Here is a 71,862-nt window from a genome sequence, read left to right as displayed (position 1 = left end):
ACAGTCAGGTCTGTCCACTGTCATGGAGACGTACACAAAGCAACTCATCAACAGATTGCAATGCTGTCGGGTATGACTGCATACCCCCCCCCCCCCACCCCCCCCCCCCATAATACTTTAATACTCTCCTAGGTAAACCTGTGAATCCTTTAAGCGTACAAAGAATATTCAGAAGCAGCTGATATTAATTACATTACTGACTAAACAACTGGAACAAAGATTATACCATAATACTGACTGAAAATTCTGCATTTTGGACCAAACATAGCCTACTGCATAATATGAAAGCAAATACTGTACAATTTAAAAACTAAGTCCAGTTCCTGTTGTATACTCTCTCTTTACAGCTATCCAGTGAAGATAAGAAGAGGACACATAAGTCCAACAAATTTACTGTGGCACAAATATTTGATTATGTTTTGCATCATAAACATACATACAAAACTTATTTTACTGAATATTGAGATGTTTAGGTCATAGGGCCAGTTAGAAAGTCAAAGGATACATAAAACTGGTCAAGTGTGAATTCAAGATCAGACTGACATGTGTCTGGTGTTCAATGTAAACAGTGAAGAATGACTGACTGTGTGAGAAGTGACAGAAGCATTGCAGATGCTGCTGTCCAGCTGTTTCTGCAGAGCTTTGGTGGAGAATGATTACTGCTGCAGCCAGCAGAGACCACAGACATTAAGAGAAAACCATGTTCCCAGTAGGACTCCTTGAGTTTTCAGACATATAAACTCCTACTTTTAAGTTACTGGACCTGTTTTCACTTCAGTAGGCTTTTGTCTCTATATGTTATATTCTGTTTTAGAAAACTTATGAACAAATTCAAACATGTTACATGTGTTTTGGAACAAGACAATACACAGTAACTGTCTTTAGTACATGCATGTCAGTTTATAATTTACTTAGTTGTTAACTGATCTCACTGTTACACTGGTGAGCTACAAAACATAAAAGTTTAGTCACAGCTTTCAGAGGCTGATGACATGGTCTCTGTGCATCAGTTCAGATGGCAATTGAAAAATGTTTTTGTTTGTTTGTTTGGTGAACAGAATATTGTCTAGCTACATTTTGCTGCCTTTTAGTGTTATTTTTTAGAGGTTAAAAGGTTGCTCTTTCAAGTTGCAATAAAAGTTTAGTTACATTTTGTTGCGGCTGAATGCAGCTATGCTTTCAACAACAACAAAAACATGGCAAAATACCCTGTTATGCAAGCACATGCCTTCTAATACAATGGGGGTTGATCCAGTTCAATTAAATTTAAAGGGCTTTATTGACATGGGAAGCATGTGTTTACACGGCCAAAGCAAGTGTGAAATATAAACAAAATGTATACAATCAGTAAAGATTTGCTAGACGTTTATTTGTAGACATGTTGCAGCTGATTGGTTAACACCTCTGACAGATCCACCAAATGAAAGAAGATCTATCTAAAAGCCAGCTGCACATCAGACCTTAACCTTGGAGTGTAACTCCATTTGTAGTCACCTCCACAGCTGAATGAAGCACTTTCTTCATCATGGTGAAGGGGATAAACACAGTGGTGAGCTTTGAGACAAACTTCCATCTCTGTGGCAGAAAGAGGAACTGTTGTAACTTTAAGTAACTGTGGAGAAAAATAAAACTTCATATGTATTTGTAGCACTTATATTTAACCTGTATGTGCTGCTGTTGTTTACCTTCATTGTGTATATTGTGTTTTTATCAACAAAAAAAATTAATATCTATCTATCTGTATGAACATTATTTGTGCGGAAACACAATATGTAAGTAAGTAAGTAAGTCAGCATCAGTGCAGGCTGTCAGAGGGTTTTATAGTTCACCTCCTCACAAGTTGGTTTGGGGTGGCACTTAGTGTGCAATGAGGCGTGAACGCGCAAACGCAGTGAAAACATAGACTGTATGTTAAAATAAAAGTGAGTAGAGAGAGGGTGGTTGGGAAATGCCCAGCGTTTCACAGAAAAATGTAATAAAACCCGGAAACCAGTGAAACAGTGCACAGCGATTTGACTGAACGCGCCCTGCCTTCACCTGACCTGCTGTCAAGAGGCGAAAAGCAGCTTGTGACCAAAACATGAAGATCTTGATGCTGCTGTTGTCTCTCTTAACCCACTTTGCATTTCCAGGTAAGATGCATGTTGTATCTTTCTTTTAAACACTTTCTAAATAAATAAAAAAAAGTTTGTTGACTGGTAAGTTCGTGGGGGGTGGGGGGTTAAAAAGAAACTGAAACAACTTCAGTTACACTACTTTATATGTCGCTCTTGGGGAGCTCATGTCACTGAAAAGTTATTTTCCAAAGGCGTACGTTTGGTTTTAGGGACATTTTTTTGTTGTTGGACGACTTAAATGCTGTGTTGTTTGTGTGCACTTGTTCCCTATAACTGTTTGTCTTTATACGCGTACACGCGCATGCACACGTACGAAGAGTTTGATTGCAGACCGTTTATTCAGTATGTACAGTAGGCTATTTTCGTATATTATTTCCCAAATAAAATAAATTTTAAACGGATATTTTATTTTTTTCATTATGACTGAGGCTGGAAAACTTAAATTTAAATATTTAAATGTAGATGTAATAGATTTTTGTGTTATTTGGTGTAAAGGCAAATGCACTCTGCACTGTTTCCATTTCCATCCACATGATCATTTAAATGAACATCAGCAGTTGAACTGACTTTGGTCAAAACACAAATAGGCTGTGCATAGTCCTGTACTGTTTAGTCAGTGGTAAACAATGTCAGATTTTAGTTTAATCCTGACATAAATATTCTCCAGGAGGCTAACATCACTTGTATTTCATGCAGCAGGTTATTGTTTTCAATTTAGAATAGCATTTATTTCACACCTAACACACAATAAAAAAATGTAGTTCATTTTTTATACCTGACACTGCATGCTGCCTGCACAGCATCAAACCGCAAATGGACTAAGGACAAGTAGCTGGTTGAAGAAAGGGGAGCATCCAGCAGCTAAAGACAGATATTTTTCTAAGAGGTTTGTTCAGACCAAAGTCGAAGCTTAAAGGACAAAAGGGAGTATAAACATAAAGAAGCCTAACCCAAAAATGTTTTTATCCTACAGTGAAACACTCCCTGAAGTATGTGCTCACCTCTACTTACGGAATCAATCGTGTCCCACAGTTTTTCGGTGTGGCAATGGTTGACGAAGTTCCGATGGGTTACTGTGACAGCAACAGACCAACCCCAGAAGCCAAAACGGACTGGTTGAAAAGAATTTTCAAAGAGAAACCTAAGCACTTTGACTGGTACGTTGGCAGCTGTTTGGGTAACCAGCACACATTCAAGGACACTATGGACACCTTGATGCAGCGTTTTAACCAAACTGAAGGTATGTTCTCTTTTTACTGATGAAATGTTTTATTTATTGCAAAGATGCAAACATAGTCTCCATTTTGAATTGTAAGCACAGGCACACACACACACACACACACACACACACACATACACACACACACAAAGAGTAGTCCCTCCTCCTCCATCAGGGGTGTAATGTGTAATTATCCTGAACCATTTATGTCTACTATTTTTATTAATTCTGTCAATTCTTACCTGGAAAGTTTTAGCAGTGCACTAGTTGCTGTCTATCAGCTGTAGAAGTTGAGTATATCTATGAAAATGTTTCAAACATTTTTTTTATGACGCCATCACCAGAATGTGTCAACTAGTGGAACAAGACCAAAACGGGCTGGAAGTCCTACATTCCTTTTCCCCACAGCGTTCAGGCAGCCTCCCACTGCAGATATGGACTGTACTGACTAATACTATAGTGTTTATCAGTGTGGGTAAGCGACCACACTCCCATATACTGGACGAGGTAGAAAATACCAAATTAAAGCATATGGCCAAAGTGCTTGAACCTTGCTACACTGTGCTTTGCGTGTGCATTTCAGTCTGTCCACCTCCCCTGCATTAAGGCCAACTACAAGCTGCAGTTCAGCAGTTAACAGGTCAGAGTCTTATGATGGAGTATTATTTACATTTACATTTATTTACATTACTTTTTTGTTAATTGTGTTATTCATTTTTTCTTATTGTCAAAATGTTAGTATTTGAGTGCCTTAACTCTTACAGTAAGACTATGGCCTATCAGCTACTGTTGAATGTTTACACTTTTCAAAATAAATGAAATGTTACATATATTTCTGCATTTTGGGGGAGTTTTTCCTGCTGTACTAAATCGAACTGTAACGTCTGTGTACTGTTACACCCTTACCTTCAGTCTTTCATCCATCAACTGTGTTAATCAGCTCTGCCAACAGTATTATTCAGCTATGTCAACAGTGTTATTTAGCTACGTGACTGGCTGGTTTCACTGACCTTGTGCTGCCCGCCCACTTTTTCTTTTTTTTCTTTTTCTTTTTTTTTATGTTCCATTATTGGTTTTGTCATAGAACTTCTGGTATTACCACCCTTGGTCAAGGTTACAAGCGAGCTGACCTGATACTAGAAGGTTGAGTTTAAATACTGCAGGTCTCTGATTGGTCAGAGGGAATTGTCACTAGAATTGTCAGCTGTGTGACAGGGGACGTCCTGCACAAACCAGGCATTTTTTAATAGCCACACTATAGCGAATAGAGACTGAAATGTTTTTATTAGTGCAACCCAGATTTTAAGAATGACAGCCTGTGAAACAATGAGGTACACCACAACATGCACTTAACAAAACACAGACATTGTTGCTGATGAAAGGATCCAGCAAGTGTCGTGCTGAAGATAATGTCACAGCAGTTTTAAGAGGTGCGGCCATGGCAGTCAGCTGAGAATCACTGATGGGGTACTATCAGTGGAAAATGAAGCAGAGAAAAGGACCTGGCAGTAAAAATAAGTCTTAAACAATAAATCTTTGCACATCATTTGTTATAGAGGCTCCATTTCTGTGTCTGTCTCTTAGGTGCCCACATTTTCCAGAGGATGAGTGGCTGTGAGTGGGACGATGAAACTGGAGAGGTTATAGGTTTTATGCATTATGGTTATGATGGAGAAGACTTCCTTGCATTCGACCTGAAGACACTGACATGGATCGCTCCGAAACCACAGGCTTTCATCACCAAACTGAGATGGGATGCTGAGAAATCTAGAACAAAATACAATCAGAATTACCTCGCTCAGATTTGTCCTGAGTGGCTGAAGATGTATGTGGACTATGGGAAGAGCGCTCTGATGAGAACAGGTGGGATCACATGATCTGAGACTGTTTCATGGACACAACAAAGTTCAAACATCCTGCTCAGACTGTGTAATATCACTCCAGTCATTCTGACATTACTTTTTTATTTATGGCCGTCGTCTGTGGCATCAAGATTTGATTTAGTTCTCACCAGTCAGTAGAGACTGACAATCGGGGGGGTGCTCTGATGTTATCTTCTGTCAAAGCTAAGACTGACACCCAGTGAGTGCTCAGTTAGCATGAGTTAAGTGAGTTTAAGTGCAGTGACTGGGTGTCAGTCAGCCAGCTGGCCCTTTGCTTTATTAGACTGTTTGGATTTCTTTACAATTTTGTACAAATAATCAAGGTACCCAGAGGATGAACTCTACTGCTTTTGGTGATCCTCTGCCTTTTCCTCTAGTGTCCCCAGGTTGACATTTTTGGTCCAGACTGAAATACTGTATCAAACTATTGGATGGATTGCTATGAAATTTGTTGCACACATTCATGGTTTATGACAAAATATGTGCAAAACTAATGACATTCAGTTCAGCCTCAGCTGTATCAGCAAATATTAGCATGCTAACACACAGAACTAAGATGGTATTAAAACTGCCAAGCATCTACATACTGGTCAAATCAGCTCAAAGCACCACTCGCTCCTCTTCTCTCTCTCTCTGCAGACCTTCCCTCAGTGTCTCTCCTCCAGAAGTCTCCCTCCTCACCAGTCAGCTGCCATGCTACAGGTTTCTACCCTAACAGAGCCATGATGTTCTGGAGGAAAGATGGAGAGGAGATTCATGAGGACGTGGACCACAGAGAGATCCTCCCCAACCATGATGGATCCTTCCAGATGAGTGTTGACCTGGACCTTTCATCAGTCCCACCTGAAGACTGGAGGAGATACGACTGTGTGTTTCATCTCTCTGGTGTGAAGGATGACATCATCACCAAACTGGACAAAGCAGTGATCAGGACCAACTGGGGTAAGACTGAGATCAGACATTGATTGAAATTGAAAAAACACACCTGTTGGTTAGCCTTGTTTTGGTTTTCTAAAGCTAGACCAGGGCCCTGTTTTACAAAGTGGGTATAGTGAAAACCATGCGTTTGTTAACCTTGAGATGAGGGCAAACTCTTGGTTTTCCATTTTAAAGAGAGAGGTAACTTAAACTCTGGGTCAGTTACTCTGGTAACTGACTCTGTGACCCCAACCTGTTCGCTGGCAGGCTTTCTTCAACAGATCCTGAGTTTCTTTCTGTCTCCTCCCGCTGACAGAGCCAGGTGGGCTGTTTCATTTCCTCACTGATTCAGAACGTATCAATGTGTGTATCAAAGTTTATTAATTAGTGGAAGTTTATTGTGTGTCAGAATTGAAGTCCTGGTTGGATAGTAGTTACTCAGGACCAAATGAAGTGAGGGCTTCTATGTGCAGCTGTCATCTTGTTAGAGAAGTTCCACCTCAATGTTTATTGCACATAATGTGTCGACTCAGTTTAAATTGTAAAAATCTATATGAAGCTTTAGACACATCGGATCAATGAATAATTATCGCTATCACTTGTGATGTGATTGGTTGCACTGATGGAACATAATTCCTGGAATATTTGAAGTTATATTTTTGTGAGTGAGCAGGATGGTGTTGTAGCTGCAGACTGTAGTTTGGAAGTCAGGTTTTTAAAAGGCTGCGTATAGTCTGAACTTGTTTTAACAGCATTTCAGTGACTGGATTTAAATTTTCCGATCACAATTGCTGAAGTAGATGAAATAAAGCGACTGAATGTTGTTGAGCAAGAGATCCAAATAGATGTGTTAAGTTTAAAATCTATTGTATTTGAACCTAAACGACATTTCAAGAGCAAATGACCGACCACACTGTTACTAAATCAGATTGAGAGCTTAAAACCATATCTCTGTTTTTGATAGATATTCTTTTAAATCTTAAACTATATTTTTTATCTTCAGCTGCTGGCTCCTGTGTTTTGTCCCTGTCAGATTAAAGCTGAACAAATGTATTTAAAATGTAATGCGGGCTACAGTGAGATACACCATATATGCATGCATTAATATCTCTACATCCACCGGACTAAAATGGAGGCTGTGCTTTTTATTTACCTGTTGCCATGGTGAATCATAGTATTGGAGCTCCACTGAGGATGGCTCGTTTCTTTCCCCGCACACAAGCTTAAGTCAGAGGGAATATACTCTGACTTGACTGACCTGACTCTGATCAGCTGTTGTGGAACTGAAAACTCAGAGTTTTCCATCTCAGCGTTCATCAACTCAAAGTTCAGAGTTAGACTTTCTGAAACAGGGCCCTGGATCATAACTACAGAGGATATGCCCCAAAGCATTTTGTTATCAGGTCATCAATATAAATCATATTAATGATTATTAATCCTAGGCTAACAGGATAATCATGTTTACAACTTGTGTCTTATTTCTCATAGTTCCATTATTTCTATTAGTTATGATAACATTGTCTTCATCAAAGTCATCGTAAACTAAACATATAGATTTTTTTCCCCTTTTTTTTCAAATAAACCCAACCACCACCACCCCTAGTGGGGACCTTTTCTCTCTTTTTGTCGTTTTTATTTTTATTTTTTCCTTTTCTTTTTTTGTAATTTTTAATGTTAATTATTTATCATTTTCTTGTAATTTCTTGTCACCTCTGGCATTTAGAAATGGAGTTCAGTATAAGTGGGTGGTGATCACATACAACACAACCAATACACACACAAACAGCAACACTTCATCATAACAGAAACAGAAACAAACTAACAGATAAAAAAAAAAAACAGCAGACAAAAGCTAAACAGTTTACCTCACACGACACATGGACAAATGGCCGTACAGTAAACATTTCATATTGGCATAACAATATTCCAAAACTAGCTCAACTGCAACAAGTACAAATTAGACAAAAAAGGCATTCTTGAAGAGATAGGAGTAGAGACCATTCACAGTTCTAAGTTTCACCACATATCTTTTCTCACCACCCCTCAGCTTCAATAAACGTTTCCCACCTATCTAAGAAACCTTGGTTATATTTGTAATATCCTTCCAAAATAAACTGGTGTTTAAAGACTCTACTCAGTTGCCTTATAAATTAACCTTTTCCCTAATAATATTATTAATTTAACAGTATAGGTCTTTGTTTCTGTAACATCCCCCAACACAGACAAACATATTGATCTCCATCCAGTAGTAGAGACAAAGTGTGAATGTTCTGTTGTGGTTCCAGTTTCTCCCTCACAGTTTCCTGCTGGTGCTGTTATTGGAGTTGTTGTAGGACTGCTGCTGCTGCTGACACTCTGCATCACTGGACTCTGCATCTGGAGAAGGAACAATCATGGTGAGTGAAGCCATTTTCACTCACTGTTTGATTTAACATGTGGGTTCAACTCAAGGATAATATGTCAAAAACATTACTTTTACTCTGAAAGGATAAAAGTGTGAGCTGGCGAATTTTCAGTAAGTTTACTGCCAAAAGAACACAGTAAAGGTGCTCGGCAGATGTCCTGTATATACTGTTTAAGAGCTGCTCTCCTACATTTATATTCAAAGCAGAAATTTGTGAAATTTATAGAGGAATTCTTCAGAACAAAAGTGTTTCTTTGTTTCATAAATTCTGGATTTTCCTTAAAATTTCTGAAAATCTCTCACCTGTATTTCAGGATTCAGACCTGCAAACAGTAAGTTTTCCTTTATCAAAAATAGAATACATTTGTTTAATTATTCAGATTTGAATGTGTCTGCTATTATTTGCTTGTAAATATTAGTGATCAGTCATTCATATCCTGTCCTGTCTCTGTGATCGCTGATAACTTCAAAGTAAATTTACTTAATTATCTGCTTCTAGCTTCTGACTCTTCAGCGTCATTGGACAAAAATTTGTCACCTAACTGATCACAGTGAGTATGTCATTGTTTGAAATGTGCACAGTAGACTTTTCATATTCACAAAGACATTATAGTACTATAGGGAGCTTGACAATTGAAAGATGGTACTGCAAATACGCATTTAATGTCCGTAGACCAGAAATCAATAGTGGAAGAAGTATTCAATCAAGTTCTGCAACACAAATCTGGGTGAAGACTTTGGACTCAAGTTTTGCATTTTTGTGAAATATTGGATATTCTGACTTCTTTGGGCCTTAAACAGTTAATACATTTTTTTAAATTTTAATTTGGAAATTAACTATAGCTGTCAAGTTATTTGTAACAAAGTAAAAAGTACTACATGTATTTGAATAGAAGTATTAAGAGACATGAATTAGAAATACTCAAGTACAGTACAATTACCTCAAAATTGCACCTATGTAAAGTACTTGATTTAATATCCTTAGTTACTTTCCAACATTTCCAGGAATAGATAAATTACCTTCAATGAACATTAAAAATGCCCAATATGAACTGTAAGTACCTAATCAGTTATTCATCTTGTCCATTTATTAATTTGTCTCGACAGGCTCCCACTGAAGATTAGATGAAGACTCCAGTAAAGTTACTGTTGCATCTAAAGTGTTATTTCTTTTCTAAAAAGCATTTTATTCAAATTTGCATTCATTCAAATGTACATATTTATTTTATTTATTTGATCAAAATCAAACAATGAGATGTGAAGTTACAGAACCTGTCAGAACATCACAGGATGAGTCAAACTGCTCAAGTGTGAATCTATTTACACACCAAAGAACCAAAGAAGATCATTGAAGTGACAGTCAGAGCTGACAGAAGCATAACTGTGGAGGAAAATCCTTCAGGAGTACAACATCTGGAGAAAACTGAGGATGCCATACAGCTGCTTCTGCAGACTCTATCTGGAACACTTATCAGTGTTTTACCTTATCTGGTTTATATCATTAGTCAAGACTTTAATGCTGACCCATAAGAATTTGTAAATTTGTTAATAATCTTGTTATTGCATCAGTTCCTCTGGAGAGTTAATGACCTGTGTGGTTGGTAACTGAAAATGTAATGTAAAAAGTGTAAAAGTACATTTACTCAAATATTGCAATTCTGAGGAACTTGTACTTAAGTTAAACATTTTCATTCTATGTTACTTCATTCTTCCCCTCCACAACATTTCACCAGAAATATTTTATTTTCCTTTTTTTTTAAAAAAAAAAAATAGTATTGTTACTTTACAGTTGATGTATTTTAAGATAAGATAGAACATTGTGTCATACAAATTTGATGATAATCTTATTAAATGCAATGTTTTGGATGTAAAGGCTCAGACACACAAAACTGACTTCAGAGAGCTAGCAGCAATGAACACCCCCTGCTATGTTGCCTGACGTGGCCATGTCTCGACCAAAGAAGTTGCACTCCAACACATTGCAAAGACGACGGTCAACCAGCACATATGTTCAGCACCTGCATGAGAGTAAATAACTCTCCACACCAGCAGTCTGTAATCCTCATTCAAAGAGGGAAAGCTAAAGACTGTCTTGATGCTAGTTAGCCAGTTAGCACATTAACAATCCAATCCAATGCTGAACAACAGAGCATATTTACCATGCGCCAGTGAACAGTAACACAAACCATCACAAAACGTTTCTGCTAGAAAGCTCATGGCTAACGAAAAATAATCTTACCTTATGTGAAAAGTTTGTTTTGGTCTCACTCCCTCTGGACTTTTGCTCTTTGTTTACTTTCTTCACTTTGTTTCTCTTCTCTTGCGCTGAGTTGAACTGCCAGTCAGAGTTTTTCTTTCGCCATCAGGCTCCGCCGCCAATTCAGCATGCTGAATTTGGCCAAAAAAGAGCCGATGGGGCAGATGAGGGGCAACGCTGCAGGAAATACTGCACTGACAAGGGCGTCTGATGCTCGGCAATGGCCCAACTCTGACCAGCAGCTGACCGTGTCTGGTGTGTCAGGGCTTTAATGTTATAGATGAAAGTGTCAAGAGATGGTGTGATTTTACGCCAGGCTAACATACTTGTTATTCTTAATGTATTATTACCTAAATTAGTCTGGCTGTATTGAGATGTTTTAATCATGGTTTAATTTCACAACTGTGACAAACAATGCTGAGGCTGAGGGCAAACATTATCGTTACCTGACTGTCCATGACGGCAGGTCAGGGAGAAGCGATGCAGTTCTGCAGGGAGTTTGATTTGTGCGTAGCTGCCACAGGTGAAGTTAAAGAGGGAGGGGCAGGGGCTCGACTCAAATGCCATTGCTGGGCATACAACACACTTTTAATTGAGTATCAATGCCATGGACCAAATTAAAAAACTATAATATGAAATTAGAAATAGAAAAAAACATAAAAATGAGCACTTGCCTGAGCACCACCTGGGGTCCAGCTGTGCATGGGCCTGACATGTAATAGTCAAAATTAGCTCCAGCTTGACTGGCTACAACAAAAAATGCCACTATACAAGTTAATTTTCAGTAATAATAGATATAAAAATTTGAAAGAGACCTGCACACTGATTACTTTTACTATTGATACTGAAAGTACATTTTGCTGGTTATACTTGTGCTTAAGTTAAGTATTAAATGATGGACTTTTAATGTATCTTGTATGTTAACACTCTGTTATTGCTACTTTAATTAAGCAAAGCAGCTGAGTACTTCTGTCACAACTGCCAGATACAATTATGATATCTTTATCATTGAGTTACAGTACAGGCCAAAAGTTTGGACACACCTTCTCATTCAATGCGTTTTCTTTATTTTCATGACTATTTACATTGTAGATTCTCACTGAAGGCATCAAAACTATGAATGAACACATGTGGAGTTATGTACTTAACAAAAAAAGGTGAAATAACTGAAAACATGTTTTATATTCTAGTTTCTTCAGAATAGCCACCCTTTGCTCTGATTACTGCTTTGCACACTCTTGGCATTCTCTCCATGAGCTTCAAGAGGTAGTCACCTGAAATGGTTTCCACTTCACAGGTGTGCCTTATCAGGGTTAATTAGTGGAATTTCTTGCTTTATCAATGGGGTTGGGACCATCAGTTGTGTTGTGCAGAAGTCAGGTTAATACACAGCCGACAGCCCTATTGGACAACTGTTAAAATTCATATTATGGCAAGAACCAATCAGCTAACTAAAGAAAAACGAGTGGCCATCATTACTTTAAGAAATGAAGGTCAGTCAGTCTGGAAAATTGCAAAAACTTTAAATGTGTCCCCAAGTGGAGTCGCAAAAACCATCAAGCGCTACAACGAAACTGGCACACATGAGGACCGACCCAGGAAAGGAAGACCAAGAGTCACCTCTGCTTCTGAGGATAAGTTCATCCGAGTCACCAGCCTCAGAAATGGCAAGTTAACAGCAGCTCAGATCAGAGACCAGATGAATGCCACACAGAGTTCTAGCAGCAGACCCATCTCTAGAACAACTGTTAAGAGGAGACTGCGCCAATCAGGCCTTCATGGTCAAATAGCTGCTAGGAAACCACTGCTAAGGAGAGGCAACAAGCAGAAGAGATTTGTTTGGGCCAAGAAACACAAGGAATGGACATTAGACCAGTGGAAATCTGTGCTTTGGTCTGATGAGTCCAAATTTGAGATCTTTGGTTCCAAGCGCCGTGTCTTTGTGAGACGCAGAAAAGGTGAACGGATGGATTCCACATGCCTGGTTCCCACTGTGAAGCATGGAGGAGGAGGTGTGATGGTGTGGGGGTGTTTTGCTGGTGACACTGTTGGGGATTTATTCAAAATTGAAGGCACACTGAACCAGCATGGCTACCACAGCATCCTGCAGCGACATGCCATCCCATCCGGTTTGCGTTTAGTTGGACGATCATTTATTTTTCAACAGGACAATGACCCCAAACACACCTCCAGGCTGTGTAAGGGCTATTTGACCAAGAAGGAGAGTGATGGAGTGCTGCGGCAGATGACCTGGCCTCCACAATCACCGGACCTGAACCCAATCGAGATGGTTTGGGGTGAGCTGGACCGCAGAGTGAAGGCAAAGGGGCCAACAAGTGCTAAACACCTCTGGGAACTCCTTCAAGACTGTTGGAAAACCATTTCAGGTGACTACCTCTTGAAGCTCATTGAGAGAATGCCAAGAGTGTGCAAAGCAGTAATCAGAGCAAAGGGTGGCTATTTTGAAGAAACTAGAATATAAAACATGTTTTCAGTTATTTCACCTTTTTTTGTTAAGTACATAACTCCACATGTGTTCATTCATAGTTTTGATGCCTTCAGTGAGAATCTACAATGTAAATAGTCATGAAAATAAAGAAAATGCATTGAATGAGAAGGTGTGTCCAAACTTTTGGCCTGTACTGTATATCAGGCAAAATTTGGTAAATGTTTGTTGCCATTTACAAAGACAGGGCCTTAACTAGCTTAGCTTCTTTCCTGTCATCATCATCATCATCATCATCATCATCATCTTCAGAAACAACTGGGTAAGTGGCTTCAGTATCAGGTCCATCCAGTAGTAGAGACAAAGTGTGAATGTTCTGTTGTGGTTCCAGTTTCTCCCTCACAGTTTCCTGCTGGTGCTGATATTTGTTGTAGGACTGCTGCTGCCGACACTCTGCATCACTGGACTCTTCATCTGGAGAAGGAACAATCATGACAAGGAACAAAGACATTTTTACTCATCAAAGAGCCATTTGTACTCCACTGTTTCACTGTGAACACCAGTATTGTAGAGTACAGTACTGGCTCATGTATTGAGAATTACTCTCTCACCTTTTAAAATAGGAGCAGAAATCAGTGAAATTAATGGGGTATTTCCATTTTTTGTTTATCTTAAATGTTTTTAATTCTTACTAATCTCCCATCTGTATTTTAGGATTCAAGCCTGCAAACTGTACGTATCATTTCATATCATCCATCTGTCCTTTCCCTTTGTCGAAATAAACACATTTACTAGTTTTAACCTCCTGTGACACTGCATCCTCATATCAGGGTATTACATTTTAGGATTGCTGCACCTGATACTTTATTTGCTTAACTTAGACTTGTTGTTCTTATTTACTAGTCCATACCCATTGGTAGCTTTGTCACCTTCTACCTATGCCAGTCCTCAATGCCTATGTGCAGTTTCACATAGATTGATCAGGTCAGTGAGTAGAAAAACGTGGGACAGACAGAATGACTGACTGACAGAATGACACACTGACAGTTTCCGTGATTATGTACAGCATACCATACCATGACTTAGTCATACCAACAATTAGAAAAAAAAAACAAACATTCGGCCACAGGGGGAGCCACAGCAATCGGTCGCATTTTAGCCATTTTTAAACATTTTTCTGTTGTTATAGCGCCACCCAGTTGCCAATTAGAGTTAAATTTCTCCAGTCACCTTGAGGCGTCCTGTTCTACATATCTACCAAGTTTAGTAAAAATCGATATGGTGGTTAGACCTAGATAAAAAATTAGCTCTCTAGCGCCCCCATTTTGTTTGATCGGGTCAATAATGGAGGGGTCCCCTCAGATTATGTGTGGTCATATGCCTACAAAGTTGCGTGGTGATGGGTGAAACCCTTGAGATGTTATACACCTTTATGTGATGAGCCACGCCCTCCGCAATATTTATTGCCTTATAGAAGCTCAGTTTTAGAAAGTTTTCCAACTTTTGCCAAGAGGGAACTTTAGATGTTGGTCCCTAGATTACGTTCCCCGAGTTTCATGCAGATCGGTCAAACTTCCTAAGAAGAAATCAATTTTAAGTATTTTTCAAAAAATTAAAAATGGCGGGGCATATTTGTTCCTCATGAGGAGAGGCATCTCTGTGCAAAGTTTCATGTCTCTACGACATACGGGGCATGAGATATGCCCATTCAAAGTTTGCAATTTCAGTCGGTTGCTATAGCGTCCCCCTTTGGCCAATTGATGTAATATTGCTTCATTCGCATCCTCCCATGACCCTCTACCACTGTGCCAAATTTCACATGGATTGACCAAGTCTGTGAGGAGAAAAACCTGGAACAGACACACAGACACACACAGACACACAGAGTTTTCATCATTCTCTTGTAAGATAAGATGGACACTTTTATCTGCCATCTAGTGGTAGCAAGAACACAATACAATAATCCATGTAAAAACAAGATGGCAGCCATCTCTGCTGGGGAATTTTTCCTTATCTGCTGCGAGGGTCCTAAGGACAGAGGGATGTCGTATGCTGTAAAGCCCTCTGAGGCAAATTGTGATTTGTGATACTGGGCTTCATAAATAAAAGTGATTGATTGATTGATTGATTGATTGATTGGTTGGTTGGTTGGTTGGTTGGTTGATTGATTGATTTGCGCTTATTAACTAATCACACCAAGTTAAGATCTTGTTAATTAGAACATACTCATTATAGGACATTGGGACTTTATTATCATCTTGTGTGACAACAGAATATAGTGTTGTATTATTGCAGCATTTCACACAGGCCAATGAGGTGTGTCAGACTGTTCCTACAGAACAAAAAGGGCATTCCTAGCTAGGAGTATGGAGCAGGGAAAATTCATACAGAGTTACAAAATGAACAAATCCAAAGACACCCTCCATTATTGCAGCGCTGCTTTTGCACAGCCACATTCAGGCACTTAATAAACACTTTTGAACAGTTTTAGACTTGAACTGTGACCCCTAACCTATAGAGTTACAAGTAATAAACAAATGTTGCATTGTTTGTAATTTTGTTTTTGCACAACAATTTTTCAGACATTAAAATAAACAGGTTTATATTTTATAACACACTTGTGACTATTAAAAATAAATCCAGTGTTTTATACTTATTAGGTTCCACCTATCCTAAATAGCTAAGTGAAATTAGAATTCCATACCAAACAAAAGCTCCAGTCACAGGATAAATTCAGCTACTGACACTTTGTTTTTCCTGTAAAGCCTCAGACTCGTCATCTTCTCAAACTTCTTCGGTCAAAGATGCAGCTCTTAACCGATCAAAGTGAGTACTTTATCACGTCAGCTGCACTGTGCAGACACGTCATGCAGAATCCCTCCTTTGTTGCCCCGCCTGAAACTAGCTACCATATACTGACATACTGATATAATACTCTTTAATACTCTCTTTGCTGAAACTAAACAGCTGGAATAAAGATTTTATTATAATACTAATGGAAAGTTCTACATTTTGGAACAAAGACACTGCATATATATGAAAGCAAATACTGTATAATATAAAAACTAAGTCCAAGTCCCAATGTATTTCTCACTTTACAGCTATCCAGTAAAGATAAAAAGATACATAACTCCAGTAAAGTTACTGTTGCACAAATATTTTATTATATTTGTATCATAAATATGCCTAAACAAAACTCGATCAGATCAGATTTACATGTTTCAGGCTGTTAGTGCTTACAGTGAAGAATGATTATCTGAGAAGTGACAGAAGCACTGGTGTGATAACAGGAGTAACAACATCTGGGGAGAAGTGATGCTGCTGTCCAGCTGTTTCTGCAGACCTTTGGAAGCCAGGGGCATGCTGGCTTGCAAACTGCAAAATGTGACTGGCTGCAGTAGAACAACCTGGTTGGCAAACGGCATTTGACATACTATGTATTGGGAGACTTACTAAATCTTTTTCTAGCATAGTAAACTGTATGGTTGCATGTGCAGAGGTGATTCTAGAGTCTGTTAGGGCCCTAAGCAAACATTCCCAGGGGGCCCTTCCGACCAGCGTTCATCACCATTATGTCATAAATAATCTGACACCAACGAAAAATGTATGAAATCAAAAGTTTTTTTATTCCAAATGTTCACATACCATACCTTACATATTAGAATTAAATAACATGAAAACCTTGTAATTTTGAAAACATAAAGTATGTGAAAATATAAATGTAAAGAACAATAAAAAACTAAATAATAACTAAATAACAACAAGGTTGTTACATTGGAAATAACCCACATTATAAGGCTAGTGCTTATCAGCACTTTTTAAGCACTGGTTCAAATTCTGCCTTGGCTAGTGCAAATACCTTGGCTAAATTCTGGAACTGATGTGACAAAAAAACAACAGGGTATATATTATCATAAAGAATCTTTACAGGGCATGTCACATTTTATCAATTGAAGTAAAATTTATTGAACTCACAGTCATCAATATCATCACTCGGTGTGGGTGCTCGATGTGCCTCTGTTGGTGTCTCCTCCTGCTCATGACAACCACCAGGTGGAGTGGCCACTATCCCACTGGAGGTGGATGTTACTGGAACTGATGTGACGAAAAACAAAACGGTGTATATTGTCATAAAGAATCTTTACAGGGCATGTCACATTTTATCAATTAAAGTGGCATACTGGACTTACGGTTTTCATCCTAAGCATTTGGTAGGGGCACTTTATCTATCTGTTTTGTGGTCATAAATTTAATTAATGATCCTGAGGAGAGATAAGAGACAGATTTTTAATTGTTCTTCTTGGGTATAGCTTTCATTATTCATTGCTATCATAGCATTCATAGTTTAATGCTACCTATTAACTCTTACACAACTTTATTAGTTACAGAAAAAGCTGTTTTTCCATCCAAATCACTCCAATACATTTTGTACCTTCAACAAACACCCATGTCCACACAGCATACAGGCACAGCAAGCATGGTACAACAAGTAAACTTTACAATAAATACAAACATCAACAACATACTAACAACATACTAACAACATATAACAACGGTCGCTGACCGCCGCTACCTAACCTCTCACATCTTCACATTTAACAAGTGTAAACATCAACGAGTAAACAGAAAACATCTAAACATATGGATGCTTGTGTAAACATATTTAACTCACCTGTAAACACACAAACAGATAAAGCACTAGTAAAGTTTATAACGAGTATACGGTTAAACTGTAGTGACTTTGACCGGACTTCCTCTGAACTACAGCGGTAGGCCGGCAACCGTTACGCTACCGGAGTAGTAACTACTCTAGTCCAGTCTGAAATCAGGTGTGTCTACACAACCAATTAGAATAATCAGAAAAATTTTGGGGGGTGGTCCAGTTAATAACATTAATAATAGTCTACCAATGAAATGTCCAGGATGCCACATTCGCGTAAGCTAGCGTTAGCGTCAGCTAGCGTTCTGACGCTAATGTTAGCTGCTATTCAAGTCTGTCTCCCTGTTAGTTAGACAAAGTAACAGTTCAATAACAGCAGTCATTTATTGTTAATGTCATGCTTATATCATTATCTGCTCCACTTACCACTGTCTTTCTTTCTTTTTTCTTCATCTTCTTTTTTTATTTCCTCTTCTCACTACCAGGATGGATAACTCCTCTTCATTTTCCTTCAGCTCCATTTCCAACTTGCAGAACGATTAGCATCACACAGGTTAACGTGAGGTGGGATCATGGGATTGACGTGGGGCCCTTTTCGGGAGGTTTCCTACTGAGATGTCATTGCAAATCGCCCGTTGTTGTTTAAGGGGGAGGGGGATGCAGTCACTGCGGCTCCCTTTTGAGACATTTCGGTAAAAACAGCCCTCAGGCCCCGACTCTCGGGGGCCCCCTATCGGCTCGGGGCCCCAAGCAGTTGCCTGCCTTGCCCGTTCACAAGCTGCGCGTCTGTGCGTGTGTATTGGAACACAGACTGTTTCAAAGAAACATGTTGTTCAACAAGGAAACCGAAGCAAAAAAGACATTTCGCTACATTTTCCAGATTGAATGACATGTTTCTTTGAAACTGAGTATAACGGTGTATGTTGTGTAAACATGGGCTTTTAATTTGGTACTTCCAGCGACCGGCAGTGTGTATTTGCATATTAGCTAAATATTGAGTTTCACCAAGCACATTTAGATTTAACATTTAACATTTAGATTTGACATTTAGATTTAGATTTAACATTTAGCTTTAGATTTAGATTTAACATTTAGATTCAGATATAACATTTAGATTTAACATTCAGATTTAGATATAACATTTAGATTTAACATTCAGATTTAGATTTAACATTTAGATTCAGATATAACATTTAGATTTAACATTCAGATTTAGATTTAACATTCAGATTTAACATTTAGATTCAGATATAACATTTAGATTAAACATTTAGGTTTAACATTTAATATTTAGATTTAACTGTGACATTATATTTAAAGGGCCAGTGTGTAATATTTGGCATGATTTATTGTCAATCTGAATCTGAATCTGAATATTCTACCCATTAATATGTTTATACAAGTGTATGATCGCTATAAAATAAAATTTGTTTGGTTTTCGTAGCCTTATAATTATGCTTTTATATATATATATATATATATATATATATATATATATAGCAAGGGCCTTGCTTTAGAGAGGTCGCCATCTTGCGCCGCCATGTATGTACGGCAGACTGAGCGGACAATCCAGCCAACCAGAGAACGTGTTTCGCGTGTATAAATGAACCAACGAAGACAACGGAAGGAAGGAAGAAGGAGGAGGAAACAGCAGAGTGTTAGTAGTTCGTCGATAGAGAGTAGTGAAAAGTTTTTTAGTTATAAAGTTTGCGAATGGACCACACTTACCACACAACAGGAGAGAATGAACCTGAACCATCATCTGCGAGGAAAAGAAGACGCAACTTCACTCCTTGTGATGCACTCTCTGCTGCGCTTTTCCTCCTGATGATATATCTCCCCAACAATGGCAGCAGTAGCACCGAATCCCATTCTGTGCATTCAGCCTCTCTTCTCGCCCGCTCAGCATCAAACACATGGAGTTCCTCATCTGTATGCTCCGGCTCAAACAGGTATGGCTCTGGGTCTGTGTCCGCTACAAGAAACTCTTCAAAATCGCGTTCAAAGTCGTCCATTGCAGCTACTATAGTCCGGAGATATTGCTAGGCTAAATAAACAGCTGAGCTCTGTTTACCGGCTACGCTGTCAGTCAGTGTGCGGGCTGGAGATTGGCAGAGCAGAGAGGGGAGGGGGGTCCCCACTTAGTATGGTAAACGAGTATGTGTGTAAAGTTATTAAGTGTGTCTGTTACGCCAGAAGAGTCAGAGTTTGGGATGGAGTAGAGTGTTACCGGAGTTTCTGGAGTGCTCAGAAAACGGGCCTTTTTCCCGAACGCTCCTCTGGTCTCCTGCTCGTGAGGGATCCATTACAATATCGTAACATGGATTAGATTTCTAAATAAACATTTACCTCGTCGCTAGATAGACCTACTCCTGAAAAACTCGTGCACAAGGCTTTTTGTCCCTACGAGGCCACCGTCATTTACCCGGCGGGAGGGGTGAGCGAGTGAGCCCTGCAATCTAGAATTTGACCACTGATGTCACTGTTTCCAACGGTTTTCAACCCATTTTACACACTGGGCCTTTAACATATTTCAAATATTGCTGTAAATGTGGTAAAAAGTGAAATTTACACCACTTTTTTAAACGTTGTTTGAAGCTAAATGTGGCAAAATGTTGCTGTTAATTTCAGTGTGAGCCACTTTACAAATGGCACCCCATAGTTGGGTGGGTGTGTGAGGTATTACCCAAATACCAGCTATCTGTATATAAACCAAATTCTGGCAGATCTTGTTTTTCTCTCATACTTGCTTTAGCGATGTAAACTTGTGTTTCTCATGCCCATAAAGCCCCTTTAAGTTGCATTGAATCCAACCCTGCCGTGTTAAAAGACACTGCGCCTGTATGCAATGGCAGTTTTAGGAGGGGGCCAGCAGGGGCCAGTGTCCCCGTAACTCTGAGTCCGTAATGCAATGATGTTAGACGATAATTGTAATACAATTATCGTCTAACATCATTGCGTCTGATAAATTGCGTTTATATGTACAGTAAGCTATTTACATAATATTTGCCAAATAAAAGACATGTAGGCCAACAATGTGAAATTTTCTCCGATTTTAAACAGATATTTTACATTTTAGTTCATCCTATCTGAAAACTAAAACAAGATGAGATAGATTTTTGTGTTTAGTCGGTGCAAATAATACAATACAATAATACAATACAATACAATAAGGCACACAAAATTAAGAGTAGTTTCCTCATTAGTTCCTCAGTAACTACTCTAATTTTGTGTACCTTATTGTAAAGTGTTACCAAAATACCAAATGCATTTTGCATGCTCTTACCATTTGTAACTCCTTACAGCAATTACCAATAACCAAAGCTGTTTTCGACCCAGATCTTACTAAAATGTTGTTTGCACTTTTGTTATATTTATAGTGGTGCAAAGAACAGCCTGACTCAGAACTGTAGACATGAGGAACCACATAAGCTAGTGGATTCACTCAGTTATTTCTCTGTCTCCCTGAGCAGATGGTTTTTCTTTGTTCAAAACACTTAACTGTACACTCGTCCAACTCAGAGCTCAGTGAGAAGCTGCAGCACAGGTGTTAATGTCTCATTTCTTCAGCTATCAGTGAAGTTATCCTGCACCCTATAACATTTTAACAAGGTCTGAGTTTAAACTGATCTTCAGTTATTAATGTACATTAACCGTTGAATTGATTGCACAAAACATAAATAGGTCAGACATGAATATGACATTAAAGGAGCTATATGTAAGAAATCTAAAGCAAATAGTCATAAAATCCTCCTAATATGTCACAGAGACTAAGGAATAATGTTCATATAACATACTGATCTCACCGACAACAATAGAACAGCCAGAATATTCGCATTTAAAAAAAGATTTTATGGTCCGCAAATCATGTTTATGTTTTGAATTTGTGTTTTGGCCTGTTGCGCCACCCACCGCCGTGTACCAGTCACGCAGTCAGTAGAGTCTCAGCATTAGTTACAGTTACGACTGAGCTACAGCAGCACGGCAAGCAGCATTAGCAGTGTCCCTGTACATAGCATGAGCATAGACTGTATAAGAGCATGAGCAGCCGGCTTCTCCTCAGCTGTATCCCGGTAGCAGCATTAGCAGCAGAGAAGCCGGACTTGGTGCGAACGGTCCGCTGGAAAACAGAAGATCAAGGACGCAGCGACGCAGCCCTGCCACCGTAGCCACCCGTGGGCAAACAAATCAGTCTCCAGCGTGCTGCTGTCAAGCAACATCGAATCTGTAGGGGAGGGGGGGCGGACACGACTCGCGGCAGTATTTTGAATTTGAGTGCAGTAACTGTTTTGGCCACATTCTTACATACAGCACCTTTAAAGAAATACATCACCCACAATGTGACCATTAAAATATGAGTTATGCTGTGTTATCTCGAGTTTATGAAGAAAACCTTGTTTTGCAAGCATATTGATTGATTGCTTGATTGGTGACCACTTTTAGCAACTATATCTAAACATCTGTTTAAAAACAACTCGTGTAGTGTAATCCATGTCTCATTTATCCAGTTGTATGCCCAGAACATGTGCATTTTAATTAAAATGTTAAGATTTAAAACTGAACTGAAAGTGAAACTTATTTTTAATTTAATTTTTTTTTTAATTTTATATACTTTATTAATTCAATCTTTTCACTCTGTTGTCAATCAATTATACACAGGTCTGAACACACACATGCACAAACAGGACCTATACATGCATACATGGAGAGATCCTCCACCAGTGCCCAGGAGGTGAACTGGCACCTCTCCAGCTACCAGTCCACGCTCCATATTTTGGTCTGGATGGTGACTTGAACAGGCGATCCTCCGGTTCCCAACCCAAGTCCCTATGGACTGAGCTACTGCCGCCCCAGTGTGTCTGTTATGTGCTCTTCAAACTCAGACTCCAATACTCCTTACTGCAAAAATGCATGTGTTTGGGTAGTACTGAGCATAAGACTGGATAAATGGGTAAACCTGAAATATACTGCACTAGTTGAGTGAGAGTATGTAAACTGATTTGATTTAGTTGTGCTGTTGTTAAACGCAGCCCCTAATCAATAAATCAATGTTTGCTGTTTTCCCTGGAGGCATGCAAGAAAAACAAAGTTTACCTAATGAATTCAAGGTAACCCAGCATGATTAGCTGATATATAGATAGTAATGTAATAGAAAAGTATCCCTTAATACTAATGAAACAAAAAAGAACACTAATGGCAGCTCAGTTATAGGGACCCCACCCTCTTCCCATGTGTTCACAGTCCTGGGGACCTGAGACATGAGATTAGTAGTGAGACAGTTCTCCCTATCTGAGTCTCTGCAACCTACAGTTACCCATAATGCACCACCCTTCTCCATGTGGGTTTGCAGAGATGCGATGTGTATCTCTGGAGAAGCATAATTCCATTTGGAGATCAGATTACTACTGTAGGTTGTAACATTAAACTAGCCAGCCAGACAAGCTAACATTTAAGTAAGAGCAAGCAAACACACTGTGTAATCTATTCCTGATTCTTTTTCTTTTGTGTTTTTGGTTTTGAACATAAAGCTGAAAAAAACTACACCACCCTTCACAGTCTTTAAATTTAGAATAATACTTTACAACAACCCCATGCACATTTTCACCCAACTCTGCAGCTATAGCTTTTAGCTTATTAACTCAGTGTCTTGTTTAACCAGTACGTTTCCTGTTTCAGTCTGTCTGCTTTTAGTAAACAGGCTCTGATAAACAGACTGCTTACTGCCAACAGAGCATCAAACAGCAAATGGACAAAAGGAAGCAAGTAGCTGGTTGAAGAAAGGGGAGCATCCAGCAGCTAAAGAGACAGATATTTTTCAAAGAAGCTGGTTCAGACCAAAGTCAGAGCAAAAAGGACAAAAAAAGAGTGTAAACACAAAACAGCCCAACTCAAAAATGTTTTTTTTTCCTACAGTGAAACACTCCCTGGAGTTCATGCTCAGTTATTCTCATGGAATCAGAGACATCCCAGAGTTTGTGGCTGTTGCTTTGGTTGATAAAGTTCAGATAGGTTACTGTGACAGCACTGAACAAGCACCTAAGGCCACAATGGACTGGATGGATAAATTATTCCAAAAGAAATCTCAGCACTTGGCGTGGTACGCTGCCAACTGTCTGGGTAACCAGCACATCTTCAAAGCCACCATAGAGAGTTTGATGCAGCGTTTTAACCAAACTGGAGGTATGTGTTCACTTTTTACTGATGAAATGTTCTTCATTTTCTCAGACAGGAAGTTAAAAGTCTCTCTCTCTCTCTCTCTCTCTCTCTCTCTCTCTCTCTCTCTCTCTCCCAGGTATTCACATTTTCCAGAGGATGAATGGCTGTGAATGGGACGATGAGACTGATGAGGTCAATGGTAATCTTCATTATGCCTATGATGGAGAAGACCTCATATCATTGGACCTGGAGACAGAGACATGGATCGCTCCAAAACAACAGGGTGTTTTCACCAAACACGAGTGGGACACAGATAGATACAACAGTATATTTTGGAAGAATGCCCTTAGACACGACTGCATTGAGGGCCTGAAGAAGTATGTGGACATTGGAAAGAGCTCTTTGCAGAGAACAGGTATAATCACATGGCCTGATGTGATTTCAGACACAGAACGCCTCCTCAGTTTTAAAGGTTTATTCTTTAATAATATAGTAGTACCACTTTTGAGTATGATCGCCCTTTTATGAGTTATAACTATGGTCACTCAGTCAGTATTTAGTTAATGTCTCTCTCAGTTTCTCGTTGCTGATGCTGCCCTCATGATCTACCACTCAGTTTGTCTGTTCAGTGCTACATCGCACTGAAGTGTACTTTGAGATTTGTAAGACAGGATGACCTGTGTTTGACAAACTTAGTTGAGTCTAAGAACCGGCTCTCAACATCAGGACTTGGGCTCACAGGCTTTGATTAAAGAACTTGTTTGGATTCTGATTTAATACATCCATTGTTCGTTGTTATTCTGGGGACTCCAAGGATGCACACATTTTAGTGTGCAGGGTTTCAAAAGCGTGTTTATCACATTTCTCATACTTTGTGTTTGTCAGGAGGCCCTACACTTCATTACCATATAGTAAACTTGGTTCAGTAACGGGTGGGAATATTTTTAGCCAAGATCAAGTTGGTAAAAGTAGGTGTGCAGAAATTGCCCTTTGTTTCTCCGATTATTCACTTCCAAATTGTAACTGCACGTAACGGTCATTTTTTACTTTATTTTTCTCTGACTCTCTCCTCTCTTATCTGCAGACCTTCCCTCAGTGTCTCTCCTCCAGAAGTCTCCCTCCTCTCCAGTCAGCTGCCACGCTACAGGTTTCTACCCTAACAGAGCCATGATGTTCTGGAGGAAAGATGGAGAGGAGATTCATGAGGACGTGGACCACGGAGAGATCCTCCCCAACCATGATGGATCCTTCCAAATGAGTGTTGACCTGGACCTTTCATCAGTCCCACCTGAAGACTGGAGGAGGTACGACTGTGTGTTTCATCTCTCTGGTGTGAAGGACGACATCGTCACCAAACTGGACAAAGCAGTGATCAGGACCAACTGGGGTAAGACTGAGATCAGATAACATGAAAAATTGAAAAAACACATCTGTTTTGTTTGTTTTGTTTGTTTGTTTGTTTGTTTGTTTTAGGTATTGTTTTTTTAGTGTTTTGTTTGTCCATTAAAGCTGGATCATAACTACAGAGGTTGTGCCCAAAAACATTTGTTATTAATTCAAATGTAGACGAGTTGTTAGGAAGTTAACTCTTGGCACTGGTTTTTGGAGCTTAATCTTAAACCTCAGGCTAACAGGGTGGTTCAGATTTAGAAATTCATATCCTGTTCTTCATCTTATTTTCATAGTTTTTGAAACAACAACTTGAGTGACTGTAGCCTGTTTAATGCTAATTTTCCAGTCAGAGAAACTGCAGCAACTTCTCTCCGTCTGATGAAGCAGTTATTTACAAGCATGCATTTGTTTCCAAACATGATGGGGTTGGCAATCTTAGCAGATACATTATGATTGTAGGTATACTGAGTGAATGTTATACAGTTGTGGTCATTATTTCTATCAGTTCTGATAACATTATAGTCATCACAGTCATCTTAGAGTAAACATATTAATCTCCATCCAGTAGTAGAGACAAAGTGTGAATGTCCTGTTGTGGTTCCAGTTTCTCCCTCACAGTTTCCTGTTGGTGCTGTTATTGGAGTTGTTGTAGGACTGCTGCTGCTGACACTCTGCATCACTGGACTCTGCATCTGGAGAAGGAACCATCATGGTGAGATTTCTTTCTCCATCAGTTGATTTAACATGCAGGTTCAACTCAATGATAAAATACATTATGTTTTCTCTGAGAAAGGATAAATGTTTTGAAAAAAAAGTGTGAGCTGGCTGATGGTTAGTAGTTTACCGCCAAAAGAACATAGAAGTCCTCATCAGATGTACTGTATATACTGTAGAAGGGCTGCTCTCTACCTTAACGTTCAAAGCAGATCTGTGAAATATACAAAATATGCAGAAGAGTTTTGTTTCTTCGCGTTTAATTCTGTAATCTCTCATCTGTGTTTTCAGGATTCAAACCTGCAAACAGTAAGTTTTCCACATATTTGTGTTATTATTCAGATTTTAATGTGTCTGCTATTACTTCCTTGTTAATATTAGTAGTCAATCATACATTTCCAGTCCTATCTCTAACAATTTCAGTTTGAATTATTTCACTTAATCCTCTGCCTCTAGCTTCAGACTCTTCATTGTCATCAGACAACACTTCAGCTTCTAACTGATCACAGTGAGTAGGTTTTTGTCTCATATAATGTGCACGTTCCAGAATTTACAAAGGCAAGCTACATAAAGAAACATTTTCTCGGTGATTGAGCCAGATAGAATTGCGGGCACACATTTGATGCCTGTCAGGCCAGAAATCAAAGGTGGTGTATCAAAGTATTCAGGTCCTTTATAAAGTTAAAATATCAACAGAATGATTTTTAAAATACTTTATTACAAGTGAAAGTCCTGCTTCTTAAAATACTACTTAAGTAAAAGTACTGGACTGAATCTTTGCTTTTAGTGAAATATATTCTGACTTCTTTGGGTTTCAAACACTTAGATATAATATTTTTGGCCAAATACCTGAATATCGATATTGCGAGGATATTGTAGGGTTGACTATTAGTGCTTTCATAAAATATTTACACAATGAGATCTGTGATAAATAATCCTCAGTAATGTGGATATAATGACTAAGTGGGTAAAGGCAAATAATAGAACAGCTAGAACCCAGCTCTATTTTCCACCACTGCCATTATTTGCTTAAATCACTGAAATCAACAAGCCTTTATATGGGACAGGCCTTAAATTCCTTTCACACAAAACTGTTGCTCAGCAAAGATCAGGAAATACAATCAAATTGTTTATTTAAACCAGTATGAATATTACTTGTTTAAAAATTAGGCTTCAGATAACATATCAATAATGAATCATTAATTTGATCTAACTCCGTCTAAAGGAATATGAATAACTTACAGCAGGGTAATCAAGGAATGGACACATAATTTGAGGTAGCCATCAACCTGGTTTTATAAGAACATCTATTAAAAAATGAAATGCTTGGCAACCAGATTAAGCATCTAATTGAGACAGGTGTTTATTTGTCAAAATGTGTAGTCACACTGGGCTAGTGAAAGGGACTGGACGCTGGGACAAAGCTTTTAATTGAAGTTCTACTGTATGTATCCCCCCCCCCCCCCCAACAGGATAAGTCAGACTGCCAGGCATGAACTGATTTACACTGCAAACATGATCATTGAAGTGGCAGTCAGAGCTGACAGAAGCACACCTGTGGAGGAAAATCCCAGCTATAAACTCTTGTCTCTCCATTGTGTCACAAACTAAAATACTTCTTCTTAGTGCTTGAGCATAAATCACAGAATCTATATTCTCTTTTTAGCTACTGTAGCATTTTCTTCATTTGTGTTGTTTTGTTGTTGCTATTTTTAATGTTTCCTGTTTTTAGAATCTGTTATTTTCTGAAGTACTGCAGCTTAAATTGCTTGTGTGCCTGTGCAGTTGAGCTTTTTTTGAAATTTTATTTTATATTTTATTCATTTTTGAGTTTGTGGTCATTTTAATCTGTTAATGATGACGATTGATAATGTTGTAAATTGTAATTATGTAAAACTTAAAACAATAATACATCTTTCAAAATAGATCAATGAGGACATTACACAATGTGGGATACAGGGAACACACCAGCACACTGTTTTTAAAGGCACATGCAATGAAATTTTTCGATCTGGTCAAATTTAAAACTGCAATAATCATGTTTTACAAAAACAACGTGTTTGTACAACTAGGAAGAGTCTGGGTATATCAGTGTATGGGGTGGACTGGTGGAATGGGCTGCGTGAGTTGAAACAAAGCACAAATATGAATACATTTTAAAGACTATACAAAAAAAATATATAACGTACATATAAATAAAGTTTTACTTGTACCTACTCCTTTTCGGACACTGTTATCTTTTTCTTGTTTGTTTTTTGGTTTGAAATAAAGTCATTCATTTGTTCAGTGTTTGTTAATGTGTTATCAGCTTTCACAGTAGCCTAAGTGAATCTGCAACAACAGCCACTTCACATTAAACAATATTTTAGTTTTGGATTCATGAGCAGATGCAACATGACAGAGCAGAAGCAACAAAATAAATATCAAAAGAGAAGCAGAAGTTTTTACAATGATTGACAGTTTTGTCTTGACGGATGATGGTGGAAGACTTTACCTTTGACCCATAAATATCTTGAAGTATCTTAATAATCTTGTTATGGCATTAGTTCCTCTACAGAGTTAATGAATCGTGTAGTTGGTAACTGAAAATGTTAAAGTACATTTACTTAAATACTACACACAAGTAATTTTGAGGTATTTGTACTTCAACTGGACATTTCCATTATATGTTACTTTATATTTGTGCTCCACTACGTGTCAAAGAAACTATTGTATTTTTTATTATTTCATTTTATCATTAATATATTGTTACTTTACAGATTACATGTTGTAAGAAAAGATCAGATAAAACTTTTTAATACAGAACTGATGTCATGGTCTTGATGGTCTGACATGGTTTAATGTTACATGGTGTTGCTTTCCTTAAATGAAACAGGAGCTCCACCCCCTAGACTTCCTAACATTTGACTTAGACACAGAGTCATGGGTGGCTTCAAAACCACAAGCTGTCATCACCAAACACTTCTGGGACAGACAGAGAGCCAGAAATGAGCTTTGGAAGAATTACCTCACCCAGTTTTGTCCTGAATGGCTGAGGAAGCATCTGAACTTTGGGAGGAGCGTCCTGCTGAGAACAGGTAGAATCACATGACCTGACATAGTTTCATGATGGAACAACAATGTACACAAAAACACTGCAGTCTGTGATATTCAGTTACACTACAATGAATATGAATTGTTCTGGGTCACTGTTTTTCAGGTGATTGTAAAATTTAATTGCTCCTTCGCAGTTTCAGTATGAGGTACTGCTCTACAGGCATTATTTGGTGTCTTTCACTGGACATACAGAACTTGTTTTGTCCAGTTTGTCAAATTCATGATTAAATGTTGGTCCCAAAATCTGGCTACCATAGAAAATTATTGGTTCCAAAACAAATTGGAAGATTTTTAGCCAGATTGTAATTGGAGTGTGAATTTTAAGATTAATTCTAATTGTCCCCTTTTCCCTGTCAAAGGATCAGTGAAGTGCTCTATGTATTTATTACTGAGTACAGACCATGGTCCTAACCTGACGTTAGTCTCCTTATTGTAGAAACGTACATTCATTAGTTCAGGGTGACACATATTCTTACAGATGTAATGAATGTTTTCGGACTATCGATAAATTATCGTGATATCGGAGCCCAGAAGGAAAAGAGGAGGGACTTAGAAAAGGTGTGTTGAGGGTATTTTTGTATTCTGTTGTAGCAGAGTTTAGTAGGAATCCAATCCGGCATTTATTCATAACATTTTGGTCATTGATAAAACTAATACGCCCAAGTGTTTTATCCTGAAAAAGCTTTTCCAGGTTAAAATAATAATAAATCAATGTTATTTATTCCATATGCCAGGGAAAGTACTAGAATTATTTTAAAAAGTCAGAGTACAGCCAATTTAAATTTAGTGGTCAGCCCTGTGATAGTTTGACGGCCTGTTCAGGGTGTACCCAGCATCTCGCCTAATGTCAGCTGTGATAGGCTCCAGCCGCTGTTGAAATAGCTGTCAAACCATTTGTTATTGTTTATTTGTGTTGGTTTTCAAATTTCATAATAATGCTAATTTATCAAAAAAAATATTAATTTTGTCTTCAACAGGCTTATCATCATCATTATTTTAGGGAAACATTTTACTAAGAAAAAAAAGACTGGAGGAGGTACGACTGTGTGTTTCATCTCTCTGGTGTGAAGGACGACATCATCACCAAACTGGACAAAGCAGTGATCAGGACCAACTGGGGTAAGACTGAGGGAAGTTAAGAACTAATAATAATAAGGCAGTTAAAGAATGTAATCAAACCAATGCACATTCTCACCCAGGATCACCGGTCAGATCATGTAAGCTTAACAGGACTTAACAAAGTCATAGAAAGTTTGAAAGAATTTTATACATCACATTGTCTTCACCACACAAGTGACAGCTTTGTGCTGCCTGTCCACTCTTTACTGAACTCAGAATTAATACAGAACAAGGGCAATGATGAAACCTACAAAACAAGTTTTGTTTGTTTGTTTGTTCAACAGAGAGGCCTGGAAACGTGACCGTCCTCATCACTGCTGCAGTGGCTGTTCTTGCTCTCGTCTTCATCACTGCCATTGCATTCATTGTTTACAAAAGGAAGACAGGTGAGAGAGAAAAATGCAAACATCATCTGCTAAACTGACTTTTTCAGTTCTGTTATCCAGGTTGCATTTGAACTGAATAAATAAGCATCAGTTCCCTGCACCTATGATTTGAAGCAACCAACAGGAAGCGTCTCAAGGCTCAGAGCCTGTTAGTCATGATAATGTGACTATACCACAATGATGTGGGAGAGAAGAGATCAGTAAAGAAATAAAGTCAGGATGAAACAAAAGGGTAGAATGGATTTATTTTTGAGTCAGAGTGAGTAGAAGAGGGGAACACATTCAGTGAGGAAAAGGTGACAGAAGATATTCTGGCATTTACAGCTGTAACTGAACTGATTTGTCTTTTTTTTCCTGATTTCAGCCAAAAGTCCCCCACCTCGTAAGTAAAACTTACTTTTATTCTATTTCAACTGATCTAAAACACACTTTATGCTGCAGATTAAAAAGTGTTTCAAGTTATTGTGCAGATGATTTTTTTCAAGACTGTTTCCTGCATTTATTTTTTCTAAATGTTCAGAGAAAGATGAGACTTCAGGAGTTTCACACAGACATTTTGTTTCTGACCTTACAGCTCCTGACAACAACTACGAGCTCTGTCTGAGACTGAATCCAGACACCTGATTGTGAAAAACAAAGTGAACACTTTGATATGTGTCATATTATAAAGCTTCACAGAACTAAAAGAGACTGAAAGAAAGCTTCCTGCTGTAAAAGTGAAGAAGTACACTTTATGTGTTTGATATTTAAATGTAATCGTTTTATTTCACATTGTAAATGTATGTTTAATGTTTATTGTATTATGTATTCATTAATCAATTTTACATTTATGTAATGATGTGTTACTTGTCTGTTTTTTAAAAGACAGTGATGGTGGCTGGACAACTGAGCAGGACATGTCACTCATGAAGTTTCCCATCAAGCCAGTGAAATGATGGACTTTTAATGTATCTTGTATGTTAACACTCTGTTATTGCTACTTTAATTAAGCAAAGCAGCTGAGTTCTTCTGTGACAACTGCCAGATACAATTATGATATCTTTATCATTTAGTTATGATATATCAGGGAAAATTTGGTAAATGTTTGTTGCCATTTGCAAAGACAGGGCCATAACTAGCTTAGCTTCTTTCTCATTATCACCAAACTGGATAAGCAGTGATCAGAAACAACTGTGTAAGTGACTTCAATATCAGGTCCAGTCAGGTGTAGAGACAAAGTGTCAATGTTCTGTTGTTACTGAAGTTGTTGTAGGACTGCTGCTGCCGACACTCTGCATCACTGGACTCTTCATCTGGAGAAGGAACATTCATGACAAGGAACAAAGACATTTTTACTCATCAAAGACCCATTTGTACTCCACTGTGAACACCAGTATTGTACAGTTCTGGCGTTTAACTCATGTATTGAGAATTACTCTCTTACCTTTTAAAATAGGAGCAGAAATCAGTGAAATTAATGGGGTATGTCCATTTTTTGTTTATCTTAAATGTTTTAATTTTTACTAATCTCCCATCTGTATTTCAGGATTCAAGCCTGCAAACTGTACGTATCATTTCATATCATCCATCTGTCCTTTACCTTTGTCGAAATAAACACATTTACTAGTGTTAACCTCCTGTGACACTGCATCCTCATATCAGGGTATTACATTTTAGGATTGCTGCACCTGATACTTGATTTGCTTAACTTAGACTTGTTCCTATTTATGGACGCATTTATCTGCCATCTAGTGGTAGCAAGAACACATTACAATAATCTATGTAAAAACAAGATGGCAGCCATCTCTGCCAAGTCAGTCTGCAGCCAATCCTGACACAAAAGTGGACAAAGTACAAAACCTGATCAAATTTTATGGTTGAAACTTATTTATTTGCGCTTATTAACGTTTTTAGTTTGATATTGCATACAACTTTGACTGCAGTTACACAAAACTGAGAGTACATCAGGTTGAAACAGATTACAGCTGGGTACTACTCCAAAGTTTACTTCTGTCGTTCAACAGGGAGAGCATTGTCAGCTACTTGGACAGAGCTTTTGCTGTTTGTTTAAAGAGACGACTTGGATGAACATTCAAATGTCCGCAGTGTCACACATATGCTCTGCACGTGCTGAAAGCTGTCACCCACTCAATTGGGCTAAAAAGACAGAGGTTTGAAAGAGTTTGCAACATTTGCATTTGCCAGGTTGCAAAGTGCTACCTCAATGACCACAGCACTGAAAATCTTCCATGTACTGTGCCATGTGTTGCTTTCCAAACACAACACCAATGCTGTGCAGATAAATCTGAAGGCCATGCAGGCCCTAATAGAAGAATGCAAGATTCCTGACATGGCAGAGACAGAAAAAATAGAGGATGGTCTCTTGTCTCAGAAGGAACATGATGATTAGAGAAGAATTGCCCACACAATTATTGGCAGAAGATGACAAGACCCCAAATAAAGAGGAAAATCCAAACTTCTGCCCAGGTATTGTTGATGTCCTTTTTGAGAACTACCTAGGTATTTTTCCTCTTTGGAGTGGTCTGCTGTTGGGAAATGTGAAGAGGTACGCATCTGACAAAGAGGATAATATCCTTGCCCCAAGTAAAACCAGGGTCACGAACTGTCATGAGGGGAGATGGTTTTTTAATCGTCAGTCAGTTCTCAAAAAGCAGAGGCGATTGAGACCAGGGACCTTTGTCAGAAAAATGTATGGCTCTCTGCAGGGGAGATACAGAGAACATATCATTGCTCATAACTTCTCTGAACAATTACTTCTTCAACCTATGCTGTCAAAAGACATCACACAGTCTCAGGAGAGTTGGGCAAAGAGGGAAGGAGCAAAGCCGCACACTGCCAGCTCCAAATTTTACACAAAAACTGTTCCAGTTCCAAAAAGTCTAAGTCTACTCCAAAAAACTGGCAAAGATCTCCAGAAGAGCAAAGATGAGAAACACAGCAGCAATGATCCAACAAGTAAAGGCTCCAAGCCTGCACCAGAGGTATTTTTTCCTGATCACTAAAATAAAATGCATAGTCTAACTTGATTAAAAAGTCATTGTGATTTGTGGAACCTGAAACCACGAAATACTTTCCAAAGCAATAGAAAAAATTAAGGAATCATTAAGAAACATTTCGCATCAGCCAGCTGTATTCACATCCAAGTTGTGTTTACCCACCACACAGTTCTATTCTTCCTGAAGTTGCTTATCAAATCACAGAACACAACAATTTCAATAATGTCAGAAATATTCAAGAAGACAAAATAAGATAGACTTGTTTAATAGGAGCTTTCTGTACCAGGAAAGCTGAATGTGCAGACAGAGTATTGAAATATTTACAGTTTAATGAGTTTGCAAAAAGAAGTGTTAACAGTCTTATTATTCATATCCCTACAGGTTGATTTCCTGTGGAAATTCCACCGACATTTCACATTGATTCATTGAAAAAAGGTCTTCAAAATCTACGAAGAGAGATGGCAGAAGAAACTTTTAAAGGATCAGGTAACACCAACGTCGGGTGATTTTCACCCACGCATTTGTGGTCATGTGATTTTCATTGTGTTGCTTTTGTCTGAGTTGGCTGGGTCCTTGGGTATAGCTTCAGGCTGCTCACTTGCGTCATCAAAGGTAGGCGTGTTTCCCTGCTCCCATCCCTGTTTTTTTCAACAGGCATGTGTTCGGGTGATTTTTGCCCGATGTTTATGATTGCGAGTATATTATTTTTTGGGTGGATTTTACCCGACGTTAGTGTTAGTGTGTATTAAATCAGGCAATCTTATTACTTTTCAAGGGTAACAATGTTCAGGCCTGCCATATTTATTGCCCCATATCATGCACAGGTATCATTTTGTCACAGGCTTTGTGACTCTGGCATGGCAAAAATTGAGTAAAGCATAGCTAAAGTTCCTTTACGTCTTCAAGCTAGCTACAGGTGAAGTTGAAGCAGTCATAGAGAAAAAAAGAATGCCCCGAAAACCAGTGAAATACATGTCCCAGAAGGAAATAGAAGAGCTTCTGTACAGGGAAAGCAGTGAGGAAGCTGTTGATGATGTGGAAGCAGAAGTGATGTATGACAGTGACAGTGATAAAGACTACATACCGGAACCGAGTGATGATGATGATGATGAGGAGGATGATAGTGATGGCATTGAGCCTAGCACTTCAAGTCAGGGCCTGTTGCCTCTGCCACTGACCCGTGTGTCCTCGCCACTACTACCCTGCCTGTACCGACTGTATGTAAGGTATAAGGTATTTAGAGTGGTCCTGGTATTTGTATGTAATCCTTAGTTAGTGTAATGATTTTGAATAAATATCACTTAGTGGTAATTTCCAAGGGAATTCATAAGGTCAAAACATTTATAGTCAGCTAGTCATTTTTCCCCTCTCAGAAAATGCCATTTTTTGTTTACCTCTCAAACAGTTGTCAGTGAGGTAGGGACACTGCCTTGGCTCACATGTCCCAGGAATACTTGGCCCAAGGAACAAGTTCCCAGCTCCATTATTTATTTATTTTTAAGATTTTTTTTGTTAACAATTCCCTATTTTTTCCACTAATTTCAGAGCCTTTTTATAGGGTCGCCCCATGATTTTGGTTTAATGAGACATTGTATAGGAGGACATAAAAGAAGAGTACTTAAATTTGCCATGTATTGTTGTACTTTAATATATTTTGATGAGAAGATTTTTTTATCGGGGATCACAGCAGGTAAAATATACCCGACGTTAGTGATGGTGCTACTAAATGTTACGTTAATGTTCTAGGGTTAAGAAATATTGAAAGAATATGTTAAACGCGGCCCCTCAATGTATATGGTGACTACGGCCCTGTCATGCATGCATAATTAGGCTGCAGTTGTCTGGGTGCGCAAAGGTGAAGTGGCTGGTCTTGTCATACAAAGTTTGATGGAGTGTCAACTGGACAATATGGAGATATGTGCATCTTGAAAGCCGGACTACAAATGTGGATAGACAGGGAGAAACACACGCAAGCCTAAGACGTGGTAAGATACGATATTCCTCACTATATGAAGTGACTGATAACAAGATCTGTATAATGGATTGTAAAGAAATTCGTCAGGTTTTTATTTTGTAGACGATCTGGATTTATAGCGTGATGGGATGACAGCACAATGATGTGTGGTATCACTGGAAAGCGCTGCTCCTGCGCTTTCATGTGATATGCGTGGCATTTCTGTGCATTCGCGAGTAATCCATCCAAGATGTGTGTGCAGAGCTGTATGAAAGCTCTGTTATACATCATTTTAGTGTCATTTTATCATTTTATTTCGCTGTGAAAACATTGGACTACCGACAAGTGCTTGTCGGTCTTGTCGGAAAGCTACAATTCCGCTGTTTCACGTGATATGCGTGGCTTCTCGCTATGACGCATGGTCGCAGAGAAAATCAATGGCGTTAGCGTTAGCGGCTATGCTAAAAATAAGCTAGCTAGTGCAAAAAGCAGGCTAATGTTAGCCAGCTAGCTAGCGCAGGGCATGAGCTAGTTGTGAAAACTTGGGATCGGTAGGACCGATTGCAACAGTGGTCACGTAGAGAAGGTACAGACAGTTTGCCAAGAGTATGACAGTTAAAAGTAGATAAAAAATGTTAAAGAAGGTAATTTTCGGGAGCCGACCCGACAGAGGTTCGCTAAATGCGTGCATGCGTACCAGAGTCAGTAGTCAGATGACTTCACTAACAGCTCTCCCCGACAGCATGCTAGCTGGCCACCCGCATCTGGCCAGGTACGTCAGCGGCATTGTTCTGGGGGTGGGGAATGCGCTGGGGAAACGCTGCGCTAAAACAGGAAAAATAGGTTGTGCACCCGACGTAAGACTCACATCAATTACACACAAACAGACACAAATTACTGCTTCCCTCCATGCCTCCTGATTTCAAATTATGGCACCCTGAATCAAAGCATTTAATTTTACGCGGCTTCGAAAAGAAGATTTCAAAAGCCCTCTGGTAGTTGAATGCCTCTGGGACAGGCTCATTTATGGCAACCCACGGGATCCGTGGTGTGCGCGATCCGCCCAAGGCACGGGTGCTGGAGCTAATAGCAGTAACAGACTCTGTGAACCTAACCTGGTCGGGACCAGGTTTTTCTCAATGATCCTCGAGTTTCTCTCTGTCTCCGCCCTCTTTCAGAGCCACACATTCCATTTGATTTCCTCATTCATTCAGTCAGCAGGCAAGTTTTGGCGTAGCCTAGTTCTGCCGTCTGTCATTTTAAAAAATCATTTAAAAAATCAGAGTCAGTATATTAGAAGTCCATTAGGCACAGTAGGTGGTGGCTTTTTTCACTAACCTGGCATGTCCTTTTGATAACGATCCCGTGGATGAAGGTGCAGCATTACTGCACAGAGAATTAAATATTCGTCGGGAGATGGTTATCAGACCGTGCATAGATGTTCTAGCATTTCCAGACAATTATCTTTTTGAGCTGTACCGTTTCACGTCGCAGTCCATCATCTACATACACAACCTAGTCTCGCTCACCAGACCTTTCTCAAGAAAAGAAAGGTCTGTCTGGGCCGACTCTCACTGTGAGATTGGAGGAAAAAACGCCCCGGCTGCTTGTATTTCTTTCAACCAATCACAATCGTTCTGGGCAGTGCCACAACAACGGTGCACTTGCAAAAATATTGCCGGGGAAAACAGGTTTTGGTGTAACACGCCCACAAAAATATTGCCTACAGGACGCGAACCATGGCAGAAAAATGGCTACATCCCCGCAAGATCAAACACCGCAAAAGTTAGTAAAGGACGTGTTGAAAACGGTTGAAAACTACTACACAACTGGAGGTGGTAGGGCGGGACTTCAGCAGGTGGCTTGTTCCGCCCAATGAGAGGCTGATCTTTGCAGCAAACTTCCGCCCACTCAGACTATACACAACCTAATCCGTGCTTACATTTGCAACATTACCAATCGTAGTCATGCTCTCACATTCCAGCAGATATTGTGTGTTGCACTGCGTTGCTTTGCAAATGGAAGTTTTTTGTACAATGTCGGAGATGCTGAGCACTTGAGTAAGGCAACTGTACGCAGGGCGGTCAGAAAAGTGTGCTCGTTTTACGGGCATCTGCCTTCTTTCTGTTGGCAGAGTAGAAGTCAGTGTTAGTTTAAATAGGCTTAATTATTTAACAGAACATGATACAGATGAGAAGACATTTATGTGTGTGAAAACAGCATTATGTTGGGGATAAAACAACTGCACAGTCAAACAGCCACTTAATATTTACTTTACAATGTAAAACATGATCAAAATGAGGTACCCCCATGAGATTATGCCGAGGTCTTACCTGTTTGAACAATGTTTTTATATTTCATCCTAAACTGCTGCCAAGTGCGCTTCTCCCCGCGGGATTGCACCTAAATGAAATAAATTAATAGGCTACCATTCAAGCAGTTTTCCCCTGTAATATTACTGTGATTGCAAAGGACTACATTTAAACTTATTGACCCGAGCAGCAATGTTCTCCCACACCGTCTCCCTTGCAGCTGCAGCGGTGTTGCACTTCTTTTTGAAAACGTGTGCAAACTCGCTGTATGAGCGCATTAAGATTTGTAATTCTAATGGGGTGAAAAACGCAGCCCTCCTCTTCCCCGTTGCTATGGTGACTCGTCGAATCGGGGCTCCATTGATGCTGGCTTTTTATAGTTGTGGTGCACGCGCTTAACTCCTGGTGAAACTACTCCGAGTTGATTAAACTGATTCAAATCAGCTGTTCTGGAACCGGAAACTCAGAGTTTCCTATCTCAGAGTAGATCAACTCAGAGTTCATGATTATACTCAAGAGTTTGTTGAACCTGCTTTGTGAAACGGACCCCTGGTTGGTTGAAATTAAGGTAATGGTACTACACTCTATAATAGTGAAGTTATTGAATCATTTTTCTAATAAAAAAATCAGTAAAATTATGAAATAGTATATTTCCCAAAAAGTGTTTAGTATGATCAGCAGGAGACCATTAATGTGTGTAGTGATTTGGGGGACACTACACTGCAGAGTATTGACATTACTGAACAGTTTTCTCCAAAACAATTCAGCAAAATAATAATAATAATAATAATAATAATATTAATAATAATAATTATAATAATACTACTACTACTACTACTAATAATAATAATAAAAACAAAACAAAACCAAAAAAGCATATTTTCCCAAATGAAGTGTTGTAGTATGATTAGCAGAAGACCATTAATGTGTGAAGTGATTTTGGGGAAGCTACACTGTATAGTATTGAAATTATTGAATAATTTTATTAAATCTCTTTTCGGTGTTGCACTTTGTAGACGGTCCCTGCGCACTCGTCTCACAGTCGGCTGTACAAAGAGATCAATGTTACTGGCCGAGCTGAAAAGACGGCTTGTCCTGATTAAATTTACGTTGTAGCTTGTTGTAGCTTCACTTGTTGACCAATGGAAGAAGGTAGTGTCGAAGGCTATGTGCTCCAACAACATCTCGTTTATGAGTTATTGATCCGCGAAGTCCGAATCTGTGAGTCCAGCTTTACCGAATTTAAAGTCAGCTGGCCCGCTGTCAAGGGGCGAAAGGCTTTTTCTGAGCAAACATGAAGACCTTGATGCTGTTGTCTCTCCTCTGCCACTTTGTATCTCCAGGTAAGATTGTGGATTATATTTTTCTTTAAACATTTTATGAAGCTGATTATCAGTAAACGCGAATTTGGTGACTGGAAAATTCGAGGAGATGAGGGGCTCAAAAAAGAAACTGCGTCAAGCAGGGGCGGCTGACCAACAGGCTATAGGGCGATAGGGCCCCTCCTTGAGCCACAGAAGAAAAGAAAGATGATGATAAACAATGTATGATTATCATCATCATTATTGTCATATATACACACAATATATTAATTATTCTAATAATTTTCACTTGAAACAGCTTGTCCTGCCTCTGAATATCCAATCAGCCGCAGTGAGAAGTCGCATTCTGACCCTTTGGGGCGATATCAACAGGAAATCACCCCAATTCATGTAAAAGGCTTTTTTTTCTAAATGCAGGTGCTCCAGTGCAATCTCTATGGGTTCCGGGAGGGCTTGCCCCCAAGTGTTTTCGTTATACGCACTACACCACCAGGTATCATTCATGTGCTCCTCTGATGATCTGGTTTCCCATGTCGGGAAGTCGTTCTTACTTCATTGTGTGTTCATGAGCGTTTAAGTCTTAATGTGGATACATCATGGACATAACAAAGAAGATGTGTTGTATTTTATCACTCAAAATGTTTAAAAAACACGCCGTCAACCGTTTCCACCGAAATATTGCTTTATGGTCAGAAACTCATTTTTCCGATTATTCCGACATCACATGAGGCAGCGCCACTGCGCAGCGGTCACATTCAAGATCAACATGGCTAACGTTTCCAGCTGATCCAAAATGCTTTGTAACCATATAGGTTAAAAAGGAACGACGCATAGTGCGTCCAAATTCACACCTATTCTTCTATGGATTTTCTCTGCGACCGTGCGTCATAGGAAGAAGCCACACATATCACGTGAAACAGCGGAACTGTAGCTTTCCAACAAGACCCTTGACACTTGTCAGTAGTCCAATGTTTTCACAAGGAAAAAAAAAAACGATAAAATACTCTAGAATTATGTATAACAAAGCTTTCATACAGCTCTGCACACACATTACTCTTGGATGGATTACTCGCGAATGCAGGCTTGCACAGAAATGCCACACATATCACATGAAAGCGCAGGACCAGAGCTTTCCAGTGACACATCATTGTGCTGTGATCCCATCACTCTATCCACTAAAATCCAGATCAATTGTCTACAAAATAAAAACCTGATGAATTTCTTTACAATCCATTATACAGATCTTGTTATCAGTCACTTTAGTGAGGAATATCGTATCTCACCACGTCTTAGGCTTGCGTGTGTTTCTCCCTGTCTATCCACATTTGTAGTCCGGCTTTCAAGATGCAAATATCTCCATATTGTCCAGTTGACACTCCATCAAACTTTGTATGGCAAGACCAGTACACTTCATCCAGACAACTTTAGCATGCCAAAATGCCCAAAATGTCCTCCTAATATATAACTGAAACTGAAAAACAACAACAAAAAAACGTTCAGGTCAGAGGGGTATTCCAGAAAGAGGGTTTAGTGAAAACTCTGAGTATATTAACCATGAAGTGAGGGAAACTCTAGGTTTTCAGTTCCCGAAAGAGAGGTAAATCAAAGTCAATCACCATGGCAACTGAGTCTGTGAACCTGTCCTGCTCGCTGACAGGTTTTCTTCAATAAACCCTGAGTTTTTCTCTGTCTCCTCCCTCTTACACGCTGTTTGATTTCTTCATTCATTCAGTCCGTGTCAAAGCTTGTATTGAAGCTCATTAATTAGTGGAGATTTACAGTCTGTCACAGTCTAAATCTTGCTGGATATTAGTTTGTTACTCAGGACTGTCTTAAGTTACTGAATTTATGCACATCAGTCATTTCTTTGGACATTAGTTTTTGTCTTTACATTCAGATATTACACAGCGAGAATTCACCCTCAGCTCAGAATCAAACCTCTGTCCTTTTTATATTCATTATTTTTTATAACACTGTGCACAAGGATCAGACTGTCAGGCTGTTAGAGCAGCTCTGAAATGTTTATTGCACATAATGTGTAGGTCAAATTATTTAAATTTTAAAAATCGGTATGAAGCTTTAGACACGTAGTATCAATGACTAATGTTCTCTATCACTGATGTCATTGGTCGCACTGATGGAACATAATTCCTATAGCCTAGTATTGGGGATTATATGTTAATATTTCTGAGTGAGCAGTGATGCAGCATTTCAGTGTCTTTAAATTTACTACATTTGTAGCTGAAATCACTGAATGCTGTTGAGTCAAGATACAAATAGATGTCCAACATTTTAAAATCTACTGTATTTTAATCTCAACGTCTTTTCAAGTGCAAATCACCAAACATATTATTACTGGGTCAGACTGTGAGCTTATAGTCATGTCTTTATGTCTTTGATCTATAGCCTAGCCTATATGTTTTAAATCTTCCTATTTTTCAGTTGCTGCCTGCTGTGTTTTTCCCCATCACATTAAATCTGAACAAATATATTATTATATATTATTAATATAATGTAATATATCTACAGCCTGATACACAGTCAGATTCCACCACTTTATCTTCATTAAGGAAATGTAAGTCTGATAAATGATGAATAAACGGACAACACTGAATAAAAATTTTTAATTAACTTTATGGTTAACTTATTTACACTTTCCTCGCTCTGACTCAGGCTCTTCTTTTAAAGATAAACATGCACCGTCTTCTACACATGCATTAATATCTCTACATCCACTGGATTAAAATGGAGGCGCTGTCTTTTATTTACCTGTTGCCGTGATGAATCTTGGAGTCGGAGCTCCACTGATGATGGCTGTTTATTGTCGGCTAAACTCAGAGTGAACATACTCAGAGTTGACTGAACTAACTCAAATCAGCTGTTCTGGAACCGGTAACTCAGAGTTTCCCATCTCAGGGTAAATCAAGTCAGAGTTCAGGGTTAGACTCAGAGTTTGTTGAACCTCCTACTTGGAATACCCCTCAGGTCAAAGAGCAGTGATACTATGTGATGTGCATTGTATTAAGTTGTAGGGTATGCCTGCATTTATTTCTTTAATCAGAACACAAAATGAATTTCCACTTAGCTATAATAAAATGTTTTCTGATTAAGACTGACAATGACTCAGTGAATACCTTACTCAATTTTATTTGATTAATGGTAAAACATGTCTCTGTTCACATTCAAAGGTATTTGTGTGGGCAAACTGATGATAATTTGTCTGTTGATGACCACATTGGATTGTTCAGTCATTGTAGAACCAAATTAATTCAAATTTACCCATTGAACGGGTCACCTCAGCCATCATCACAACAATTCCCCCCCCTGAGAAATTTGGCAGGAGCCGCCACTGAAACTGACACAAGTTATATACCTTTATACTTAGCAATCACAAGTGGACTTCATGTCACTGAAAAGTTATCGTCCTATTCCGTAGGTTAGGTTTTAGGAACATTTTTGTTAGACGACTATTATGCAATGTTGAGTGAGTGTACTTATTCTCTGCAGGCCTGCAGTGCACGTTTATACAGTAAGCTTTTTACATATTATTTCATCCTATCTGAAAACTAAAACACTAATATTTAAAACATAGATTTGATATTTTTTGGTTTTAGTCGGTGCAAAAAATGCCAAATGCATTTTGCATTCTCTCACCATTTGTAACTCCTTACAGCAGTTACCATTAACCAAAGCTGTTTTCCGCCCAGATCTTACTTAAATGTTGTTTTTACTCTTGTTGTATTTATAGTGGTGCAGAGAACTATGGGTTGCTGTTTGTAAAGTGGCTCACACTGAAATCAACAGCAACATTTTGCCACATTTAGCTTCTAACAACGTTTAAAAAAGTGGTGTGAATATTTTTGTCACTTTTTACCACATTTACAGCAATATTTGAAATATGTTAAATATAATGTCACAGTTAAATCTAAATATTAAATGTTAAACCTAAATGTTAAATGTAAATGTTAAATGTTAAATTTGAATGTTAAATGTTAAATGTAAATGTTAAATGTTAAATCTAAATGTGGTTGGTGAAACTAAATATTTAGCCAATATGCAAATGCACACTTCCGGTTGCCTGAAGTACCAAAATAAAAGCCCAGGTGGTCAGACTGTGTTTATAGCATCAAATAACGAATTAAAACTAATCTGTGAAAATGGACGCTTGAACATACACCAGCGTGATAAGAACTACCTAAAATGACACAAACCAGCACTGTTGAAATTCAGATGGGACACTAAAAACTCAAAATACACGCCAAATAAAATTTCCCCAAACATGTTTTTTGTCATTTTAGGTAGTGTTTATCACGCTGATGTATGTTCATTTTCTCTGATTAGTTTGGTTTTAATTCGTTATTTGATGCTATATACACAGTCTGACCATTTTGGTACTTTGGTATTTAGGTACTTCCGCTGACCGGCAGTGTTCATTTGCATATTAGCTAGTAATTTAGCCACCGATTTAGATTTAGATTTAGACTTAGCATTTAGATTTAACATTTAGATTTAGATGTGACATTGAGATTTAACACTTAGATTTAATGTTTAAGTTTAACTTGTAATATTTAGATTGAACTCGTACTCGTACTCATCGTCCTCTGCTTATCCGGGTCCGGGTCGCGGGGGCAGCAGCCTCAGCAAAGAAGCCCAGACAGTCCTCTCCCCAGCCACTTCCATCAGCTCTTCCGAGGGAACCCCGAGGCGTTCCCAGGCCAGCCGGGTGATGTAATCCCTCCAGCGTGTCCTGGGGTGGCCCTGAGGTCTCCTCCCGGTTGGACATGCTTGGAATACCTCCCAAGGGAGGCGTCTGGGAGGCATCCTTACCAGATGCCCGAACCACCTCAACTGGCTCCTCTCGAAGTGGAGGAGCAGCTCAGATATCCGAGTCCCTCCCGGATGTCCGAGCTCCTCACCCTATCTCTAAGGCTGAGCCCAGCCACCCTGCAGAGTCAGTCACTACCCAGAGCTCGTGACCATAGGTGAGGGTTGGAACGTAGATTGACCGGGAAATCGAGAGCCTAGCTTTCTGGCTAAGCTCCCTTTTCACTACAACGGACCAGTTAAGCGCCTGCATCACTGCTGGTGCCACCCCAATCTGCCTGTCAATCTCCCGCTCCATCCTACCCTCACTCGTGAACAAGATCCCGAAATACTTAAACTCCTCCACCTGAGGCAGGACCTCCCCCCCAACCTGGAGTGGGCAATCCACACTTTTCCGGCTGAGGACCATGGCCTCAGACTTGGAGGTGCTGATTCTCATCCCAGCCGCTTCACACTCGGCTGCGAACCGTCCCAGCAAGAGCTGGAGGTCACTGTTCGATGGAGCTAGGAGGACCACGTCATCCGCAAAAAGCAGGGACGAGATCCTCCCGTCACCGAAACTGACACCCTCCACCACTCGGCTGCACCTAGAAATTCTGTCTATAAAAGTTATGAACAGAACCGGTGGCAAAGGGCAGCCCTGGCGGAGTCCAGCTCTCACCAGGAACAGGTCCGAATTACTGCCGGCCACGCTAACCAGACTCACGCTCCTTCGGTACAGGGACTGGATGACCCCTAGCAAGGGGCCACCAACCCCATACTCCTGGAGCACCCCCCACAGGATGCCCCTGGGGACACGGTCGTAAGCCTTCTCCAAATCCACAAAACACATGTGGACTGTTTGGACGAACTCCCATGCCCCCTCCAGCACCCTGGCGAGGGTAAAGAGCTGGTCCACGGTTCTGCGTCTGAGACGAAAACCACATTGCTCCTCCTCAATCTGAGGTTCAACTATCGACCGGACCCTCTTCTCCAGCACCCTGGAGTAGACCTTACCGGGTAGGCTGAGGAGTGTGATCCCCCTGTAGTTGGAACACACCCTCTGGTCCCCTTTCTTGAAGATGGGGACCACCACCCCGGTATGCCACTCCAGAGGCACTGCCCCCGATGTCCATGCAGTGTTGCAGAGGCGTGTCAACCAAAACACCCCTACAACATCCAGAGCCTGGATTTAACTGTGACATTATATTTAACATATTTCAAATATTGCTGTAAATGTGGTAAAAAGTGACTTTAAAAAATTCACACCACTTTTTTAAACGCTGTTTGAAGCTAAACGTGGCAAAATGTTGCTGTTAATTTCAGTGTGAGCCACTTTACAAACAGCACCCCGTAGCGAACAGCCTGACTTTGAACTGTAGAAATGAGAACCCACATAAGCTGGTGGATTCACTCAGTTATTTCTCTGTCTCCCTGAGCAGATTGTTTTTCTTTGTTCACAGGGCCGTGCCTGACCAATTTGGCACCCTAGGCAAGATATTTGCTGGTGCCGCAGGACATAAACACACAGACAGCTTGAAAATGGATGCCGAGAGATTTAACTCCGTTTTATCAAACGTGTGCTCAGTCCACAAGATTGTGGAAATGAAGGACTTACAGCGACTTTGTTTAAAACATTTAACACAGTCGGACTATGTTTACGAGCACAAGAGTTCAGCGAGCCACCGAAGGACCGCCCTGCGGATTTACTATTGGTTCTGCAACATAGGGAGTTCTTTTAAACTCTGAAATTGTATCTGCCCATCTAAACACAAAATCAGGGAGAAAGACATCAGTCTTTAGTTAAGCAAAGCGTCTAAAGACTGACTTGTGAGTCTAAGGTGGATAAGGTGGCTGCAGTTACATTAGGCCCAGGATTTGCAGAGGTGGGGGTCAAATACTTCAGAAGTGCATCTAAAATGAGGAGATACGTATATCTGACAAACTGGGCTTTTACAATATATTGATCAAATAGCTGTTGATTGTGAAATCATCATGGCATAACCATAATAGCACCTAACATTACAGCCTGCCTTGATCTACTGACATTTTAAACACAGCAAACAGCCAAAATATAAAAAATGCAACTGTAACATCACAAATTGCACAAATCTGAAAATTGGAAAACATAAATATACAGTATATGAATATATGCCTGATTGGTAAACAATGAGTGGTTTGCGCAGCAGCACACTAAACATTAAAAGAAAAGATAGGCCAATATATTAAATTATGTTGCTTATTCATTCCCCCAAACACTATGAGTCTTTATTTCCAACTTTCTCTAAGATGGGAGCAACATTAACTGACATTAACTCTTGCTGAATGTTGAACGTATACCTAAAACAAGTGGCTAATGAAGTCGCAGTGACATTAACGTTATGTAGTAGTAGCCTAGCCTAACCACTAACCATTAGCGGCTAATGAGCTGACCTAAGCTTGCAAGTGCTTAAGTAACTGTAACTTAGGTTGTGTTTCTACCATTTTAAATGAAGTGTTTCATCACATCACATCATTACCTCGGTCTTGTTCACATTTCTCCTCTTCTTCTTTTCTTTTTTTTTTTTTTGTACTGCGCCCCTTCATGAAGATGGCACCCGACTGTCAATTTGTCACTCAGCAGCATCACATTACAGAAGACGGCAGGTAGCAGGGGGGAGGGGGGCGCGGTTAGGGACTGTGGCGAAATTGATGCTGCCTGCCAGAGAGGCAGAAGGATGCCAGGCAGGCAGAAATTTAAATTAGAAATATTATTTCATTATTATTTAAAGACGTATGGCTATATGTACTGTTGTTGTTTTGTAGTGTATTCTTGTCTAATTTTTCGAATAGAATGGGGAAGAAAAAAAAAAAAAAGAACACCTCACTCCCTGGCACCCTCTGGCAGGCTGGCACCTATAGCATTTGCCTAACCTGCCCTATGGGCAGCACAGCCCTGTTTGTTCAAAACACTTAACGGTACGCTCATCCAACACGCCAAACCCTTCTGATGTTACTGATTTACTTACTTTATATTATCATTGTTTACCTTATATTTTGTTAAAATGAATATTAAGTTAAAAGCCATGTTTGGTCCTCTCCTCTTTGTCCTTGCCTTGAGCCGGGCTGTGACAGAGCTCAGTGAGAAGCTGTAGTACAGGTGTTAATGTCTCATTTCTGCAGCTATCAGTGAAGTTATCCTGCACCCTTTAACATTTTAACAAGGTCTGAGATTAAACTGATCTTCGGTTGTTAATGTACATCAACAGTTGAATTGATTGCACAATAGGTCAGACATAAACATGACATTAAAAAAATACATCACCCACAAAATTACCATTATATATATATAGATATGAGTTATTCATGCTGTGTTATCTCAAATTTATGAAGACAACTTGATTGATTGGTGACCACTTTTAACAACAATATCTAAACATCTGTTTAAAAACTCTTGCACAACTCGTGTAGTGTAATCCAAGTCTCATTTATCCAGTTGTATGCCCAGTGCATGTGCATTTTAATTAAAATCTTAAGATTTAAAACTGAACTGAAAGTGAAACCTATGCGCTCTTCAAAGTCAGACTCCAATACTCAGTTTTTTTTGCGAAAATGCATGCATTTGGGAAGTACTGAGCATACAAAGGGATAAATGGGTAAACCTGAAATATACTGCACTAGTTGGGTGAGAGTAGGTAAACTGATGTTTTGATATGAACTAAGCACAAAAAGTAAGGAAATTTGTGTTTGGTAGATTATTTCTTTGTTGTAACAATGCTCCTTGGCAGAGTCCTGCACGGGTCCAATTTTCAAGATCCGCCCTGCCCCGACCGGGACGTACAAAACCGCACCCGAAGCGCAAACCCGCGCATCAGGCCAATTAGTACCGCAACCCGGTCCGACCCGTAACCCGGATTTAAAATAATCATTTTGGGTCATATTGGCTGAATATTGAACAGCATATCGCCACAGTTAAGGTGCCAGTGAGTAAACAACGACCTGAATGAAGCAGCTCTCACAATAAAAACGAGACTTCAGCTCCATCATCAACCCTCTGTGTTCTTCTCCCATACGAGTGTAAAAGCGCTTGTTTGTTACGTTTAATGCTTTAAACTTTTAATTAGGGTTGGGTACCGAAACTCACGTCGGTACTACCGAGTACCGATTCACTTAAAATGAAACGGTGCCAAATTTCGGTACCTGAGGTGGAGGTGGAGGCGGAGCAAGAGCACATGACTGGTACCTCAGACTCAGCAACAATGGCGACAAAAACAATATGCAAAAGTTAACGTGCAGCACTGTTCCTAAATGTTCTGAGAAGTTTAGACTATGGGCCCGAACGATGCATAGTGCGTCCAAATTCACACCCGTTCTTCTCTGTGGATTTTCTCCACGACCGCGCGTCATAGCGAGAAGCCACGCATATCAGCGGAAACAGCAGAATTATAGCTTTCTGACAAGGCCAAGCACTTGTCGGTAATCCAATGTTTTCACAGCGAAAAATTACAATAAAATGATGTATAACAGAGCTTTCATACAGCTTTGCACACACATTACTCTTGGATGGATTACTCGCGAACGCAGGCTCGCACAGAAATGCCACGCATATCACATGAAAGCGCAGGAGCAGAGCTTTCCAGGGATACCACACACATCATTGTGCCGTCATCCCATCACGCTCTAAATCCAGATCAATTGTCTACAAAATAAAAACCTGACAAATTTCTTTACAATCCATTATACAGATCTTGTTATCAGTCACTTCATATAGTGAGGAATATCGTATCTTACCACGTCTTAGGCTTGCATGTGTTTCTCCCTGTCTATCCACATTTGTAGTCCGGCTTTCAAGATGCACATATCTCCATATTGCCCAGTTGACACTCCATCAACCTTTGTATGACAAGACCAGCCACTTCACCTTTGCGCACCCAGACAACTGCAGCCTAATGCATGCTGACAGGGCCGTAGTCACCATATACATTGAGGGGGACATGCCCCCCCACCAATGCCCAAAATGTCTCCCCAATATATAACTGAAACTGAAAAACAAATATGATCTTGGAGGACATCATTGCACTTGGTTGACTATTTTTCTATGATCTCAGATGTAAATATTGCATGTTTCTTTCAGATAAAACACATTTTTGACTTGTGAATGAGTCAATGGAATTTCTTGCAATAATGAAAAAAGACTGGCAAACATGTCCGCCTGGCACAAACCACATGTTTTGGACAGCTGTGAAGTGACAGAATGTCCCAGCATCATGGTCCTTATATTGCCAGATTCCAAGATTCCAGAGAGTCTCCCCTCTTCATATATGTCAGAATATGTCTTTTTCCAACTTGCTATGGTGAGATACATGTAAAAATGTAAGAATTTAGGCACATAGATTTGTTTTTTTCATTGATATAAAAATTAATATAAAATACAGGCACATAGAAGAACATGAAATGATGGCAAATCTGGTTAGCCCCGATTGACCTGAAAAAAACAAGATATAGCATGTGTATGTAGCCTTTATAATGACTGTGATATGAGCTTAAAAGTAAAGGCAGTAAAAATACCCCAAAAAGGCCTAGGGCCCATAGGGTTAAAAAGTATCGAAAAAGTATCGAAATAAGGTACCGTTTGGTAATTCCAGATACCGGTACCGGTACCGTATCGGTTCAATTATGAACGGTACCCAACCCTACTTTTAATCTATATAAAGGAACTTTACATGTGTATTAATAGACTTACTTTCTGTCCAGAGCGATGTTCAGCAGTTACAAGCCGTCACATGTTTTTAGAATCCATCGAGGAGAGAAGTAATCCATCAGGGAAACACTTCAGAAACATTATCAAGTGATAGTTGTACGTTTTATCCACTTATTTCTCAAATACCTAAAAAATTATTTACTGTTTTGGAAGCGGCCCTTGTTAGACGGTGGCAGCCATGTTGATTCTGTCGTCCAATCACAAATTGTGTTATTAGATGGTGAAATGCGTGTAAACAGCTGAACCAATGACCGTTGCGAAATAGCAGAAGCGATCTACAGAGAGTAAATAATGACCGAGATAGTTATCTGTAGTTTAGTATTTTATATTAATTTTGATGTGTTTATCTAAAACCCGCGATTTGACCCACATTTTATTTTTTCCACCCAGATCTGAACCCGGGAAAAAAAATTTTTTTTTTAAAACCACCCGCAAATCAGCTGTTTTTGCGGGTACCCGACCCAGTGCAGGACTCTGCTCCTTGGCAATAAATCTTATACCATTGGAAAGCCTGTTTATTTCCCTTTTTAATGGTGCCACATTTGTAAGGAACATGCATTTGTGGGATGAGCAGCAGAGCTGAGTATGTGGGTTGCGCCCATGAAAAATTTGCCAAGTCTTCTCTGCCAATGCCAAACAGCTTTTATTTGCTGTTGCTATTGGCTCATGTTTTGAGCTTCTGGTACCCCCAGGTGCAATCAGGTGTCTGATTGGCACCTTATTGGAGGCAATCACAATGCAGAGCGATATCGAGATGAAATTCTGCAACCAGTGGCAATCCCATATCTCCACAGGCTGGGACCAAACTCTGTCCTCCAAGATGACAACGCTCGCCCCCACAGAGAGGGGTTTATCAGAGACTACCTCCAGAATTTGGGAGTGGAGAGGATGGAATGGCCTGCCAGCAGTCCTGACCTCAACCCCACTGAACACTTATGGGATCAACTTGGAGGTGCTGTTAGTGCCAGAGTGACCAACACAACCACGTTGGCTGACTTGCGACAAATGCTGGTTGAAGAATGGGATACCATCCCACAGCAGTGTGTCACCAGGCTGGTGACCAGCATGAAGAGGAGGTGCCAGACTGTTGTGGCTGTGTATGGTTCTTCCACATGCTACTGAGGCTCCTGTTTGTTAAATGAATAAATTGTTAAATTGCCAATTATGTCTTGTTTCTTCAGACTTCAATCATCCAATCCACCAAACAACACCAAACAAGAGTCAACAGCAAAAAAAAAAGCTGTTTGGCATTGGCAGAGAAGAGTTGGCAAATATTTCATGGGCACAACCCACATACTCAGCTCTGCTGCTCATCCCACAAATGCATGTTCCTTACAAATGTGGCACCATTAGAAAGGGAAATAAACTGGCTTTCCAACAGTATAAGATGTATTGCCAAGAAGCATTGTTACAACAAAGAAATAATCTACCAAACACAAATTTCCTTACTTTTTGTGCATAGTTTAGTTTTGCTGTCGTTAAACACTAATTAAAAAATCAATATGTTTGCTGTTTTCCATGGAGGCATGCAAGAAAAACAAAGTTTACCTAATGAATTCAAGGTAACCCAGCATGATTATCTGGTATATAGATAGTAATGTAATAGAAAAGTATCTCTTTATACTAATGAAACAAAAAAGAACACTAATGGCAGCTCAGTTATAGCGACCCCACACGCTCCCCATTTGTTCACAGTCCTGGGGTCCTGAGACGTGAGATTAGCAGTGAGACAATTCTCCCTCTGTGAGTCTCTGCAACCTACAGTTACCCATAATGCACCACCCTTCTCTGTGTGGATTTGCAAAGACGTTATGTTTGTATCTGGAGAAGCATAATTCTATTTGTAGATCATATTACTACTGTAGGTTGTAACGTTAAACTAGCCAGCCAGACATGCTAACATATAAGTTCACACTGTGTAATATATTCCTGACACTTCTTTTGTGTTTTTGGTTTTGAACATAGAATTAAAAAAAACTACACCACCCTTCACAGTCTTTAAATTTGGAATAATACTTTACAATACACCCCATGCACATTTTCACCCAACTCTGCAGCTATAGCTTTTAGCTTATTAACTCCGTGTCTTGTTTAACCAGTACATTTCCTGTTTCAGTCTGTCTGCTTTTAGTAAACAGGCTCTGATAAACAGACTGCTTACTGCCAACAGAGCATCAAACAGCAAATGGACAAAAGGAAGCAAGTAGCTGGTTGAAGAAAGGGGAGCATCCAGCAGCTAAAAAGACAGATATTTTTCTAAGAAGCTGGTTCAGACCAAAGTCGAGCTAAAAGTACAAAAACAAAAAGAGTGTAAAAACAAAGTGGCCTAACTCAAAACTGCTTTTATTCTACAGTGAAACACTCCCTGAAGTATGTGCTCAGTTATTCCCATGGAATCAGAGACATCCCAGAGTTTGTGGCTGTTACTTCAGTTGATGGAGTTCAGATAGGTTACTTTGACAGCATTGGACAAGTACCTCAGGTCACAACAGACTGGATGGATAAATTATTCCAAAACAATCCTCACCATTTGGCATGGTACACTACTATCTGTCTGGGTAACCAGCACACCTTCAAAGCCACCATAGAGAGTTTGATGCAGCGTTTTAATGAAACTGGAGGTATGTGTTCACTTTTTACTGATGAAATGTTTTTCCATTTTTGCTTGCTGTAAAGATGCAAACATATATAGTCTCCATTTGGAATTGTAAGCAGCTACGTGACTGGTGTTATTGACCTTATGCTGCCAGACCTTTTTCAGACAGGAAGTTAAAAGGCTCTCTCCCTCCCTCAGGTATTCACATTTTCCAGAGGATGAATGGCTGTGAATGGGACGATGAGACTGATGAGGTCAATGGTAATCTTCATTATGGCTATGATGGAGAAGACCTCATATCATTGGACCTGGAGACAGAGACATGGATCGCTCCAAAACAACAGGCTGTTTTCACCAAACACGAGTGGGACACAGATAGATACAACAGTATATTTTGGAAGTATGCCCTTAGACACGAGTGCATTGAGAACCTTAAGGAGTATGTAAACTATGGAAAGAGCTCTTTGCAGAAAACAGGTATGGCCTGATGTGATTTCATAGACACAAAATGCCTCCTCAGTTTTAAACGTTTATTCTTTAATGATACAGTAGTACCACTTTTGAGTATGATCGCCCTTTTATGAGTTATAACTATGGTCACTCAGTCAGTGTTCAGTTAATGTCACTCTCAGTTTCTCGTTGCTGATGCTGCCTGATAATCTACCACTCAGTTTGTCTGTTCAGTGCTACATTGCACTGAAGTGTACTTTGAGATTTGTAAGATAGGATGACCTGTGTTTGACAAAGTTAATTGAGGGCTGTGCTGAGACCCTGTACCTTTTAGAAGCTGAGCCTAAAGAACCAGCCCTCTCCACCGTCTGGAGCTCTGTAACATTAGGACTTGGGCTCACCGGATTTGATTAAAGAATTTGTCTGGATTCTGATTTAAAGTGGAAATTTGCTTAATTAAGCGTGACATCCATTGTTCGTTGTTATTCTGGGGACTCCGAGGATGCACATATTTTAGTGTGCAGGGTTTCAAAAGCGTGTTTATCCCCCTTCTCATAGTTTGTGTTTGTCAGGAGGCCCTACACTTCATTACCATATAGTAAACTTGGTTCAGTAATGGGTGGGAATATTTTTAGCCAAGATCAAGTTGGTAAAAGTAGGTGTGAAGAAATTGCCCTTTATTTCTCAGATTATTCACTTCCAAATTGTAACTGCCTGTAATGGTCTTTTTTTCTCTCTCCTCTCTCTTTCTCCCTCTATCTGTGCAGACGTTCCCTCAGTGTCTCTCCTCCAGAAGTCTCCCTCCTCTCCAGTCAGCTGCCACGCTACAGGTTTCTACCCTAACAGAGCCATGATGTTCTGGAGGAAAGATGGAGAGGAGATTCATGAGGACGTGGACCATGGAGAGATCCTCCCCAACCATGATGGATCCTTCCAGATGAGTGTTGACCTGAACCTTTCATCAGTCCCACCTGAAGACTGGAGGAGGTACGACTGTGTGTTTCATCTCTCTGGTGTGAAAGACAACATCATCACCAAATTGGACAAAGCAGTGATCAGGACCAACTGGGGTAAGACTGATGAAAAATTGAAAACACTTGTTTGTTTGGTTTTTTTGTTTGTTTGTTTGTTTTTTTAATGTGTTTTTTTATAATCTTTGTCCATTAAAGCTGGATCATAACTACAAATGTAGACGAGTTGTTAGGAAGTTAACTCTTGGCACTGGTTTTTAGAGCTTAATCTTTAACCTCAGGCTAACAGGGTGGTAGTGATTTACAAATTCATATCCTTTTCTTCCTTGTCTTATTTTCATAGTAAACAACAACTTGGGTGACTGTAGTCTGTTGTGCACAGTTTTCCAGTCAGAGAAACTGCAGCAACTTCTCTCCATCTGATGAAACATTTATTTACAAGCATGCATTTGTTTCCAAACGTGATGGGGTTGGCAATCTTAGCAGTGCTACATTATGTTTGTAGGTATACTGAGTGAATGTTATACAGTTGTGGTCATTATTTCTATCAGTTCTGATAACATTATAGTCATCACAGTCATCTTAGAGTAAACATATTAATCTCCATCCAGTAGTAGAGACAAAGTGTGACTGTCCTGTTGTGGTTCCAGTTTCTCCCTCACAGTTTCCTGCTGGTGCTGTTATTGGAGTTGTTGTAGGACTGCTGCTGCTGACACTCTGCATCACTGGACTCTGCATCTGCAGGAGTAACAATCATGGTAAGTTTTTTTTCTCCACTGTTTGATTTAACATGCAGGTTCAACGCAAGGATAAAAATCCCCATTATGTTTACTCTGGAAAGGATCAATATTTTGAAAAAAAGTGTGAGCTGGCTGATGGTTAGTAGTTTACCGGCGAAAGAACATAGAAGTCCTCAACAGATGTACTGTATATGATGTAGAAGAGCTGCTCTCTACCTTTACATTCAAAGCAGAAATCTGTGAAATATACAAGACATGCAAAAGAGTTTTGCTTCATAAATTCTGGATTTTTCTTCACATTTAATTCTGTAATCTCTCATCTGTGTTTCAGGATTCAGACCTGCAAACAGTAAGTTTTCCTTTATGAAAAATACCACATATTTGTGGTAAACTAGTCTGTGGTTTTTGAGGGATAATTGTAGGGCATCAAAGGCAGTCTGTAGATGAGTCAGGGCTTGGGATGGGGTAGAACCAGGGGCATATAAGATACAATCATCAGCAAAAAAGTGGACGTAAAATATTGATTTGGGAGAATTATGTTACCAAATCAAATCAAATCAAATTTATTTATAAAGCACTTTTAAAAACAACCTAGGTTGACCAAAGTGCTGTACAATAAAGGTAAAGTCAAAGAATAACAAAGTGCAGAGATCAAAATACGTAGCAGTACAATCCCAAATTGGAGAGTGGAAATACAAAAGACCTAAAATGGGGGATAAGAGTTTAAGAGCGCTCAAAAGCTTTGGAGTAAAAGTGGGTCTTAAGTCTTGCCTTAAAAGTGTCCACAGATGGGGAATCATTAATGGAGAGAGGTAGACTGTTCCAAAGTTTGGGTGCAGCCACAGTGAACGCACGATCCCCATTACCCTTTAGCCTCGATCGAGGCACAGCCAGAAGCTGCTGGTTTGAAGATCTGAGTGCTCTGGAATTTAAAAGGGGACATAAGAGCTTAGAAATATATTGGGGAACAAGGCCATTAACAGCTTTAAAAACAAACAATAAAACCTTGAATCCAATCCTGTAATTGACTGGTAACCAGTGCAGGGATGCCAGCACAGGTGTTATGGTGTCTGTTTTCCTTGTGCCAGTTATCAGTCTTGCAGCAGCATTCTGGACAAGCTGCAGGCGTGACTAGGAAGATTTAGGGACACCCAGATATAATGCATTGCCATAGTCTAGTCGGGAGGTGATCAAGGCATTTGTGATGGTTTTTAAGTGGTTTGAAGAAAGGAAAGGTTTGATTTTGGAGATGTTTCAGAGCTGGAAAAAAGCACCCTTATTAATTTATTAATGCATAATGTAAATAGCAATGGTCCAAGGATAGACCCCTGTGGCACCCTGTTTCTGATAGTGAGTGGACTTGATTGAGCACCGTCAGCGACAACAGTCTTGAGTTCTGTCAGTGAGGTAAGAGTGGAACCAGTTAAGTGAAAAAATATCTAAGCCTATGGACTGTAATTTAAGAAGTAGAATTTTATGATCAACAGTATCGAATGCTTTTGAGTAGGGCCCGACCGATATGGATTTTTTGGGGCTGATGCAGATTCTGATATTATGGAATAAAAAAATCTGATAACCGATATATCGGCCGATTAAATTTTTATGTTTTTCAATTTAAAACCCCCCGCAATACCTGCTTTTGATGGCTTAAATATAGTTCAAACACTCGTTACAAAGATATAAATTGAAGGATGAACATTTTACTATTTTCAAATACTTTTATTATCAGAAATTGTGTGAAACAAGCAGCATATGAACAATTTGAACACAAAATAGATCAAAAATATGATGTGCAAAAAGGCAGCAAACCTCTGGGAAATAAAATAATCATGCAAAGTCTAAATGAATTAAGACATTCACATGTATGATCACAGTACCAGAGTTCTTCTTATTGTTGCCAGTTTAACAGAGGTAGGTTATAGTGCAAAAATTACAACTTTTTTAGTAAACATCTTTGAAAACAGACAATAAAAAAGTAACTGCAAAAGACTGAGGTATTTTGTTATGTGGGGCAAGCAGCATAAAAACAATTCAAACATAAAATAAATCAAAAATATGTAGTGCAAAAAGGCAGTAAACCTCCGGGAAATAAAATAAGTAAAACACCATATTCCCTGCATTTTTTTTAGTGATGAAAATATAAGTGGTAAAATCGGCGTCAATCGGCCAACTTTTGGCCGATTATTCTCTAATGGCTACTACTTTTGAGAGGTCAATGAAAAGAGCAGCACAAAACTGTTTATTATCCAGGGAGGAGACAATTTTATCTATGACTGAAACTGCAGCTGTAATTGTGCTGTTTGGATATTGGACAGTAATTATTGAGGTCAGAGATGTCACCATTTTTATGTAGGGGAGATACAAATGCGCTTTTCCAAGAAGGTGGAATGATGCCAGTTAAAAAGATTTGGTTAAAAATGTGAGCTAAATGTGGACTGATTAAATGGGCAGTTAGATTAAGAGGATCTGGCTCAAGATTATCTGGATTCCGACACCCAGCATACCAACACAATACCACTTTGTTCTGTTAAAACAATACTCACCACTTGCATTCATTTGTATGAAAACCCTTTTGATTCTTTTGGTCTGAGGACCCTTAGGACTAAAGGAATATGAATAACTTACAGGTTAATTGAGGAATGGACACATAATTTGAGGTAGCCAACAACCCAGTTGTATACATCCAAAGAGCATCTATTAAAAAATGAACTGCTTGGCAACCAGACCAGGCCTCTAATTGAGACAGGCTTTTGTCAAAATGTGTAGTCACACTGGGCTAGTGAAAAGGACTGGGTGCTGGGACTAATGGTGCGTTCCAGGCAACCCGTAACTCGTGTTTTCACAACCCGTAACCCGTGAAAGTGCACTGGAACAGCAGTCAAACCTCTAACTTCCCCCCCGTGAACTCGTACCAGATCGATGTACTCCCAGTTACGCTTTCTGACGTCACACAGCCCTCTAAACCAATTACCTTATTCCTCTATACAACAATGGCAGCCCCATGGATGCGGTGTTGCTGCAGGTGATAACTTACATGGTGAGAAATAGACATAAAATAACCCTAATGTTAACGCATTATTGGCAGCCGTTCTAACAGCTGGTTTCCAGTGCAAGAATAATCAATACAAAATACGTTTCCAAACACAGATAACGTAAAATAAAAAGTATAATAGCATCTGTGATCTTATGCGCCGTTTCTCCTCCTCCGTTTCACTCAAATGAGCAAGGAGCAGGCACCTTTGGCGATAGAAATAATGGGGAAGCACAAACAAACGGTTCGCCATGTTCAACGTTAAACAGGAAGTAACTGGCAGTTTGCCGTAACTTTCCTGGAACACTACAAAGTCGTAACTCGTGACTTGAAGTCGTGACTTACAAGTTCAAAAGCCTGCCTGGAACGCACCATTAGCTTTTAATTTAAGTTTTACGGTATATAATTTGTCCCCCTATACCCCTACAGGATAAGTCAGACTGCCAAGCATGAACTGATTTACACTACAAACAAGATCATTGAAGTGACAGTCAGAGCTAACAGAAGCACACCTGTGGAGAAAAATCCTCTCCTATCAACATCTGGAGAGAAGTGATGCTACTGTCCAGCTGTTCCTGCAGACTCTCTCTGGAACACTTATTAGTATTGGACTTTATCTAGTCTATATCATTAGGTACTAGGCAGTCATCTGTCTTTGATGGTGATCAGTAGGAAGTCCAACCCTTGAGCTGACTTCTGTGTAAAGTTTCCACTCTAGAAACACACTGTTGAAGACTCTGGAGTGAACCCCAGCTATACTCTTGTCTCTCCAGTGTATCATAAAACAAAATACTAATTCCTAGTGCTTGTACATAAAATATATATATTACTGGCCTGCTTGTACAAAATGAAACTGTTCGGCCTCTTACATCTTCTGCAGTTGCTCTGTAATCTCTTAATGTGTATTTAAATTTATGTTATCTCTCTATCTGTTGTAACATTTTTTTTATTGTTGTTGTTGTTGCTATTATGAATTCCTATTTTTAGAATCTGTTGTTTTCTGAAGTACTGCACTTTAAGTGTGTGTGTGTGTGTGTGTGTGTGTAGTTGAGCTTTTTTTTTGCTTTTTATTTGTATTCATTTTTGAGTTTGTAGTCATTTTAATCTGTTAATGATTGTGAATTTTAAAAAACAATGTGTTTGTACAACTAAGAAGAGTCTGTATTTCAGTGTATGGGGTGGACTTGTGGAATGGGCTGCTTGATGAGTTGAAACAAAGCACAAATAGAAATACATTTTTGAAAACTCTACGAAAGGGGTGTCGGTAGCTTAGTGGATAGCGCCGGCGCCCCATGTATAGAGGTGATGCCTCACCGCAGCGGTCGCGAGCTCGACTCTGGCTTGCAACCCTTTGCTGCATGTCATTCCTCAACTCTCTCTCTCCCCATTTCACACTGTCCTGTCTATTAAAGGCAAAAGCCCCCAAAAAATAATCTTTAAAAACTATACAAAAATATTTTTGGACATATCTGTGAGGAAAGGTTGCGTAAGAGTGCATATTTATTTATTTATTTTATTTATTTTTTATTTTTGATAAGATTATTTTGAATATATGCAAATAATATAAAACCAAGGAAAGTAAGTATAACAGAAGCATAACAACAAATGAACATGAAAAAAAAAAATAAATAAATGATAGCCAGAGTGAAAAATAAATGCACATATTCGAAAAGGAGTGAGAAGTAGTAAAACTTCTATACTCACCCCTGAATTACAGAAAATATAATATCCCATGTCAGTCATAGATTAAGTTATATATCAATACAAAATGACTTTTTTTAAATGTATTATTAAATAGCTTCATAATTCTCGTAATATATTTGTAACAAATACATTACTATATACCTCCACTAATCTTCTAATATTCATTAGAAACTAATACTAATATTAGTAATTTTACAGTACATTGTTATTTGTTTATGTTTATGTTATTCATTTGATAATTTGTTATCTCTAGAATGCCACACACATACACATAACAAAATAAACAAGATAACACAGAACACAGACAATTCACAGAAAACAGCCAAATAACCAGTAACCCATATGACACCTAGTGATTTTCAATACCTCCTTCCTCCCTGTACATAGTGAACACCGTGTTTTTGTACATTATTTTAAATTGTTTCATATTTGTGCATTCCTTCAACTCCACAGTAAAGCTGTTCCATAATCTCACCCAACAAATTGATAAACAAAAACTTTTCCTAGTTGTGCGTATGGCAGTGTATTAGATTTACCCCTTAGATTATAACCCCTTTCTCGCTCACTGAACAATTCCTGAATGTTTCCTGGTAGTAAATCGTTTTTTGCTTTGAACATTATTTGTGTTATTTATTTATTTAACACTGGGTGGTACTTGGGATGTAAATAAACTGGGTTTATTACCTATTTGTTTAATTGGGTGGTAAATTGACTGGGGATAGTTTTATATAGTTGTAAATAAATTTGGGAAATTGTTGATATAATATGAGTTAAAAGAAGAAATGTAAGAAAGGGGAAGAGACATATAAGTTTTACTTGTACCCACTTCTTTTCAGGCGCTGCTATCCTTGTCTTGTTTATTTCTTTATGTTTTGTTTTGTTTTGTTTCGTTTCAAAATAAAGTCATTCATTCACTCAGTGTTTGTTAATGTGTTATCAGCTTCCACAGTAGCCTAAGTGAATCTGCAACAACAGCCACTTAACATTAAAAAATATTTAGATATGGATTCATGAGCAGAAGTAACAAAATAAATATTAAAAGAGAAGCAGAATTTTTTACAATGATTGACAGTTTTGTATTGACGGATGACAATAGAGGACTCCACCTTTGACCCATAAAAATGTGGAAACATCTTAATAATCTTGTTATGGCATTAGTTCATCTACGGAGTTAATGAATAGCGTAGTTGGTAACTGAAAATGTAATGTGAAAAAATATAAAAGTACATTTACTTAAATACTACACACAAGTACAATTTTGAGGTATTTGTACTACAGTTGGACATTTCCATTATATGTTACTTTATATTTGTGCTCCACTACGTGTCAAAGAAACTATTGTATTTTTTATTATTTCATTTTATCATTAATACATTGTTACTTTACGGATTACATGTTGTAAGAGAAGATCAGATAAAAAACTTTAATGCAAAAAAATCTGTAATACCATGATATATTTTGGATGTGATGTTATAAAATGTCAAGCACTATATACGTACATTATTATATAATGCTACAACTACAACAAAATGTGAATATACAGGTTAATGTATCAGCACTAATTTAATTATAGCTATAAACATCAATCAATCAATCAATCAATTTTATTTATAAAGCCCAATATCACAAATCACAATTTGCCTCAGAGGGCTTTACAGCATATGACATCCCTCTGTCCTTATGACCCTCACAGCGGATAAGGAAAAACTCCCCCAAAAAAACCTTTAACGGGAAAAAATCGGTAGAAACCTCAGGAAGAGCAACTGAGAAGGGATCCCTCTTCCAGGACGGACTGACGTGCAATAGATGTCATACAGAACAGATCAACATAATAAATTAACAGTAATGCATATGACACAATGAGACAGAGAGAGAGATGCAGGACAGACTGTAATGATAATAGCTTACAACAACATTAATTAAAGTAATAATATTATAATTCTAATTACAGCCTTTGTGGTACAATATGTTGAATGTATATATATATATATATATATATATATATATATATATATATATATATATATATATTATGATAGTATACAGATGTGACAATAATCATATGTGTATAATAACAGTAGAAGTATCCAATATCAGATACCTATTTTAATTTGCCCATACATTCCTAAGATGCTTTTTTGGTATTTGTGTTTACAGAATTGACCACATGGTCTTGATGGTCTGACATGGTTTAATGCTACATGGTCTTGCTTTGTTTTTTTTTTTAATGAAACAGGAGTTCCACCCCCCTCCCCACCAGAGTAAGTTTGGTACAGTCCCTAACTGAGTTGAGTCGGAGCAGACACTCCCACAGGCACTGCATGAACAGAGGACATAACAGTTGGACCAGCTCGGTCCTTTACCCACAAGTCTTTATCAAAACAAGATGATAAAGTTACTTTTGTTGCTTCTCTTCTGTCATGTTTCATCTCCAGGTAAGATCATATTTTAACGCTTTACTTCAAATACAGAGAGTATTTTGCTCCAGGACCGCTATTCCTTTCCCTATGATGGCAAAGCCATGACCCGCCCTACTCCTTCTCTCATTGGCTCGTAGTCGTTGCCTTCTACGGCACTTTATATGAAGAGCCTGGTGACGCAAGGCTAGGGTTGCATTGCTTAGGTTTAGGCATGAGGATTGTGATTGGTGACAGTAAGGGTAAGAATATAAGTATGAGCCATTCAGAGGCAGAGTAGGGCGGGTCATACCCTCGCCATCCCAGGAATAAAAAAAGCTCGTCTCCAGGGCACGTTTGTAATTTAGTTTCACTTTCACTTTCTACTTGACTAGACTGTCTGAATCATACTGAATACATTAGTGATAACACAGTGAGATGTGTCCTGTAACTGCTGGGTTTCTTATGGAGTTATTAGAATCTTGCACAGTTTCCAATAAATGATTAAACACAGAAACAGGGTCTTACTGTTTTATTTTCTTTTTTTGGCACATTTTGATTGAACTAAAATCCAAATAATGTTTTTCAACAAACTTATGATTAGTAGTAATAATGTTCTGGCATTAAATATGTGCATGTAATTTAAAAAAAAAAAAAACTGAAAACTTGTTTGTCTTCCAGCAAAGCACTCTATGAAGGTTTTCTTCACTGCATCCTCTGGAGTCCCAGAGTCCCACAACTTCCCAGAGGTTGTGGCTGTTATGCTGATTGATGATGTTCAGGCGGGTTACTGTGACAGCAGAATCAAGACAGCATTAGCCAAACAGGACTGGATGGAAAAATTAAAAGAAGAGGATCCACAGTACTGGCAGTTGTACACACAGGAGTGTAGGGTGTACCAGCAAGTCTTTAAAGAAGAATTCCACATTTTGAAGCAGCGCTTAAACCAAACTGGAAGTATGTAATTGTTTCTCCTGAATACACAGTCATACACAAACGTTACTGAGACTGAGACGACTGGATTCTGCTATACGACACTGATACAGTGTTTCTGTCCATCCCATAATAACCAACAGAGATCATTAACAGTTTATCTCCACTAGATGAGATCAGAATAATTTTACTGAGCTGTCAACAGTAAAGTGGTCCATAAAACTCTGCCTGGTTTACTAAAGGAGTGGAGTAGCAATGTGTTTTAATGAAGCTGGCTGACAGGATGACGAGGTGAATGTCTCATTCAGATCACAAAGAGTTTAACAGCACGACTCTGCTGTACTGACCACAGTGTGTCCTTCCCACCTGACAGTATCAGATGAGTATTATCAGTATTCAAATGGCTGTTAGTCGCAGTGGAGGCAGTGTGTCTCTGTGGTTCAAAAAGTATGTGTCAGGGTGTCACTGTGTTTCCAGCAGTCTCTGCCTCTGTGTCTCTCTCTAAGACGTCCACACTGTCCAGATGGTGATTGGCTGTAAGTGGCTTTCATCATGCCAGTAACAGCAGAAGGTGTAGATCCTCTGTTCTGGTGTCTGAGTGTGTCTCTGTGGTAAACATGTGATATCAACTGATAATAGATGACTGGGCTGTGATCTCACTCTGTTTTTTGTCTTCGTCTCTGTCTTTCTCAGGTGTCCACATTCTACAGAAAATGCATGGTTGTGAATGGGATGATGAGACTGAAAGGGTTCATGGGTATCAACAGTATGGTTATGATGGAGCAGACTTCCTAACATTTGACTTAGACACAGAGTCATGGGTGGCTTCAAAACCACAAGCTGTCATCACCAAACACTTCTGGGACAGACAGAGAGCCAGAAATGAGCTTTGGAAGAATTACCTCACCCAGTTTTGTCCTGAATGGCTGAGGAAGCATCTGAACTTTGGGAGGAGCGTCCTGCTGAGAACAGGTAGAATCACATGACCTGACATAGTTTCATGATGGAACAACAATGTACACAAAAACACTGCAGTCTGTGATATTCAGTTACATTACAATGAATATGAATTGTTCTGGGTCACTGTTTTTCAGGTGATTGTAAAATTTAATTGCTCTTTCGCAGTTTCAGTATGAGGTACTGCTCTACAGGCATTATTTGGTTTCTTTCACTGGACATGCAGTGAGTTTTTGCAGAACTTGTTTTGTCCAATTTGTCAAATTCATGATTAAATGTTGGTCCCAAAATCTGGCTACCATAGAAAATTATTGGTTCCAAAACAAATTGGAAGATTTTTAGCCAGATTGTAATTGGAGTGTGAATTTTAAGATTAATTCTAATTGTCCCCTTTTCCCTGTCAAAGGATCAGTGAAGTGCTCTATGTATTTATTACTGAGTACAGACCATGGTCCTAACCTGACGTTAGTCTCCTTATTGTAGAAACTTACATTCATTAGTTCAGGGTGACACATATTCTTACAGATATAATGAACGTTTTCTGGCTATCGATAAATTGTTGTGATATTGGAGCCCAGAAGGAAAAGAGGAGGGACTTAGAAAAGGTGTGTTGAGGGTATTTTTGTATTCTGTTGTAGCAGAGTTTAGTAGGAATCCAATCCAGCATTTATTCATAACATTTTGGTCATTGATAAAACTGTTTTTTTTTTTTTTTTTGAAAAGCTTTTCCAGGTTAAAATAATAATAAATTAATGTTATTTATTCCATATGCCAGGGAAAGTACTAGAATTATTTTAAAAAGTCAGAGTACAGCCAATTTAAATTTAGTGGTCAGCCCTGTGATAGTTTGACGGCCTGTTCAGGGTGTACCCAGCATCTCGCCTAATGTCAGCTGTGATAGGCTCCAGCCGCTGTTGAAATAGCTGTCAAACCATTTGTTATTGTTTATTTGTGTTGGTTTTCAAATTTTATAATAATGCTAATTAATCAAAAAAATATTAATTTTGTCTTCAACAGGCTTATCATCATCATTATTTTAGGGAAACATTTTACTAAGAAAAAAAAAGATTTAATAATGGGGATTTTCAGATGCATGTTGGTAGTTCTCCATGCCATCTGGTTTCCATCTGTATGAATATGTGTGCAGTGTACTGGGTTTATAGGCCTCATAGTCAGGGGCGCGCCATCAGGAGAGGCAAATGACAGCTATAAACCCCCAAATCTCCCATAAGTGCATGACCGCTGCCCCACTGCCAAGAGCTAAATTAAATGTGTATTATCCCAGACAGACTCCCATTGTCTTTGTTACCAACTATTGTAAATGAAGAACAATTTTATTTGAATAAATGAGTGTTTAAAAACTCTCTCTCTCTCTGCAGACCTTCCCTCAGTGTCTCTCCTCCAGAAGTCTCCCTCCTCTCCAGTCAGCTGCCACGCTACAGGTTTCTACCCATATAGCGCCATGATGTTCTGGAGGAAAGATGGAGAGGAGATTCATGAGGACGTGGACCACGGAGAGATCCTCCCCAATCATGATGGAACCTTCCAGATGAGTGTTGACCTGAACCTTTCATCAGTCCCACCTGAAGACTGGAGGAGATACGACTGTGTGTTTCATCTCTCTGGTGTGAAGGATGACATCATCACCAAACTGGACAAAGCAGTGATCAGGACCAACTGGGGTAAGACTGAGGGAAGTTAAGAACTAATAATAATAAGGCAGTTAAAGAATGTAATCAAACCAATGCACATTCTCACCCAGGATCACCGGTCAGATCATGTAAGCTTAACAGGACTTAACAAAGTCATAGAAAGTTTGAAAGAATTTTATACATCACATTGTCTTTACCACACAAGTGACAGCTTTGTGCTGCCTGTCCATTCTTTACTGAACTCAGAATTAATACAGAACAAGGGCAATGATGAAACCTACAAAACAAGTTTTGTTTGTTTGTTTGTTTGTTCAACAGAGAGGCCTGGAAACGTGACCGTCCTCATCACTGCTGCAGTGGCTGTTCTTGCTCTCGTCTTCATCACTGCCATTGCATTCATTGTTTACAAAAGGAAGACAGGTGAGAGAGAAAAATGCAAACATCATCTGCTAAACTGACTTTTTCAGTTCTGTTATCCAGGTTGCATTTGAACTGAATAAATAAGCATCAGTTCCCTGCACCTATGATTTGAAGCAACCAACAGGAAGCGTCTCAAGGCTCAGAGCCTGTTAGTCATGATAATGTGACTATACCACAATGATGTGGGAGAGAAGAGATCAGTAAAGAAATAAAGTCAGGATGAAACAAAAGGGTAGAATGGATTTATTTTTGAGTCAGAGTGAGTAGAAGAGGGGAACACATTCAGTGAGGAAAAGGTGACAGAAGATATTCTGGCATTTACAGCTGTAACTGAACTGATTTGTCTTTTATTCCTGATTTCAGCCAAAAGTCCCCCACCTCGTAAGTAAAACTTACTTTTATTCTATTTCAACTGATCTAAAACACACTTTATGCTGCAGATTAAAAAGTGTTTCAAGTTATTGTGCAGATGATTTTTTTTTTCCAAGACTGTTTCCTGCATTTATTTTTTCTAAATGTTCAGAGAAAGATGAGACTTCAGGAATTTCACATTGAAATTTTGTTTCTGACCTTACAGCTCCTGACAACAACTACGAGCTCTGTCTGAGACTGAATCCAGACACCTGATTGTGAAAAACAAAGTGAACACTTTGATATGTGTCATATTATAAAGCTTCACAGAACTAAAAGAGACTGAAAGAAAGCTTCCTGCTGTAAAAGTGAAGAAGTACACTTTATGTGTTTGATATTTAAATGTAATCGTTTTATTTCACATTGTAAATGTATGTTTAATGTTTATTGTATTATATATTTATTAATCAATTTACATTAATGCAACAATGTGTTGCTTGTCTGTTTTTTAAAAGACAGTGATGGTGGTTGGACAACTGAGCAGGACATGTCACTCATGAAGTTTTCCATCAAGCCAGTGAGGCCAGCCACTGTAGTTTAGCCTGAGCAGATACCATGTAGATATAAAGCAGCAGAGTATTGACTCTGCTTGGATGATTGAAGGATTTAAAGGCAGCTTAAAGATACATCAGTCAGGTTTAGAAAATGGTGTCTCCTGTCAGAGGGCTCAGCAGAGTATTGACGGCACAGCCAGCTGCAGGGCCTGATGATGGTACCTTTGTATTTTCTATGAATGAATAGCAGATTTAAATGTATTGCTTTTCAATAAAGTTCCCACTTGTCATAGATTTGTCTCTTTTGGTTGTGACTATAGTTGCAGTAGCTAATATTAATATTACCTGAACATTCAGTATTTACACAGAAGTTGGACAAGGACACATAATCCTTGCTGTCAGTCATATGGTGAAAACACACAACTGCTCATTCATCTCCTCTGGTCACCTGAGTCCAATAAACAAGCTGCTCAGTCACATCAGTCACTGGACTCTGGATATGTTTTACATTGAAATAAACACTGAGATACTAGTAGAAGATATAATAAGGAAACCAGGAACCTCTGAGTCATATTGGACTCTGATCTTTACACTGAAAGTCATGTCAGTAACACAACCAGCTTTTAACTACTTGAAAAAGCATATCATATCAGGATTTAAATCTCTAGCTGACTGATTCTAAGTAACAGGTTCATACATTTGTCTGACTGAGGCTACATGTATACACAAAGCCAAACATATACTGTAGTTTCAGTATTTAAGACTTCATAGGCTCTCAGTGCGACACAATCAGTTTTAAAGTTGTAACAGTAGTCTAATACACTTACACCCCTTTTCCACCAAATTAGCTCTGGTTCTTAAACTGGCTCTGCTCAGGATTTTTGGAACCTTGGTGCTATCTAGTGAACCAGTCTGTGTTTCCACCAGTAACCACTGTAACCATTGTAATGGTTACAAGGACGTGTCTTCAACAGACGGTGTCAACACAATGCACAAAGGAAGTAGTCAGCAGTAGCAAGATGGTGGATGACACTGATTACCGACCAGCTTTTGTTCTGTTATTACAGATATTTGTTTTTACCCAAAGACCAAGCATGAAGCAACTATTTATGATAAGAAGACGGAGGAGACTAATTTGTGCAATACTGCATCCTTTCTTTTTACCCTGTGGAATAAAACACCCACTTATGTTGTCCATTTTGCACTTCAGGTCAAGAAAAACTTGCTATAGCTAGGAACCGACTTTTCGGCTTCCAATTCAGACGAAATTAAAAAGGGTCCAATTAGGTGCAGGAACCAGAACAGAACCTGTTCCATGTGGGTGGGAAAAGGTAGTGGTTTGGGTTTTTGGTGCATTTCTGAGCTGTTGACTGACTCAAGTCAGTCAGGGCTCTGAGGCCGTCAGGTGGAGAGTTCCCTGTATACCTAGAATAAGATCCAGATCTGGTGAGGGTGCCGCTAGTTACTTTGGTCCTGCTCTGTGAAACAAAATGACTGCTTCATCGGGCAGTGAGATCAGTCCATGTTTCTGTTGGGTGAGTGTGGGTTCATCAGAGTCTTTTGGTTGGTTCTCTTGTATTTTGCTCTTCTTTTGTTACTGTTGATTTTTCTTGTATCTCATGAGTTCTGTTCTTCTGTATGTGTTGCCTGATGCTGTTTGCACTTTACTGTGATTAAACGCCCCTCTTCTTCTGTGTCCATAAAACAGCGACCGGTTGGCATTAAAGACCTCAGCTGCTATAGCTGTTGTCAACAAGACTATCATTTAAGGGCTATCGTACATTTTTAGATGTGACAGTGTGTGCAACCGAGTATCACAGTGGACAACAACTTTAGGATCATAACAGTTATTTCAGCTGTGAATGACGGGAATTATTATGTTTATGTTATTATGTTTTTCCATTTTTTAAAGTCAGTACATGTACAATTAATTGATAAAATTCTCATGAAAAGAGAAACAGACATTTTCAGTAATGAAGCCAGCTTCGTATCTTTATCCACATTTATTTAATATTTGGGATCTGATTTGTGGATGTTTATCAGGCTTGAAACATAAAACAATAAAACTACTTAAACTTAAACTTTTTACTTAAAAGTGTGAGGATGAAAAAACACTGCAACCCAATATCTACCACAAATTGGGATTTATTTACCAAGCAGTGCACTGAATCTTTAACCTTAAACTGTCTTTCCTTCTGTTACCACCAGAGAGCAGCACAACCCTGCAATGTTTCAGCTGCCAGAGAAACAAGCAATCAGAGCGTTGTCACACCTCCTGCATGTCAAAGGGTTTCCATACTTTCATTTGTCAAATATTATAACACAGGTCTATTCTTACAACAAGCCTGTTCTCCAAAGATGATCAGATAAACTGTAGCATTCTGTATAACATTTAAGGAAATATGTTTTCGTTGTGGTATTGATACATGGATTTGAGTACAATTTATGCTCAAATTTAATGGAAAAAAGTGCAGCATCAATGTTTTTTTTTGTTTTTAGTCTAACTGTCTTTTGAAAGTGGTCATCTGTAAAATGTTTACTGTAAGAGACAGACATGATAGTTTGGATGTCAGATCAGAGACCTTATGACCAGGAGGTGACACTGATTCAGAACAATATAGAAATGAATGTAAAATCCTTTTATTGAATTTTAATTCTAATTGAATTTTGACCCTTTGGGCCACCAGTACTGTGCCTGGTAGGCCTGTTCATTAATCCATCCATGACCAGCTATTGCTTTTTAGTCACTGTCATTGTTAAATTACATTACAATGCAATTTTACAGACCTCTTGAAACAATGTCATTAAAATTGCTGTCTAAAAACAGGGCCTCTACTACAGTTAAGAGGTTATGTGTTTTTATATATTAATGCTTAGTGTAGTCTAGTGTGTAAGTGTTTATTTTGTATGTTTCAGATATAAATTCATAATCATGCAAGCTCCCAAAATCATTAAAAGGTGATAAAAATTTAATAAATAAGGTGTTAAAAAGGTAAAACGTTTGTTAAAAATGTGTCTAAAAGGTACCTAAAAATGTGTGGTAAAAAATGTATTGCCTTTTATGTAAGGTCATTACTTAATGCAGAGTGTAACAGGACCACAGTCTAATTGACGGCATTGTGGGAAATGGGATGTTGTGTGGTGATGTCAAAGGTCAGTAGCATTGTGGGTCAGAGTAACATGGTTGCAGATGAAGAATATACGACTCCAGAGTGACAGTATTGTACACATGGTCCTAGAGGCGCACACAGTAATTGTTTTTTATTTGCTTCATGCTGATGTATAATGTTGTTAATGTGCTTTTACGTACATGGACACTGAAGATGCATTTAAAGTCATTTCATTTTCTTTTAGCATTTCTGTTGTGCTAATGTGTTTCTGCCATCAATGGACATTAGCTGGAGAGACATTAGAGTGAGTGGAAGATGTATGTTTTTAAACTGGTATATGTTTTATTTTGTTGTAATTTTTCATGGTGCCTTTTTGTACTTTTACTTTAGTAAAATATTAAATGCTGGACTTTAATTTGAAACTTGTGGGGTTTTTTTACACTCTGTTATTGCTACTTTTACTTAGTACTGAGCTACTTAGTAAAGAGTATGAGTAGTCCTGTCACTGCTACACAATTATGATATCTTTCTCATGTCATTATAGATATCAGGAAAATTTGGCAAATATTTGTTGCTACTTGAGAAGACAGGGTTACTGGACAGCGGCTGATAAAAAGCAGAGTTACTTAGTTGTCTCATAGCCTCATTAACATAGTCAATGGTTTTCAGGACCACTATAGAACCTCCTATATCAGCTGGTTTAGTTATCATTTTCAAAACTGTCTGTTGACTAGTCAGAATGACGTTACAGATATCTTAAATTAAAATTCATACTAGTCACAATGACATTACTACTAGTCAAAATGACGTTATAGATATCTATAATGGTAATTCCGGATAGTCGGACTTAGTGATTAAATGTTAAAACGGCTTGCCATAGGCATTCTACCGAGGTCATATAAAAGCTGCAGGCCTCTCCGAAATCTCCCCTTTGCACTGAGACTTGATACAAGTTGACCTGCGAGCCTTACAAAACCCTCAAGAAAACACTGAGAGATAACTCCAGCTGTACCTACCTGCTGAAAGATGGCGTCCGGACCCCCCGCGATGGAGCACCTGCTGGCCCGAGTCAGGCGGTGGATCACTTCCTTTGCCGGTAAGACATCTTTTAATGTCCTGTCAAATTTAGCCTTTTATTGATGTTGCTTAAATCATTAAAAGAGAATTTTAGTACAAAATTTGCATTTAATTATTGTAAATTGTTATCATTACTCTTATTAGCTACTATTGTTGTTGTTAGCCTGATATTATTATATCATTGTGGACTAAACTGTAACGGTCAATGTAATATTAGTCGGCATGTTAGGAAAACAAGGTTTTTGGTGATATTTGGTGTTTACTCGGTGTAAATATGATTATTATAATCTGGTGAGGGTGCTGCTATTTGAGTACACTCAACATGTGCTGAGTTTGGCGGGACAGGTGTGGAAGGTGTTAATAATTGTGTAGTGATTTGAAAACACTGTTAATATTGTTTGAGGAGATTGAATTGTCCATATTTTGTCGGAGGTAAAGATGGCGACCGGGCCAATTTTTGAACAATGCCAAAAATGAGTTTATCTTGTGCGCCATGGAGACGATGGAACGTTTAGGAGCAAACGTCAGCACGTCAGCACGCGCAGATGTAAACAAACCAGGGCCCGCTCCTCTGTGTGGATACTTGAGGTTGCTGCTTGAAATGTATCCGGAGATGTTTTTAAGTAAAAAAAAAATTGATCACATTAGTGAACATATTTTCACAAATTCCTCAAAATGCGTGCCTCATTGCGCACACAGGTCTGTGCGCTCAAACATTTTGGCGATGTATGACGCAACATGACAAGCTTGTGGCCTGTTCTGACTCCAAAGTTATTATGTAGAATTGTGGGTAACACTTTATTTGGACAGTTTGTCTACAGATAGTTTATAGTGTATTTGTAACATTTCAACAGCTTATTAGTTAAAATTCAACAATTCATCTGTTTTGCTTATCTAAAGAATAAATGTGACAATTTACTACATACTGTCAGAGTAATTTAGTTGAACTTGAACTATTCAATCAACCCATGCTGCACAGGTTGAGTGAAAACAAAGTTATTCTGACAGTATGTGGGTATGTTCATG

General features: G+C 39.0%; 4 protein-coding genes and 1 long non-coding RNA gene across 8 annotated transcripts; all 5 read left to right on the top strand.

Annotated features, from left to right (window-relative positions):
* Positions 1-1,922: 1,922 nt before the first annotated feature.
* LOC117269308 (major histocompatibility complex class I-related protein 1-like) lies at positions 1,923-16,350 on the top strand. 2 transcript variants are annotated; one of them, XM_078162175.1, is made up of 8 exons: positions 1,923-2,132; positions 3,091-3,357; positions 4,921-5,199; positions 5,859-6,161; positions 8,423-8,533; positions 8,856-8,873; positions 9,041-9,092; positions 13,679-16,350. In XM_078162175.1, the coding sequence occupies exons 1-7, from the start codon at positions 2,081-2,083 to the stop codon at positions 9,085-9,087; spliced, it is 1,077 nt and encodes a 358-aa protein (XP_078018301.1). In that variant the 5' UTR covers positions 1,923-2,080; the 3' UTR covers positions 9,088-9,092; positions 13,679-16,350. The 2 variants fall into 2 exon arrangements, with proteins under 2 accessions (XP_078018301.1, XP_033502136.2); XM_033646245.2 differs by lacking the exon at positions 13,679-16,350 and adding an exon at positions 9,649-11,709.
* Positions 16,351-23,574: 7,224 nt separating this feature from the next.
* LOC144458766 (major histocompatibility complex class I-related protein 1-like) lies at positions 23,575-27,926 on the top strand. The gene is made up of 7 exons (XM_078162178.1): positions 23,575-24,084; positions 24,197-24,475; positions 25,145-25,447; positions 26,057-26,164; positions 26,458-26,475; positions 26,623-26,674; positions 27,639-27,926. The coding sequence occupies exons 1-6, from the start codon at positions 23,799-23,801 to the stop codon at positions 26,667-26,669; spliced, it is 1,041 nt and encodes a 346-aa protein (XP_078018304.1). The 5' UTR covers positions 23,575-23,798; the 3' UTR covers positions 26,670-26,674; positions 27,639-27,926.
* Positions 27,927-30,251: 2,325 nt separating this feature from the next.
* Positions 30,252-32,347, top strand: LOC117269937 (uncharacterized). Its single transcript, XR_013488148.1, has 4 exons — positions 30,252-30,381; positions 30,666-30,767; positions 31,132-31,149; positions 31,342-32,347. It is a non-coding gene; the product is annotated as an uncharacterized LOC117269937 (long non-coding RNA).
* Positions 32,348-39,047: 6,700 nt separating this feature from the next.
* LOC117269309 (major histocompatibility complex class I-related gene protein-like) lies at positions 39,048-61,751 on the top strand. Of its 3 annotated transcripts, none has more exons than XM_033646249.2 (7): positions 39,048-39,372; positions 52,249-52,515; positions 52,689-52,967; positions 53,708-54,010; positions 54,562-54,669; positions 54,983-55,000; positions 61,623-61,751. In XM_033646249.2, exons 1-7 carry the CDS (start codon positions 39,324-39,326, stop codon positions 61,649-61,651), a joined length of 1,053 nt encoding a protein of 350 aa, XP_033502140.1. In that variant the 5' UTR covers positions 39,048-39,323; the 3' UTR covers positions 61,652-61,751. The 3 variants fall into 3 exon arrangements, with proteins under 3 accessions (XP_033502140.1, XP_033502141.1, XP_033502139.1); XM_033646250.2 differs by lacking the exon at positions 61,623-61,751 and adding an exon at positions 58,112-60,301; XM_033646248.2 differs by lacking the exon at positions 61,623-61,751 and having other exon boundaries at positions 54,983-60,301.
* LOC117269307 (class I histocompatibility antigen, F10 alpha chain-like) lies at positions 61,682-66,941 on the top strand. Its single transcript, XM_078162176.1, has 7 exons — positions 61,682-61,821; positions 62,464-62,739; positions 63,409-63,687; positions 65,052-65,354; positions 65,643-65,744; positions 66,108-66,125; positions 66,322-66,941. The coding sequence occupies exons 1-7, from the start codon at positions 61,773-61,775 to the stop codon at positions 66,369-66,371; spliced, it is 1,077 nt and encodes a 358-aa protein (XP_078018302.1). The 5' UTR covers positions 61,682-61,772; the 3' UTR covers positions 66,372-66,941.
* Positions 66,942-71,862: the final 4,921 nt, after the last annotated feature.

The sequence above is a fragment of the Epinephelus lanceolatus genome, chromosome 19 (genome assembly GCF_041903045.1).
Source record: "Epinephelus lanceolatus isolate andai-2023 chromosome 19, ASM4190304v1, whole genome shotgun sequence".
Taxonomy (NCBI): domain Eukaryota; kingdom Metazoa; phylum Chordata; class Actinopteri; order Perciformes; family Serranidae; genus Epinephelus; species Epinephelus lanceolatus.
The sequence above is the reverse complement of the archived record's forward strand: the minus strand, read 5'-3'. Positions and strand labels throughout refer to the sequence as shown.

Coding starts and splice junctions, on each gene's coding strand:
- LOC117269308 (XM_078162175.1), top strand. CDS start 2,081: ATGAAGATCTTGATGCTGCTGTTGTCTCTCTTAACCCACTTTGCATTT. Junction 5,200..5,858: donor GAGCGCTCTGATGAGAACAG/GTGGGATCACAT, acceptor CTCTCTCTGCAG/ACCTTCCCTCAGTGTCTCTC. Junction 6,162..8,422: donor AGTGATCAGGACCAACTGGG/GTAAGACTGAGA, acceptor TTGTGGTTCCAG/TTTCTCCCTCACAGTTTCCT.
- LOC144458766 (XM_078162178.1), top strand. CDS start 23,799: ATGTTTTTTTTTCCTACAGTGAAACACTCCCTGGAGTTCATGCTCAGT. Junction 24,476..25,144: donor GAGCTCTTTGCAGAGAACAG/GTATAATCACAT, acceptor TCTTATCTGCAG/ACCTTCCCTCAGTGTCTCTC. Junction 25,448..26,056: donor AGTGATCAGGACCAACTGGG/GTAAGACTGAGA, acceptor TTGTGGTTCCAG/TTTCTCCCTCACAGTTTCCT.
- LOC117269307 (XM_078162176.1), top strand. CDS start 61,773: ATGATAAAGTTACTTTTGTTGCTTCTCTTCTGTCATGTTTCATCTCCA. Junction 63,688..65,051: donor GAGCGTCCTGCTGAGAACAG/GTAGAATCACAT, acceptor CTCTCTCTGCAG/ACCTTCCCTCAGTGTCTCTC. Junction 65,355..65,642: donor AGTGATCAGGACCAACTGGG/GTAAGACTGAGG, acceptor TTTGTTCAACAG/AGAGGCCTGGAAACGTGACC.
- LOC117269309 (XM_033646248.2), top strand. CDS start 39,324: ATGAAGACCTTGATGCTGTTGTCTCTCCTCTGCCACTTTGTATCTCCA. Junction 52,968..53,707: donor GAGCTCTTTGCAGAAAACAG/GTATGGCCTGAT, acceptor CTATCTGTGCAG/ACGTTCCCTCAGTGTCTCTC. Junction 54,670..54,982: donor CTGCAGGAGTAACAATCATG/GTAAGTTTTTTT, acceptor TCTGTGTTTCAG/GATTCAGACCTGCAAACAGT.